Here is a 72089-nt window from a genome sequence, read left to right on the forward strand (position 1 = left end):
TATAAGCGGGCTCGCCTGTATATATATATATATATATATATATATATATATATATATATATATATATATATATATATATATATCAAGACAGAAATAAGAATTGGCAGTCAAGAAGACGTCGGAAAAGCAAAGGGGAGTATGTAGTAGCTCAAGATAAAGAATTTGGAAAATAAGAAAGTAGAGAAAAAATGCCCGCCAGGTGCGATCCGAACCCACGACCTCCAGAATACCGGTCTGGTGCGATAACCACTACGCTACCGGCGGGGCTACTTTAGCCTCCACTTTCTGGGGTATTTATGTTCAGGTGTTTTTGTTTCCTGCGCTTGGGGGTGGTAGCCAGCGCCACACGGACTACTCGGGGTGAAGGGGACCTTCATTTTAACTCCCGGGCCGTGACTCGAGCGTCTACGACATGTCGAGAGTGGTCGACCAGCGTTGAACCCTCTTAAGCTCCCTATGACACCAAGACTGCCAGAACAGAGGCCCTCGCTATGCATGTAGCGAATCAGAATAGGAAATGAGGGGCTCGTTGAAAATAACTCAGAAATAAGAATTGGCAGTCAAGAAGACCTCGGAAAGCAAAGGGCAGGATGGAGTAGCTCAAGATAAAGAATTTGGAAAAAAATTGTGCCAAATCACCCCGTGAATGTGGTTGGAAAGCAAAGCTGTAAATGGCACCCACAACGATTATCCATGCGACGTCACTTAAATTCACCCACATAGCTCTACAAATAGTAAAATCAGAGAGAAGTGAAATGCACTTGACCATTTACTTCAAAGAGATATTCTTGGTAGGGTTAAATCAATGCATGATGCATGAACGGTATTTGGTTCGTTGTATTGGTGTAGCAAGAGTGGAAACTTTTTTTATAAAATCAAAGTAAGCTCCAACCCGGTGTTAGACGACCTGACTTCTCCGTCTCTGCGCCGCTGACGGAGGCGACGAGACTTCCGGCTGAGAAGGAGGAGGAAGAAATACTTCTGTTCAGATTTCTGAACGGCCCAGAGTGCAGCCTTGGGGAGTGATTCCTTCTCCTGTGGCGCCCATTTGCAGTCCGCGCGGCCTGTGTTCTGTCCACCCGCTGAAGCTGGGTAGGTAGAGAAGGGCATGGACAGCAGCATCTCCAATTGCTCTTGTTGGGTAGTTGACGGAAAGAGAGGAGGGTGCTCAGGGCTAAAGTCGCACACCCCGATTACGGGGGGGAGTAATCCTACTTCTGAGAACAATTTACATTCAGCGCCGTAGCGAATCGGATGCATTACGCGAAGACGCCTAGGCTGTGCGAAGGAGCCCGGATTGTATGAGCCGTAGGGTAGTTTGTTGTTCTTTGGAAAGGTCAGGGTAAGGCGAAGGTACGGTCTGTCTCAGAAGGCGATAATGCTAAATTATCTCCCTGGACGTGCCAAGCGGGTGACTGTCCTCGTGCAGCCCCATAGCACGGGAGGTAAAAGTGCAGGCTTGTTGGGTGGGCGTATTTGTTGCCCTCCATTGAAGCGTGAGGCGGTGTCCAGATGAGCTGAATGGAACCGTTTGGGGAGTGGTTTTGTAGCACGCACAGTGCAGGTCAGGACACCAGACCCGACTGGTAATTCGAGTAGGCTTGCTGGGAATCGGTGACTACCCTCTGAACCCCTGGTTGAGTGAGAGCCAAGGTGATGGCTGCCTCTTCTGCTGCTGTCATTTGTTGGGTCCTAAGCGAGGTACACGCAAGGATGTTGGTTCTGCTGGTAGCCACGATGATGGCGTGTTGCTGCCCTCGATGTTAGGAGAAGTCTGTGTAAATAACCGCATGAGCACCACCGAGGGTGGTGTTTAGCGCTTGAGCCCGTGCTTTTCGTTGACCCTCGTCATGTGAGGGGTTCATATTTCTAAGCAAAGGGAGCACCTTTACTTTTAGTCGCCAAGAGTCTGGGAGTACGTCAAGCGGAGTGACATTCTGGGCTGCCCAGCCAATCTGGTGAGGCATGCGGTTACCCACCGCAGTTCTGAGTCGGAGCTTCTGGTTAGAAAGATGGCCTTCTATCAGCTCGTCCAGCGTGTTGTGGAGCCCGTGTTAAGCAGCCTCTGTGTGGACGCACTCATGAGAAGACCAATGGCCTGCTCAACCGCCTTTCTAATCATTATATAGAGCATCTCTATGTCTTCCTCGTCGAGAAGAAGATAGGGGTTTGTCGTAAGTAACTCTCGAGAGGACAAAAGCTTCAATTAATCGAAAGGTACCGGATTCTTTTAGGCCTTGCTTCTTGGTGGCAACTCGCCTGATCATGTGTATGATTAGAATAATGCTGTTTTTGAGGCGCTGCAAGGAGACGTCACTCTTGGTGTTGGCCTGGAAATGTAGGCCCAGGATCTTGATGCTGGGGTTTGGAGTGATGGTCTGGTCATCAAGGAGTATTTGAATGTATTCCTTGATTTGGCGTGAGGGCGGACGACAAGGAGCTGTGATTTTTTACGTGAGCACTGGAGCCCACAGGCTTTAGCACATTGGCGTACTAAAAGGGAGATTCTATGGATTGGTGTGAGCTTCCTTTAATTTTTGTAAGTCTTAGCACATGAGCAAGGGGCGCACAGGGCCGCTAGACGGGCGTGAGTGGTCATGTGACGCTTTCACGTGGCATTCAGCGAGAAGGCAGGGGTAAACCCGTAGATGTGCTTGGTGAGTACACCATTTGTCTTCCCGTGTTCGCGTGGGCTCGTAGCTAAATCGGTAAGACAACGGGCTCTCGCTTTGTTAGTCTATTAGTTCCAGGTTCGATTCCCGGCGGTGCCAGTGTCGCGAAATTAATGTCCCTCCTTGACGGGTTTTTCTTGCCGCTCGCCATTTTCGGGCCGAGAGGAGCCGTGCCGCGTAGAGAAGGAATGTTCTCGCCGCCATTGTCGCACCCGGATCGTCTGGCCATGTGTTTCGTTGAGAGAGTTGGGCGAGAGTGCCGCGGCCTACAGAAGGCTGCGCCCCGCGAATTCTTGGAAGGTGCGCGGCCCGGGTGGACTGTGTGCGTGGTGCAGGGCGGGGTTTCCGGGGAGAATGGGCTGAGTACTGGTGGCGGCCGGACGTACGGCCGGGACGCGGCGTCGGCCTTGAGGGCTGTGCTGGGGAGGCCGAGCGACGACGGCGGTGAACTTCGGGCCCCCGAAGATTCCTCAAGGAGGCGACAGTGCGCGGCCGGAGTTCACCCAAATTGTGTCGCTGATCAGCGGCGCCCCACCACAGACGACCGACAGCCTCCGTCACCCCGGCCAGACCATCAGCCGGACCGCAGCTAAGATGTTCTCCCCTTCTCTACCTTTCCTCGGACTCTCCCTATTCATCTTCTGTGTTGTATTTCCCTAAGCGGACTGCACGGGATTCTTATCCGCCACCTTCAGTGCACCACGCTGTATGTGTTTCTAGCGGGCCTATTGTTAGTAGTTGGGGGAAGCCTCCAACCCCGCCTATTGTACACTCTACTGTCCCCCTAATTTACTGTCGCCTCCTCCTCGGGCTCGTAACGGCGTGTACCGTTTCTTTCATTGTTATTAATGTACTTCGTGTCGGTGTCTTGGCAGCTCTGACCCCAACGGGGTGTCAACTGCATTGTGTTATTAACTCGTCAAACCTTCTGTCGGTCTGTTTTTTCCTGTGTATGTGAATGTGAATCTGAAGTAAATGTCCGTTGTTTTGAAACTGTTTTCCCGTGCCCCGTCTCGTGCCTCACGCCAGCGGCCAATCAGGCGTGGACCTATCGCCGGTTAGCAGGTCCGAACCACATCCTATATTCGTATCCAGTGGGGGAGTTGTTTGTCGCTCCTCCCGTCCGAGCCATCGGCCACTAAATTATTACCTCGCTCAATTCTGTGACAGCCAGTAAATTCTTTTATTTGTTCGCTGGAGTTTTCTGGTGACACCAACGGTCGCGAAAGAACCCTTGGGGGGTAGAGGTAGAAAGCTTTGCTTTAAAATAAGGAAGTGGAGAAAAAATGCCCGCCAGGTGGGATCCGAACCCATGACCTCCAGAATACCGACCTCCACGACCTCGAGGCGCTGGCTACCACCCCCAAGCACAGGAAACAAAAACACCTGAACATAAATACCCCAGAAAGTGGAATCTAAAGTAGCCCCGCCAGTAGCGCAGTGGTTATCGTACCAGACCGGTATGGAGGTCGTGGGTTCGGATCCCACCTGGCGGGCATTTTTTTTCCACTTTCTTATTTTCCAAATTCTTTATCTTGAGCTACTACATCCTCCCCTTTGCTTTCCGAGGTCTTCTTGACTGCCAATTCTTATTTCTGTCTTATTTTCAAAGAGCCCCTCATTTCCTATTCTGATTTGCTATATATATACACACACACACACACATATATATATATATATATATATATATATATATATATATATATATAATAGGGTTTGGAAATCAGGGGCTCGTTAGGAAATACAGAAAGAAATGCCGGCAGTCTACAACGCCAAAGAAGGCATAGGGGAATAGTTAGACTCTTTTTGTTACTGTTAGTGACGTTACATTATTTTTATATTAATTAATTGAGAAAGAAAGAAAGAAAAACACGCGCCCAAAGTGGGGACCAAACCCACGCCTTTCGATTATATCTCGAATGCCTTACCAATTCGGCTATCTGGGCGACTGTGTTCTCCTTCACTTTCTGGGGTATTTATATTTACTACAACTGTATCTGACGCTTGAGGGTGGTAGCCAGCACCACTCAGACTACACGGGGAGAAGGGGACCTTCTTTTCAACCCCCGGGGCTCGACGCGAACGTCTACAGCCTGCATAAGCGGATAACTGGCGAGAAACCCTCTTATGCTACCTTGGCATCAAGGCTGCCAGAACCGAGGCCCTCGCTAAGCTTTCGCATGATAATAGGGTTTGGAGATGAGGGGCTCGTTAATAAATACAGAAAGAATTGCCGGCAGTCTACAACGCCAAAGAAGGCATAGGGGAATGGCTAGACTCTTTTTTTACCGTTAGTGACGTTACAATATTTTTTATAATAATTAATTGAGAAATAAAGAAAGAAAAACACGCGCCCAGAGAGGGGTTTCTCGCCAGTTACCCGCTTATGACAGGCTGTAGACGTTCGCGTCAAGCCCCTGGGGTTGAAAAGAATGTCCCCTTCGCCCCGTGTAGTCTGAGTGGCGCTGGCTACCACCCTCAAGCGTCAGATACAGTTGTAGTAAATATAAATAGCCCAGAAAGTGAAGGAGAACACAGTCGTCCAGATAGCCGAATTCGAAAGGCATTCGAGATCTAATCGAAAGGCGTGGGTTTGGTCCCCACTCTGGGCGCGTGTTTTTCTTTCTTTCTATCTCAATTAATTAATATAAAAATAATGTAACGTCACTAACAGTAACAAAAAGAGTCTAACTATTCCCCTATGCCTTCTTTGGCGTTGTAGACTGCCGGCATTTCTTTCTGTATTTCTTAACGAGCCCCTCATTTCCAAATTCTATTATTGTGCGAAAGCTTAGCGAGGGCCTCGGTTCTGGCAGCCTTGATGCCAAGGTAGCATAAGAGGGTTTTTCGCCAGTTACCCGCTTATGGCAGGCTGTAGACGTTCGCGTCACGCCCCGGGGGTTGAAAAGAAGGTCCCCTTCTCTCCGTGTAGTCTGAGTGGCGCTGGCTACCACCCTCAAGCGTCAGATACAGTTGTAGTATATATAAATACCCCAGAAAGTGACGGAGAACACAGTCGCCCAGCCGAATTGGTAAGGCATTCGAGATCTAATCGAAAGGCGTGGGTTCGGTCCCCACTCTGGGCGCGTGTTTTTCTTTCTTTCTTTCTCAATTAATTAATATAAAAATAATGTAACGTCACTAACGGTGAAAAAAAGAGTCTAACCATTCCCCTATGCCTTCTTTGGCGTTGTAGACTGCCGGCATTTCTTTCTGTATACACACATATATATATATATATATATATATATATATATATATATATATATATATATATATATATATATATATATATATATATATACATATACGTTTACAGTTAAATATCTGAAAACTTAAGCTCTCCTGCTATAAAAACCAGAAAATAGAAAAAGTGTACCCGATGTACCTAATATTACTACTGCAACTAGTTTTTATTCTCTAATTAATTAAACTAACGCTGTTATCATCTATGTTATTGCATTTTACATGTTTTAACATCCCGTCTACAGTTACAATCAAAGTCAATTACGAAGCAGAGCAGAAAACTACGCTCCCACGAGAACACTGTTGCTGCGTCATTTCCCCCTATAGTATATTTTGAAAGGAACTCCATAACACTAGAGAACTTCGACTCGTAATGAGCTATGACGCGAGCGTGCAACCGACTTGCAAGCAGCTATAAAATATAGGTTTGCGCAGTGGGCCGTTATGAAAGCGTCGTACATAAAGAAAAACAAACAAAATCAGACAAGTCTCTCTGAACATCCTCCGTTCCACTAACGGCAGGAGGTGCGGCTTTTTTGTCTCAAATGCAGGAGCTCATCACAGGATAGTAACATACTTATATCCCACTTTTTAACGCACGTTGATCAAAGACACGTTGCGCCTCCTCCTTTTCTGGATACGCTCTGTAGCGGCAGCATCGATACCCACCTGGTGCAGGGGGGGATCATGACGTAGGGACATCATGAAAAGTAGCATCCGACCAATGACAAGAAGGCAAATTAGGTTTCGAAGTAGAACGGATCAGAGATGTGCGTATACATGCGGGATCGTGTGCGCGTGCTTATCTTGTGTGCCTGCGCATTAGAATATGGTTCCAAACGTTATCCTGGAACATGCCATGTGGCAAAAATAAACGTTTCCAAAAAGCCGAAATGGGTGGCTTAGCGGGTTTCACGAGCCCCACCCCTCCCACGGAAGACTTCCGGAGCCTGCGCTGAACCTAGTGTACTTATTGATCGTGTAACTATCTGAACGCAGGTGTCTGGAGTCTGTTGGTACCGTGGTCCTCACCTCCATGGTTTGAAAATTTGTTTCAATGTGCCTGACTTGAACACCAGAAAGCAGAAAAACTGCCGGTGTACCGCGTGCGTATAGGCGGAAGTTATTCTGAACTTTCGCGCAAATAAATGTATTGCAATAAACTTTCCTAAAGCTGTTTCATCAAAGTTGCGAAAATTTACTATTGCAGAACCCTACGTTTTTTCCGCAAGTCATTCAAGTGATGCGGAGTCTGTCCAAGCTACGCCAACTTCAGCCGCTGGAACACCAGGTGCGCCTTCCAGCACAGCTCCAATGCCGGCTGCTCCGACTGCAGCTGCTCCAACGGTTGCGGCGAAAACGGTAGCTGTTCCAAAATTTCTTGCTCACATTGTGCATGCACCTACAACAGCTGCATCAGTGACAGTTACTTCAACCAAAACCACTTCGACGGCAGCGCCCCGGAGAGCACAAGCTGCATCTACTATTTTACCTCCAAAAACAGCTACACCGAGAGGCACCACACCAAGAGTTGATGCGCGAAGCAATGCTATATCGAGAGCTGCTACACCGAGAGCAGTGAGGCCGAAACATAGTACGCCTCAAGCTGGTACAACAAGGGCTAGTACGCCGAGAGCGGTCACTTCAAGGTCTGCTACACAGGGAGCTGCTACTCCTAGACTCGTAATACAGAAAGAAGTTTCTCAAAAAACAGCGCTGACTTCGGCTACAACTTCGACTCCAGCTTCAACACAACCTGCTCCCGTAGAGGCAAGTTCGGCAACGCCCCCGACGTCGGCTGTTCTAAAGGAAAATACGGTGACATCACCTGCCTTTACAGTAACTACTCCAACAGAAGTTGCACCTTTGATAGCTACTATTGTGATTACTGCTCCGATTTTTTCGACTCCTGCAGCAGTCACCACAGCAGCAACTGCCCAAACTCCTATTGTGCTGAAAGCACTTGTCGCCACACAAGGTACGCCCATTGCAGCAGAAGCCGGAGACCCTGGAGGAGCTCCCCGAATGGCCGCAACACAGACAGAAGTTGCGGAGACGAAGGTGGCCCTAACAGCAGCTGCTCAAGCAGTAATTTCGCCCTCGGCAGTTATTCCAACAAAAGTTCCGACAATTATCTGTATGTCTCCAGAAAATCCACAAGTGGCTGTAGAGCAAATGAAAGTTGCCCCGACGGTAGCAGCTCCAAAAGCAGATGCTAAAAAAGCTGTTCAAGGCTTATCTATTACAAAGGCAGATGCTTCTAAAATGGACACACGTGAAAGAGCTGCCCCAGTAACAAGAAAACGCAAATCTAGTGCAACGCCAGCCACGATTAAAGTTGCTCCACCAGTGGCAGCTAGTTCGGGGCCGACTGTGACAGCGGTAGGTCCTCCGACAGCAGCTGCCCCAACGCCCGCTGCGCCCTCGTCAGCAGCTCCGACAGCAGCTACCATGCAACCCTTAGTCCGTAATTCGAAGGCTCCGAAACCTGCAACTGTTACAGCTGCAGCTCTAAAGCAGCCAGCTCCAAACCTCGCTGCACGTAGCCCTGCTGCACCAAGTCCTGTAGCAGCAGTGCCCCAGCCACTTCATGCGACGGCCAAGCCATTCTCGCAGGATGGAAACAGTAAGGGCCCCACATCACCAAGGTTGGACGAGGAAATAAACACGAAGGGGAATGCAGATGTGTCTCGCAATTCAGAACCGCGAGACATATCCGAATACAGACGTACAAACAAACAGACCACCGCACTGAAAGTTCTAAAATCGCCAAGGAAAGCTGCTTCAGACACTGCTGTTATGGCACCAAATCTCGCAAGTGAATATACTCACAAGACACCATTGCAATCTCCTCGTATCGGCGTACAGCAAACAACGTCGTCTACACCTGCGGTGTTCTACCACGCTATTGATAAAGATGAACGCAACACTGATCGTTCGGCAGTTTCTGCTTTATCTACTAAGAGGCACGCTTCATTGCAAATGGATACAGGCAGATTTGATGAAGTGTTCCTGGCAGAGAGCGAAATAGTGGCAGGAATGGATCCAAATGTCCCAGAAACTACACTTGTCCAAAGGATTGTCGGTGGTGAGGTAGAAATAGCGGAATACGTGGACACAAGAGAGTACAAGGCAATGATAAAATCACAGCCTGAGATTATTCGAGAAACGCGCACTCCTGAACCAGTAATAGTTTCAATGGCTGGGGAATCTCAGAAGAAAATATCAAAACGCCACCATGTAGTGCACCACGAAAAAACTGTAACGAAAACTATATGGCCCCTGATTCTGCTTATTTTAGGACTTGTAATTGCAGTGTTATTGCTCCTTCTTGCACTCATTTACATATTCACCAACCTTAAATGGACAACCCTCGGCACTGTTGAAACACCATTGACAATTGCAACAGCAGTACCAGGAGTTTACTTCTGTTCAACTGAATTCTGCAATCTAGAAGCATTGTACATTAAGTCTCTTTTGAGCAAAGCGAAAAGCCCGTGCGACAACTTTTATGACTATGTATGCGAAACTTGGACAAAACATCATCCACTAAACATTACCGGAATTGGTTCTGTCGTATCCATAGACTCGATGATTCAGCTTGATCTATCAGAAAAGCTTGCGCCATTACTTCGTTCTGCCAGCAACGGAGATATTAGTATTGCGGCTTCATTGTACGGTGGTTGTACCGATCGCCACAAAGCAGGAACCGCAGTAATGACTATAAAGGGACTTTTTAGGGCATGGGCCATTCACCAATGGCCTACAGAGGCGCAGGTAACTATGCCACAGGTATGGACCTTTGCAGGTGAGCTCATGAGAGATCTCTTACTGGACGCCCTTATTGATGTCTCTGTTGGCTTTAATCCCAGTGTTATTGATAGCCTGGCACTGCAACTCCAGAAACCGACATATCTTTTCTCTCGAAACGATGCCTCCAGGAATGCTGTGAAACAACTCTTTATGAACGCACTTAAGGACACTGCTTTGGCATTCACGCAGCGTCCCGCTCAAGATGTGCTGGAAGAAGTTATCAGCGCATTCATACGGCTCGGTTCAAGCCCTTTACAGCCTTCATTTGTAGAACTCGGTGCTGGAAGGCGTGGTGGATCTATTGTTGTTAAACTGTCAGAATTGGATGGAGGCATTACCAAATTCCTTCATGCTGCAACGAGTAACATCATAACTGTTGCGGCTAACGAAACAGTCGTTCTAAAGTATCCAGACTACATCCGGGACCAGTTACCAAGTGTGCTGCGGGAAATGAGCCCTAGGGCACTCATGAATTACCTCGGGTTGCTTGTATTGGTGCGCCTGGCACCTTTTTTGCCAGACCAACAGAACAGCCTTCGTCAGCTGTTCACCAAAAGCGTTCGGGGAACGACACGATCCGACATAGCGGATTCTGATCGGCTATGCTTGATGGCCGTCGAACAGGTTTTGCCGGGGTGCCTGGGCAAGCTTTCCACTGAGATTTTCAAGCAGTCAAAGACTGACCTCCACGTGCGCGAGAAGCTTACTGAGATTGAGAATGTATTCAGCAGAAACCTTAGGAGTCTGGCATGGATGAACGAGTACCAGGCGCTGATAAACCGGTACCACATTAAACGGCGACCGCTGTCCCACTTCGGCCCTGGAAACGGATCATGCGCCCCGACGAACCATTCTTTTCCTATTGAGAGCCCTGTAAACTTCTATCGTGACCTCGCCCGGCTACGTGTTCAGGCAAGATTTGCTCCTGTCGCTGTTGGCCGAGCTGCTTCCAACGCTAACCCATTGGATTCATCCCCGCTGTCTACGCAAGCTTCTTACGACTCTTTGCGGCGTCTCGTCTTTGCGCCTGCGGCGCTCTTCAACGCCTCAGTGCCACCCAACAGCACTTTCTTCTCACTGCACATGGCCCGCTTTGCGGTGCGTGTTTACCGCGCGCTTGTCCGCAAGCTGTTTGAGGGGGCTGTTGAACCCGACCTGGCTCATAGTTACAGTGAAGAGCTACTGCGAAAGCTGGGATTTCTGTTGCGGTGTTTCCAGTCGGAGCTGCAGCAGCTACCCAGCGGTCTACGCGGTCCAGTGGCGCCGGACGCCTCGCTCTCCCGTGGTGCCGTCCTCCAGCAGACTGTCGCCGTGCAGATGGCCTACCGCGCCTTCAGGGAGCTGCTGCAGGTGAGCCAGTGTGCCATTCTCCTGACGCCGCAACCAGCAGCAAGTTTTTTATCCGAACCCATTTTGTGCCATAAAAGAGAAAAGAGTTATGAAATATGGTTCTGGAAAATGCCCGTTTATATGGTGCGTGTAGAAGTACCGAGTTGTTTACAGGTGCGTAGAACGTATGTATATTAGGCGTACTGCTTTGAATGAGGAATCGGTGCAGTGAGGTTTTCTTCATCTGGAAGACCAGTTTCGTTCCAGCTGGCTGAGCTCCTCACAGGTACCACAACGCTGGTATGAGCAGCAGAGTGCTTGTCGCCAAATGGACGGCTGATTCATTTTGCGAAGGTAATCAAAGCGCGAGGAAAATACTGTGTAGTGTCTGCGTCTCACAGAAATCCATGGGCAGCCGAATATGCGAATGCTAACGCGTCCGGACAAAATAGAACCTTGCGCTTTCCGTTTTTTTTTGTCAGTTCGGTGTAAACCAAATCTTAAACTGAGGCCGCACGGCGATAGACGCTTTTGAATTCCCCAGCGAGTAAACACACTCTGCTCGGGCGAAACTTCAGAACGACAACGGAAGTCGCCCCATGCACCTCGTCACCGCAGCGGCTGTTTTTCCGCGCGGCGCAGAGAGTCTCAGAGTGCGAGTATTTTGTCTGGGACACGAGTTGATTCCGTGATTTTTCGGAATTAGTGTGCTTATAAGTGGCTGCAGCGACAAAGAAGAAACTAGGTAAGAGAACGTAGACAATGCCACGCAATAACCGCACTCTCCCTTCAAACCGCCTGCGCGCGTTTGACGATTGTGTCTACTGCTTCGGCTGAGTGATACACCGTATTGAGCTATTACCGTTCATAACTTTTACGCGAGTATGGGCAAGCGCCTTGTAAGGAGCGGTGCAACGTTTATGGCGTCGGACACACATGGGCGTTGGGTACAAAGGCACGCGCGCTGAAGCATAGGAACACCAACAGCGATGCGCTCCATCGCTATCGTCATCACTCCCTCGCTTACATCGCGCTTCGGCACTCCTTCCCATGCCGCGCATGCGTGGAAAGGTGCGGCTGAGGAGCGCAACAAACTGAGTAGTTTCGCAGGTTCATTCGCGTTTCCACTGTCACGATTGAGCCCGCCGCTGGGCTTCGTTTCAATACTCCTCGGCTGTGCGGCGAAGCCTCCACTACGTGCGCCTTTCAGGCAGGCCTTCCCGAACTCTGGAAAGAGTGCTGTGTGTGTCTGTAATATTCGTGGCGTGTGCGCAATCTAGAGGGAACGCCGTTTTGACCGTTGGCGCTTTTAGGTATAAATACGAGCCCCTCAAGCGCTATAACTCATTCCTGTTTGAGCAGTGAATCAATGCTGTTACTCTGCTCGAGTTCTGTACTGTAACCTCGCCCGTCGGGGCATTGTTCTTTGGCTTCGACTCATATCTCGCTATGAAGTAAACAGTTACGTTAACCTACGGCTTCTGGACTTCTTCGCGGCTGCAGCAGCGGCTGGCCGCTCACTTCACACAACGCTACCAAACGTATGTCGGAGGCGACGGAGCTCGCCTCGGGTCGGCCTTCCCGTAGGCAGCAACGGGTTGTCAGCGGTGGGATGACAACGTCGCAACAACTGGTTGGCAGCGGTCGGATGACAACTTCGTAACACCTTCAGCGAGCGGTGCGGCATCCAACCCCACGGACGTCGAGGCGGCTTTGGACTTCGCAGAATTTACGGCGTTCAATGGTGAGTGCGGGACAGTTCTTCACTGAGATTTACCAGGCTTCTGAGGATAGCTGGTAGGGCGTGTGTTTTTGTCTCGTGGATTATTCACACAAAACATTTTTGGAGCAGTGGGAAAGCAGTACTCTAGACCGTTGAAGGCGTTGAAAAAAACGCAGTTGTTGGAGCTTGCAAAAGAGTTGTGCTTGGATGTTACGGACGCGCTGAGAAAGCCAGAGCTAATACAGTCTATACTGGCTGTTGGCGCTGACGATGACGATCTGTCTGAGTGCATTGAGATGATCAATGGCAGGGAGACTGCTTAGCGTCAGGCTGCAGAGGCAGAGGCTGTGCGCCAGCGTGAGGAACGCGAGAGGCAGAAACAGGAACGCGAGGAGAAAAAAACAAGAACAGGAACGCGAGGAAAAAAGGCAAGAGAGGGAACCTGAGTGACAGCATGAGCTCGAGATGAAGTGTCTAGACATCGAGGCATCTCGATCTAGGCGTGAGAGTGACAGCAGCGCGCCAAGCGTGCAGTCTGGGGCGCCGAGCGACCTACGTTACGAATGAGTGACCTAATGCGACCCTACAAGGTAGGAGAAGACATCGGTCTTTTTTTGGTCGACTTCGAGCGTACGTGTGAGAGGGCCCAGTTTAGCCGACACTCATGGCCGAAAAAGCTGCTTACGCTTTTGCCAGGTGAGGCATCCGACGTGATGGGCCGCTTGCCAAAGGAGGAGGCGGCGGACTACGAGAAAGTCAAGTCGAGCCTCCTTCGTAAGTACAGGCTGTCAGCAGAGCCGTTTCGCCAGAAATTCCGTGAAGCCGAGAAAGCTAAGGGTGAGTCGTACTCGGAGTTCACTTACAAGCTGAAAGCTAAGATGGAAGAGTGGCTCAAAGAGGCAAAGGCTTTCGGAGACCACGACAAGGTAGTTGAGTGCTTCGGTCTTGAGCAGTTTTACCGCCGTATACCAGAAACCCTGAGACTCTGGGTGCAAGATAGGCCAGAGGCAAGTACTGTGGATCCGGCAGCTCAGCTCGCCGACGAGTTCGTCGCACGACGAGGTGCGCAGGGGCCGAAAGACGGCCAAAAAGAGTTCAGGCCGAGGCCTGATAAGTCAGGGCCTAAAGGCAGAGCTCCCCAGGAAAACGGTGGAGCAAGGGAAGTCATGTTCGTGGATAGGGAAACTGGCCGCGAAAACAAAAAAAAGTGCAGAGGACGCTGAGGAGCAGCGCAGAAAGAAAGCTTTCGATGCGCGCAGACAGGCTTCGTGTTACAACTGCGGCGAGACGGGACATTTCACTGCGAGTTGCAAGAAGGGAACACTCGTCTTTCACGTGGTAGATCAGAGTGAGGACAGCAGGTAGTTTCTAGAGCCGTACGTACGTGAGCTAGTGGTAAACGGTAAACCCTGCCAAGTTCTTCGCCACTCCGTGGCGACGGTATACATGATCCCCCCTTCGTACGTTGGACCGGATCAGCTGGCGGGACAGTGTGGGTAAAACAGGCCGTGGCAGCACGAAACGTACGCCTGCCGATTGCCAAGGTCAGCATCGGAGGTCCGTTTGGTGAACTAGTCACACAGGTGGCGGTATCCCCACAACTTCTTCCAGAATACAGGTACCTATTCTCGAACAGGTCGGATCAGCAGTTACGCGAAAAGGGGGGAAATGTCGAGAAACTGCCGAGCAAAGAATCAGCTGAGCTCGCTGCGAAGGGCTCAAGTAGCGATAGTGGCGCCACCTCTAAGAGGAACGGCGAGACTCAGACAGGTAGCGAGGATGGGGCATTTCTGGAAGCTCACGACAGAGGGCAGCGTAACTACACTGAGTGCAACGCCCCTACTGTGAGCGGAAATGTCAGTGGCGTTTTCGGGGTGCTCATGTTCACGGGAGGTCTTGAAAGCGACTACCGACCCGAACGCGCGCAGTTGGCAAGCTAGCGACGTTCCGCGGGCAAACCAAAACCATGACGTTAGCGAAAGGAGGCAACACGAGTCCGTTGAAGCAGCGGTTGTTTCTCCGGACGACAGTTCCGAACCGAGTAACGCTGTGGCACAGCCGGCAGTCGAGACACTGAACGATTTTGACGGGGAAGCTAAGCTTAACGACGACGCCGCCACTAAACGATCGCTAGCGTTCCACCTCCAACTCAGATACTCGATGTCGAGCAACGGCCAGCCAAGCTCGTAGCCATTCCGGTGTCGCCTGGGGTTGAGCCGTCTGTTGAGACCGGGCCGCCCCTGCCTAAATTGGCCTTGACAGTCGGAAAGGAGAGCGAAAGCACCCTGCGGTGTTCGCTTGCCGACAGTGTCGCAAACAAATGCGGCAAGAGCTCTCATGCGCGCCTGCCGAGTGGCAGCGCCTCACGCTCGCTCTGCGCCGGGTCTCAGCGGACCTCGTTGCGCCCGAGAACGAAAGCGCACGCCTTGCTCGAGCTGTGGAAAGTAGAGCAGTTTTCTCCGCCCGCTCGAGAGACGTCTCGGAAGAAGGCTGATGTCCTCTCGACCGGTCGCAGTCGCTTTCAGAGCCGCGGAACAAATTGGGGAAAGCTCAGTGCGATGACGAGAGCTCGAATCGCGGCTCTCTGCGCGAGAAGTGGCGTGTAGACGCCTGACTTCTCAAATTCATTGTTTTTCCTGGAGCAGGTTTCGCCCTTTACGATTACGTTTCCTTTTGTGTGAGACATTTCCAGTCACGCGAAATGTCACCTTTCAGGTTTGTGTACTTCTCTAAAGTACTGCTGGGCTAAAATATAACTAGTGTAGTTAATTATTCGCGTATTTTTTCGCAACTAAAAGCCTGGTAGAGCTTCAGTATGGATTTCTCTTCGCACTTGCCGGCGATTCGGTTGTGTCTTCCTGTGTTGTTGGGTTGCTTACCAGACCAAGCCAGAGACGTCCTTGGCGAGCCACTACTCTTCCAGTGACCGGCCCTGGTGAAGCTCCAGCACAGTATCATACAGCCCAGGCCTGTTGTCGAGGATCTGGCGAGCACTTCTCTCCGAAGGCATCCCCCCGGACAACGTTTGAAGAACCTTATTCATCGGGATCTCGGACCCCCGGCGGAGAAGATATTACGATTGAGCCCGCCGCTGGGCTTCGTTTCAATACTCCTCGGCTGTGCGGCGAAGCCTCTACCACGTGCGCCTTTTAGGCAGGCCCTCCCTGTAGGTGACTCACGCTTTCACGTCTCGACAAGTCCAGGATCTCTGGCGCCTATCTATCGGCGCGATCAACATTCGATGGCGTGCCGACACAACAGGCCCATACCTGCCCCAAGGACGCAGAAGCCCGCGTCCCCTGGAGAGACCTCCTCTCTCCCCTCTCTCGGACTCAGCGGGCGCCGCTACTGCCGACTGCTCATGAACTCTGGAAAGAGTGTTGTCTGTGTCTGTAACTTTCGTGCCGTGTGCACAATCTAGAGGGAACGCGGTTTTGACCGTTGGCGCTTTTGGGTATAAATACGAGCCCCTCAAGCGCTATAACTCATTCCTGTTTGAGCAGTGAATCAATGCTGTTACTCTGCTCGAGTTCTGTACTGTGAAGGAACTAGCCTTCTTGTAAAGTGGGTACGCGAGCCGCGTTTCGCGTGATGAGGAAACACCAAGACATGACAGTAATAAAAGAACAAGTTTTATTCTACGCCCCGAGAATAAAAAAACAAAATTAGCCGGCCCTTCTCCAGGCCAGTGAACATAACAGAACCCAACCCTAGGATAACAAGCCGACAGACACCATCTCGTGATAACAGATGGCTGGGCGGAGCAGTAGAACAGTGATCACCAGCAAAGAACGCTCTATCCTGAACTCGCTTGTCGGGGAGCTTCGACAATTCAACCAGCCGTGGTCAAGCGAAGCGGACACTTACTCGTTTTCCTCGGCGACCTTGCGTCGTGCTGTTGTCCTTACGTCCGAGTAGGTACGGGCCCCTCGTCACTCACTTCTACGGGTCAAACACCACCGCTCGACTACGCGTGACTGACCGCCCCCTCGGCTTGTCTGGCCCCCTCTTATGGGCGCCACTATCTGCCTATGCTGCGCGCGCATTCTGCGTAGAAGATTGGTATCTCCTTCCGGCTGTGAACTATCAGGGCTTCGTCGTGTGTAATGCTCTGTGCCCTGCGGGCGTCCTGCGTGCATGCGCACCACTCCCTGCGCCGAGGTGGCCCACACTCCCCCCCCCCCCCCCCTCGAAGACCACACGCCGTGTGGCTTTTGGGTATGGCTTTTATTCCCGAGAACGGAAGAAGAAAAAAAAATTACATTCGAGGATAACGAAGGAAAACAAACAAGAAAAATGAGAGGGGGCACATGCCATTGGCAATTCTTTAGGTGGTCTACACTTCGTCCTCCATATCGATTAAGTCTTCCCTTTCCAAGGCGTTTTCCCGAGGCTGTAGCGGGATCTGTTGCCCCATTCTCGCGTCACCGGGGCCCTGTAGTGCCGCGGCGAGTTCCTGCAGGAGGCGGCGGGTGGCTTCCTGCTGTGGTCCGGGGCCAACGCTTGTTCTAGAGTGGCCTGTAGGCGAAGCCGTTCCCGGTGCGTGTCTTAGGACTCGTGCGCGGATTCCGACACCACGCATTGTGCGCAGAGAGCGCACCATTGCACGAAGGCTTCCTCTGGTAGCGGTCTGAGGGGATCTATGCGGCGCAGGTCGTCCAGGCTTCTTCCCCTGAAGGGTGCAGGAGCGGGTAGGGCGCCTCTGGCGGGTCGAGGCTGCGTGTCCCAACTGGAACTGGAGGTGTATGAAGCCTCTGCACCGCCGCCGATGTGGCACCAGGTCGCCACATCCCTGGTTGCCCGGGCGCCGTGTGTTGGTCTGTGGTATCTCGGCGATGGCCTGCTCGTGCGTTCAATCTCGTGGTGGTGCCTTGGCGCGTGATACCGACCCTATCGACGTGGGGGTGGCGGGGACCGGCGAACACCGGATCTATGACGGTTGTACCCCGGCATCCTGCGGGGAGAAGTTTTGGAGTGAACATATGTGCATGCTCTGCCGTTTAAAAATACAGGGATGATTTCCCGACCAAAATCAATGATCCTAGGCATTCCGTTGGATGTGTCCGAGCGCCGAACTGTATTGCGTTAGTCCTGAAAATCATGACGTGTGTGGTATGCCTTGAGGTCATTCACGCTGATGGGTCCGATTTGCCGGCCGCCGGGCTTACGGATCATATATGATAAGGGGGAAAGACACTTAGTTACGCTATACGGTCCCTCCTATCGCTTGGCGAGGGAAGCCGCAAATGTCTTAGCGGCGCTGCTAAGAGGGTGTGTTTTACGCAGCACCTTGTCGCCCTCTGCAAATTGTAGTGATCGTCTTGTCTTGTCGTACTGAAGACGCTGTTCTAGCCGTGCCAGATCCAAATGTTCTCTGGCCTCACGCAATGTCTCGTGCAGGCGGGTGCGTAGGTGTTGCGCGTACTTGTAGTTAAGGGGTGTTGATTCGGGTACACACTGGAGTGAATTCTCGATGGGGAATTGTATGTCAACCGAGTTTGCAGTGTGCCGATGAAATGGGTTTGCTGTGTAAGCAGTGCAGATAATTGCCCCATCATTGCCACCAATTTGGTTTCCACCGTGGGGTTTTCCGTTTTGGTCTCACTGCCGTGGGATTGGTTGTCCCCTGGGTTGGCCGTCGCCATTGGGTCCTTCAAGATATCCTGCGAGGACATTGGTCAGGGCTCGTCCTTGGTAGCTTCCGTCTTTGCCGTCTCCTTAGCAGCACTCCTAGTGCCTGGCATACCTTATGATCGCTGTTAGAACGGGAACGACGCGATAAGGCAACAGTACCCCCAACACCACTGAAGACAACTTACCCCAGGCACTACCCGCAAGTCGAGATAACTACGAGTCCCCTAACTGCCCGATGATCCTCACAAAACGAACCGAGGCTCGACACAAAAAACCACGTTGGGCGCCAGTGAAGGAACTAGCCTTCTTGTAAAGTGGGTACGCGAACCGCGTTTCGCGTGATGAGGAAACACCAAGACATGGCAGTAATAAAAGACCAAGTTTTATTCTACGCCCTGAGAATAAATACACAAAATTAGCCGGCCCTTCTCCAGGCCAGTGAACATAACAGAACCCAACCCTAGGATAACAAGCCGACAGACACCATCTCGTGATAACAGGTGGCTGGGCGGAGCAGTGGAACAGTGATCACCAGCAAAGAACGCTCTATCCTGAACTCGCTTGTCGGGGAGCTTCGACAATTCAACCAGTCGTGGTTAAGCGAAGCGGACACTTACTCGTTTTCCTCGGCGACCTTGCGTCGTGCTGTTGTCCTTCCGTCCGAGTAGGTACGGGCCTCTCGTCACTCACTTCCACGGGTCAAACACCACCGCTCGACTACGCGCGACTGACCGCCCCCTCGGCTTGTCTGGCCCCCTCTTATGGGCGCCACTATCTGCCTATGCTGCGCACGCATTCTGCGTAGAAGATTGGTATCTCCTTCCGGCTGTGAACTATCAGGGCTTCGTCGTGTGTAATGCTCTGTGCCCTGCGGGCGTCCTGCGCGCATGCGCACCACTCCCTGCGCCGGGGTGGCCCTCAACTGTAACCTCGCCCGTCGGGGCATTGTTCTTTGGCTTCGACTCATCTCTCGCTATGAAGTAAACAGTTACGTTAGCCTACGGCTTCTGGACTTCTTCGCGGCTGCAGCAGCGGCTGGCCGCTCACTTCACACCACGCTACCAAACGTATGTCGGAGGCGACGGAGCTCGGCTGGGGTCGGCCTTCGCGTACGCAACACGACATTCCACGACTTTACCGGATTGAAAGCCAAAAAAATGCTTGCGTCTAGAGATTTCGCTGCATGCGAAAGATTCCCAGATGGTCGAAATTATTACGGTGCCCTCCACTACGGCGCGCCTCATAGGCCGTTAAAGCCTTGAAATTTTGTCAACTTTCGCCATTACAGGACGCCACTACGAAACTTCAATTGCGATCTCATCGGCAAGATAACGTTTTTTTATTAATCATCATTACATGCATGTACCCTCGGGAAAGCAACATCTCTGCAAATGCCAGCGACTCTGAAATGTGACATGACAGAATTTAGAGGAATACATACACAAATACTGACAATTGTCTAAGAAAGGCCCGCTAGCACTTGCACCCGAAGCGACGAACGCGAGCGATTCGGTCACTGTAGTCGCCTGGAATTGCTCCAATCGCGGCGGATAAATCGATTGGTATCCCAATCATTGCAGCCACCGCCGAGGCAATCACTCTTGCAGTGAAACAGGGAGGCTGCCACGAATCACTGCAATTAGAGTTCGGCGATCCAATCCAATCCAATTCAATCCAATCCTGTTTGGAAAAGAGCGCTTGTAGTATCGGCTCAACAACGTCGAGATCAAATGTCCGCTTTTGTCACACTTTTCCAAATCGTTGTTTTTTTTTACATATAATTTTGCGCAATCGTTGGCCGACACTCCTCGCCCACGCAGAAACCGAGAGAAGCTCCAATTTAAGCGTCTTGGCGAGACCTCACGAGCCGATGGTGTCGTTTTCCCCCAGGAAAAAAAGCAAAGTTCCGCCATAATAAAAACTGGAACTGCCGTTAAATGTGGTTGCAATCTGGAAACAAGGACAAGGAATAGACACGTCGCAGCTATCGTAACTGAGAAGACTCGGTCCCGGTCACTCCATTCGCATCTCTCCTGCCACCTAGTGGGCGCTGGTCTTGTGGCATAAGCATTCTAACGTGTCTTCGTTTAACCAACCTTACTTTTGATAGGCGGAACTGTAGTAATACGTCAGCACAGACACCGTGAGTTTTAGTAAATCGCAAGAGGACGACGGAATAAATAAACCACTGGGATTCGCGAATTCAGTGTATTGTTTTTTTTATTTTATTTATTCTTGTTTCTAGTTATTCGCGGCGTGAGATGCACTATTGTAATTGAGTAAGCCCTTTGAGTTTTTCACATTTTGTACCGAAAGCTACACTACGCTATCTCGGGCAGTCTTCGCGGGGGGACCAGTTTTGCCCTTGAGTTCTAGAGTTCAAAGCACACCCCTTTCTGCAAGCACCCGGCACGGAGCAGCGGCCCGATAAGGGGCAGAAATAGGCGGCAGGGGACAGACAGGCGAGAAGGGAAAGAAGACGTGCGCAGAACCCGTGCGCGGGACGTCGCGCAGGAAGGCGAGGAGGCCGCCGCCGCAGCGATGAGGGCGTACCACGAAGGAAGGCCACAAGGCCACGTGCGGCGCGGAACCGTGTGGGATAGCGAAAGACGGACACCCAGCGGTGGTCCCTCGCACAGTGGCGAGGCTTAATTGCCAACTGCACTCAAATTTTCGACAACGTACAAATAATGTCACTTAACAGTACACGTAAAAAAGTGCGAAATGCAAGATACTACGTTTCAAACGTGAACGCGAGCGACGTAAACGGCTCACGACATTAGCGTTTTCAGAACCGAAATTGAATAGAAAAGGCGGCCATTACCAGACGCCGGAAGTTACGTGATGGATAGGAATCGGCCGCGCTGGAACCGGCGGCCGCTCAGAGCCGCCTTCAAACGGGCGTGGTATCGTCGCGTTTCGCAGTTATTTCCACAGAAGAACCCCCAGTAACGTTTGCCCAGGATAATGAAGTTAGGCGCAATTCCGACATCGCGTTGCTATAAATCGAAATGAAGTAGACGTATGACAGTTCTTTTTCCATCAGAATAACTGCCGCTGAGCGATTCTTGGCATTGCGAGTAAAAAGCGGCCCCTCATATACAAAGCTAGTACTCGCACGATATCAAAAAGCAGCTTTGGTTAGCCCGCGCCTCGGCCTCTTTGAAGGGAATAAACCGCACACGGTCGGAGATAACTCACTATTTTTACGTGCAAACAGCTTCGCAAATATCAGCCCAGTATTTTTTGTCTTGCGGCACATCCAAAATCTAATTATAAAAGGGATATAAAACTATAGGCCAGCTTCCACAGCTAAATGATGCACTAAAACACGAAAAAAAGTCACCTATCTACCGCTGTTTTCTACTTTCACCAGAGACATCTGCTGTTGGAAACGTTTTACGTCCAATTAAACTAAATCTAGCGCTATACAAACGTAAATACTTCATTTGGGAATTGGAAAAAAAAGTTTATTGTATATGACAGGAGCTGTTTTGTTAGCTTCCGCACTTCTCGAAGACGACGGCCGATATTTGTGCGGATGTATTTGTTACAACGAGCAAGGCTGATTTTGGTTCCCTTAGCGAGCGAGGCAAAACCCACGTTTACAACAAGTCTAGTTAGGTGGTCAAACTTTTAAAAAGGTCTAAGGGATAGAGCGAGCCCGAATATGGCAAATATTGGACGCGGAAGTACAAGTGGTCAAGAATTTATGAACGATCTTTCTTATATGTCATAGATGCAATAGTAATCACGATTTAAAGCAAGTGTGCGTGTCGCGCTCTTTTTGTTTTTTAGCAAAAATCAAGTAAAAGAAGTTTTGCTAACTCCAAAACGCTCGCAAGCGCGTTAATAGTTTGTAGGCGTCTAATCTCTTTTATTGCACTGAAAAATATACGGGTAGTTGAAGTTGAAGTTGAAGTTGTTTATTGTGCAGTTTTCACATGTACAAAATACAAACAGCAGTGGCTGGGTCCTTAGCCTCAGGCTAGTTATGGACCCATTCAAAACAGAAATTGACATAGGGGAGTACCAACACGCGTACAACAATTCAAGAAAAAGGTATAAAAGAAAAGACAGCTTGCGAACAGCACAGCACACAAAATAACGTAAACCAAAAAGATTAGCAATAACGAGTTACAGACTTAAGATACAACAAAACACTTGATAAAAATATTTACAGAAAAAAAAAATACAGGGAATATTACAAGAGTATTGCAATACATAACGATGATCAGCTTGGCGTACCAAAAACAGGAGTGTGATTCTAGGACAAGGAAGATAAAAAATATGCTTTCAAATACGTCGTGACATTATGAGCACGTTGATTTAAACACAGGATGACTGTACAAGGGAGCTCGTTCCAAATCTTCACACCAGCATACTGCAATCGCCTCTGGCCGTATACATTGTGTATAGGTGGTATTAAATATTTGCCTTGGGAGGCAGAACGACTACTTATGTTAGATTTCCTAAGCATTGTCGCTGGTAAAGGCAAGTTGTTATGAATGATGTTGTGCAATAAAATGACTGACCGGTAATCACGCAGCAATATCATCGGCATTATTTGACTGAATAAACAATGGTTTCGACGGTGAGCAACGTGCTACGGAATTAATTATCCGCAACGCACTTTTTTGGAGGCGCACAATTGGTGCAATATACGTGCTGTAAGTGAATCCTCATGCTTCAATGCAGTATGACAAGTGTGAGTGAAATATAGAAAAATATACAGTGCTCACTGTTTGAAAATCGAAATGGCGTAGACTTTTGGCAAGAATGAAACAACCATGAGACAGTTTTTTTTCTAAGATTGTCTATGTGTGGCCTCCAATTAAACGGTTCGTCGAGAATCACACCCAAGTAGGAGATCGTCTCAACGCGACCAATCTCGGTGTCACGTATGCGTACTGTGATTGGTATAGTATTGTGGGCTTTATATGGGGACCTGAACAAAATATATTTAGTTTTAGAGGTGTTCAGTGTGATTTTATTAGAAACAAACCATTTGTGAGCATTTTCTAGTTCGTTGTTGACAATGCACTCGACATCCAACAACGATTTCGATTATACTAATAGTGCAGTGTCATCGGCGTACATAACAGCCTGGGCACTCAGTAGACAATCAGGCAGGTCGTTGATGTACAGTGTAAATAGTAAGGGCCCTAATACTGACCCCTGGGGTACTCCCATGTTTATTTGTTTTAAGCTAGAGGTATGTTGGTCGATATTTACAGCTTGTTGGCGACTGCTGAGGTAACTTTTAAAGAACTCGAGAGCCACACCCCTAAAGCCATATCGTTGTAACTTGCTTAGTAAAATGTCGTGGTCAACGGTATCAAATGCTTTTTTGATATCCAAAAAATAACGACTGTATATTCACTGTTGTTAAGACCCGCATTAATTAAATCATAAACACAAATTATTGCCGATGTCGTAGACTTAGTATCTTGAAACCCATGCTGATGCGGTGAAATTATGCCATTTTTATTAAGGAACTGCCGTACTGGCTTGGCTATTAGCTTTTCAAATAAAGTATTAAAGGGACACTGAAGTGAATTTGTCAAGCTCCCGTTTTTGCTTGCACTGCGTAGACTGGCTCAAATTAGCACACTTTTCATCGTTTATTCGGTTGACAAATCGGTAATTATTTTACAAAGCGCGAAAGAAGAAAAACTACCATGCGCGGTTTGCGGCGGCCGCACCAACTAAGGCTGTGACGTTGAGAGGAGGGGCGCCGTGATTGGACGATGCCCAAGGTTAGCAATCACACAAGTTTCGGTTTCGGTTTCGGTTCTGTAAAACATAACCAATGGCCTTGTTGGATGGGCATTCTCAATATCTCAGTAATCATCGTACCGCGCTTCTGCCATGTTGTCGGCTGTAAAATGCACAAGATAAGCCTCCCAGGACGGCTTGTAGTCGTAGCATTCACTAGCCGAGACCTACGCAGTGCATGAACGCCCTACGCGTACCCGCAGACGCCCAAATGTCATGCGCTTTTCCCCCATATTTGGAGCTTTCCTCCCTCATGCCTGTATCGTAAAAAGCGTGTTCGCACCAGGCCAAGGGTCTGTTCATTCTGGCCTGTGCCCACTGCCTGCAAGCAGTCGGTGCTTATGGCAACAGCACGCCAACGAGAACTCGCTAGCGCGCCAGTGCCAGCCTACGCGCGTTTTGTGAACTAGTTCGTGTAGCCATGAACGCTGCGGCCCCAAAAAAGGTGAACTCAATATAGAAAACATCGGCGGAAAACAAAAAAGTTAACTTAAAAAAAAAAAAGCACATACCCGCGGGGATTCGAACTCGTGACTCGCAAAACATCCGCAGTGAATTCCTAGCGGCTCAGACCGCTAGGCCACGGAGCGGGACGCGAGTGCCTTGCTAATATAGGGTATATATTGTACAACCGGTTTACACTTTTATTTAGTTTTGGCATTTCAAGCCGCTTAGGTGACTATTTGTTGTACTGCGATCGTGCAGTAAGCGTCGCCCGAGTTTCCACAGTAGCTCACGTCTAGCAATTGCATTTCGTAGACGGAAAAACGTTCGCAGATGCGTAGTCGTGCTGCTGACCGCTGTGCTTGTTCGCCCAGCGCAAAAACGTGCTTCCCGCGCCCTAGTTTTACGCTGTACGGTAAAAATATGAGTTGATTTTATTTGCTCAGTACCTATATTGACTTCGCTGACTCTTCTCCCGCCTTCAAGAGGCCTTATATTTTCCTACTGGCGTACCAGTCAGCGAAGCGTCGCATGTGCAGCGCTTGTGTGAATCGACCTTGACTTGGAGCTAGATACAGTGTACAAACAAACCAAGTAAAGAAAGGCACATTCTTCCATTCACAAACGTGTCCTGGCTTCGTTTCAACTAAGCGAACGAATTGCGACCAAGCAATTTTTTTTAACCTCCTTGATTGCGACGACCCGCCGGCGGCCGGCGGACGAAACGCTGGGCCGACTGGCTCTGTCGGCCGGGGAGCCGTGCAGTAGCGCAGCCGTGGCGCAGCCAATTGCCAGCTCATCCCCTCCTGACGTCACACGAAAACGCCACAGAAAATGGGCGAGCGTAAAGAGAGGAGGACAGCGTTTTCGAATTAGTTTTTCTACTAAATAAAATCGCGTAAACGCGCCTAGAGTGGTCGAAACATGGCCTGGGGACTCCGGACTACAATTTGCGCTAGTAATCCCGCAATGTTTACATATCACTTCAGTGTCCCTTTAATGCAACTTAGAACAGAAATTGGTCTGTAATTACCGTAGTCATTAGGGTCCCCAGCTTTGTATATTGGAACAACACGAGCGACTTTCAAAACATCGGGATAGACGCCAGTAAAGAATGCCTTATTGAAAAGCGAGACCAAAGTGGGGGCCAGAGTGTTAATGTTCTTTTTAAGAATAGATACCGGAATGGTATCGATTCCAGTAGCCTTACCAGAGTCAAGCAGTTTGGCAGTTGATATAACTTCTTCGCATGTTATGTCCCAGAAAGCGAAAGATAACTCGTGCCACGAAGGCAGGTGAAGGCATTCAGTATCACGCATTTCGGCTATCAAGTTCGTGCCGACAGCGCAGAAATGGTTGTTAAAATTTTCAGTTAAGGCTTGGAAATCAGCTGAGCAGTTTAGAACGGGTAGCATTCTCTTGGAAATGCTGGGTCGAATGATAGAATTTATGGTTGCCCAAAGTTGTTTGCTGTTTCCTGCTGATTGATTAATTCGAGTACAGTAAAACTGCTTTTTCTGTGTTCGCATCATGGCCACAGCTTTATTTCTATGCTTCTTATACTGAAAAGAATAGTAAGCATTTCCCCTGTTTTGTTTCATTTTTTGATGCCAGTGGTCACGAATTCTTATCGCTTCTAGAACCGCCTCAGTCATCCAATGGCAGATTGGATGCGTATAGTATTTTTTACGGCTGATTTCACGGCACTCTTTAAGTACGGCTTGAATTTGTGCGGTCAGCAGACGGCTATGTTCATTAGCGGCCATATGCTCAAATTCACTAAAACTCTACTGGGACAATAGCTTTGCCACTTTAGTAAAATTAGTTCGAGTGACATATTGAGCGTTAGTTCTACATTCTTGGTGCGCATTCTTTAAACGGTACAGAAGGGCAACACCCAAGTGATCAGCAACAGCGGTATCGTATACACCAGACAAAAAACAGGCCGGAACAAAGTTACACAAGATATGATCAATGCACGTGGCACTTGTTTCCGTTATTCGGGTTGGCGTTGAAATACAATTACGAAAACCATACGAATCGAGGAGGTCTGTGTATTCTTGAATGGAACTGCCTAAAATATCGATGTTTGTATCGCCCAATATAACGGCTCGTTTATTGTTCTCCGTGAGCAGAGCAAACACCGTTTCTAAGTCGTCGAAGAAAAAGCTGTGGTCAGTCTGACGTGCCTTGTACACGACTCCTAAAACTATGTCGTCTAGCTCAACAAACAAAATTTCAGCGTAAGAGCGCACACAGGAATTCAGCAAATGACATGGTTCAAAAGTTACGGAGCTCCTGATATACAAACCAACACCACCTCCTCGGTTACAGGAAATTCTAGGTCGGGATACAAATATGTAGTTAGGTATGTTGTAGCACTCGGAAGGCATCAACCAGGTTTCTGTTACAGCGATAACATCATACAAAAAGCTGTGCTGCGCTAAGAAAGCGCACAAAGTGTCAACATTTTTCGCAAAGCTCCGGGTATTACAGTGCAATACTGATCGCAGCTGGTTTAGTCTGCAAAAGTCAGTAACAATGCTGATGTTCAGCATATGAAACAAGGATGAGAAAAAGAAGAAAAAGAGGGAAAAAAAGAAGAAAAAAAGAAAGAAAAAGAGGCCGGGTCTGGTGGGGGGAGCCACAAAGGTTTACGCTACTTGGGCAAGATCGGCCTCAGTGCTTATTCTAATCGTCTTAAATTGTCAGACTTCTTCATAAGAATGTGACCGTTGCTCACCCAAGCGTAGCGCCAATTGTGCTGCTTTTTTGCAGCAACAGATTTGCCAAGTAATTGATTGTACTCAGGGCAAAGATGCTCGTTTACGTAAATCGGCGTAGTGCCGCTCAGTCCCAAGTCTGAAGAACTGAGGCGCGCCTTTTTCGAAGAGGCGAGTAGCTAATCTCGGGCAGAACATGACAGAAACTTTACGACAATGTTCGCCTGGTTTTTGTCCTTCGTCGGGACCCAGTGCGCAACATCAATGTCAGCCGCTGTTATCTCAGCGTTAACCTTCTCGGCTAGAGCAAGAACTATATCGCTTTCTGTTTTTCCAGCTATTTTTGGGCACTCCCTTTAGCTCTAGATTAGATCGGCGGCTGTACTGTTGCAATTCAGTCAGTTCAGCCCTGACAGTCATCAGTTTTGTTTTCAAGGCACAGTTTTCGCTCTTCAGGCGGCATTGTTCGGCATTTACTTCATGTTACTGCCTTTGAGCTTCTTCAAGCGATTTCTTGAAAGAATCAAAGCAGTCATTCATGCGCCCGACAGATTCCTTTAACGTTGACAGTTCCTGACCGATGTTAGTGTTCATTTCCTCCATTTTGCCATTTATCTTAACGAGTAAGCTTCCAAGCTTCTTCACTGTGGTGGGAAACTTGTCCAAACGTTTTTCACTGGCCTCTTTTTTCTCAACATCGGTACCCTTTGCGCTGCTGAGCCCGAGGTCGCGGGTTCGATTCCCGGCTGCGGCGGCCGCTTTTCTGATGGAGGCGAAAAGCAAAAACGCCCGTGTGTACGAGATTTCGGCGCACGTTAAAGATTCCCAGGTGGTCAAAATTAATCCGGAGCCCACCACTACGGCGCGCCTCATCGCCTGCGTTGCGTCGGCGCGTTAAACCCCACAATCAATCAATCAACATCGGTACCCTTTGAATCATCAGACATTGCACGGGACGATCCAGGCACTAGCTACGGAAAATTTTAAAACAAGATACTATTTACACACCTGAAATGCACAAGTGCGGTGAGCGGGCTGCCAGTCCTTTTGTGCCTGGATCTTCCCCTAGTAGTGGTGCATGGCTCGGTGCGAGGCGCAATTTATGTGCTTCGACTACGGTGCGTCAGCGACGACTTTGCGGAGTCGGCGCAGTGGCGTCCAGCTTCCAATCGCAGTGGAGAGGGCACGGAGAGGGCCAGTCCTGGCAGGCACACGTTGAAAGCCAAGCAACCGGTAACAAGAGTGGGAGCCGGGATTCCTGAAATGCACAAGTGCGGTGAGCGGGCTGCCAGTCCTTTCGTGCCTGGATCGTCCCCTAGTAGTCGTATTGCTACCTATGCTACCTATGGTATTGCTACCTATGTTACCATAGGTGTTGCTACCTATGCAATTATAGTTTGAAACACGGGATGGCGGCGGCGGTACAGCGCGGTGTTGTAGCGGAAAAAACCCGGGCGAACGTGTCACTGCGCCCGGCGGAGCGCCGTGCAAGTCGCCGGAGAAGCGCGAACTCCACGGGACACGCTCCCCAACCTCCGTTATAGAGCTTAGAATATACTGGGCACTACACCTCGGCCACAGTCCGCTCGGAAATTGACTTTCCTCCAGGTGCAAACGTCGTCTGCTCGGAGCTACTTTGAACGACGGTACCTTGTGTGCTGTGTGCTTACGAAACTTAGGATTTCGTCATGGTGATTTGAAGGGGATAGACTGCTTATTTGGATCAAATCTGGACAAAGAAAAATTTGAGTGCAATGGGTCGTTAAACAACGCCGTGAGGCGAAAAGGAGAAAAAACGCCTGTTGCGTACAGCTTCGCTACCTTTAAGTCTTACGCCTTAGTGAGAGCTTCCTTCATTTTTCGTATATATCGTTGCCTAGGACGGTCGACTATGACCTTGAGACGTCGCTACCTTGTTTTGCGATTTTCTTGTATTTGGGTTTTTTAACTTCTCGGAATGGACGATGGTTAGCAAATCAGGCGTAATTTAGTTTTGTTTTTTGTTTTTGTTTTATTATTATTTACATTTACACTAGAATACCTATAAATATCCGACATTTCCCAATTCCGCATTTTTGTAGTGGCAGTGCTGACGTTGGGTTACTCTGGGAAGAATGTTTCCGAGTTAATAGATTAGAACGAGCGCAGCCGAAGACTGATTAGGCTGAACAGAATGCCTACGCCAAACATTTTTTGTTATTTGCCCTTAAACACATGAAGCACTGCGGTAACGACCGACAAGCAAGCACAAATCGTGGCTTGTCAACGGCGCACACTGAGATTCGACGCGCACCCTGACTGCTTAGCTGGGGCCGCTGGAAATGCAGTCGCTACCTCGCATTTAATAAAATACGGCCAGGAACTCCCGCAGCAGTTGCCCGTATTCCATAAGCCGCAGGGAAGGGTGCACTCCGTGCAGCCATACCACGGTGCCACTGCGCGACGCTTACTCCTTGCCGAATGGCTGCTCCCTCTCCCCCTGCTCATGCTCAGTCCTTAAAATGCACGAGCGAAATATATCAAGTGCCCATTAGTCTTGATTATTAGCGCCACCTATAAGCATTAGCTTGTATGTGGCGCTGACAATCAAGATGCAAGCAAGCGTAGCCGAATTAAGTTTGCTGCCAAAATTTTTATCTCATTGGACTTGTGCCCGCTTAAGACTGACCGGAGAAGTTTGAGCCTATGAGTTTGAGGCCATGTAAGTTATGAATGCGCAAAAGTTTTGAATCACCATGAGCTTTGAGTTTACGTGAATTGTAGTCCTGCGTGAGTTCTGAAAATCTATGAGTTCAGAGTTCATATGAGCTCTGAACTCGTATACATTTGAGCCCATATTATGTCTGAGTGCGTGTGTGTTCTGGACCATTGGTATAAGTTCTTAGTTTGAATTAGCGAGCATGGGTGAATTCTGGGTACGAGTGAGATCAGTAATGAATTATGTACCCAATGACTATACAGTCGACGACCGATAAATTGTACACCGATAATACGGACTGCCCCACAGAGTTAATGCATAAAGACGACCGATATTTCGGACAGCTACCAGCCCTACATTCGATAATTCGGACCCCGTTCCTCACTGTCACGCACACCGAATTGGCCGCCATTATCTCCTCTGGCATCCGGACGCGACGAGGTTCCGCCTCAGAAAAAAATTCCAGGTCATTTACACAAACCCGAAACCTGGGGAGGGGCGAAGCATGCAGTCTATAAGTGTGTTCTTGGCGCCTTGGCGTTTTTGCCAACGGAGATGAAACCATTGGGGGATAGAGGTATACAGCTTTTCTGTAAAAAAATCTCGCTTCTTGGAAGCACGAAGCTCTCCTGCGCGAGGCGTAAATTAGTGTCCCGGTGTTTTTTTTTTTAGCACGCGTTACGCACCAGCGCAAGGCGTAAACGTGTTTCCCGGGGTTTTAGTACCATGACTACATGGGACTACGACGACAGGAGGCGCCAGCAGCCCCAGCCCTTAAGGGACTTCGCCCCTAAAAAAACGTAATGGCTGATATACGAGGCCTGGTTTTGTGACGCCTCAGTGATTTATAACAGCAAACGCCGATCGTGGAGGCACGGCCTCAACTGCGAGGTCGTATGAACTTCGCGATGACAACTGCCTGTTTCGGCATCCCCGCGCACGGGCAGCTGATGCACTATCCCCATTCTGGAGTTTGCTTTTTGCATTCTTTACATCGTCCCGCTGCTCTGTATTCGTTGGTTCAGTTCTGCGTGCTAGGCAGCGGCTTGCTGTCTCCGAGAGTTATGCGTCAAGTGGCGCCAACGGTGCCGTAACAGTCAAGGCCGAAGACAATGCCGACGAAACGCAACAAATACAAAACGGTAACAAAAAAGAAGAAGGCTATCCGTCAACATGCGCTCAACAACCGTTGGCAGGTTGAAGTTACCCGAAAATTCGGTGTTTCCAAAGAAACCATATCGGATTACGTGAAAAATAAGGAGAAGATATTAGCCGCGATGGCGAGATGTTCTGCAAGTGGACAGAAGACCGTGCAGCAAGGCCTTTATCCGAAGTTGGAGGAAGCGTTGGACCTTTGGCTTAGCGCTACCGCCGCTCAACGTGTTGCCGTTTTTGGCCACCTTCTGAAGCAAAAGGCCGAGATCCTTGCACTTCCCGTTGATATAGATGTGTTTAAATTCAGTGATGGTTGGCTCTGTAACTTTACAAAAGCGCTACGACCTCGCCTTAGAAAAACCAGCCTACAGCGAACAGCCTTTATGCCACACTTGCGGAGGTCCAGGTGGACTTGGTTGCATGTAAGGGGAAGTGCGTGCAGAAGCCCATCGAGTTTCTTTCATCCCCACGTGCCGTAAAGCCTGAATGAAATGATTTTTTTTGCATCCATTTTTTTGAAATTTTATGTAAGTTCTGACTTATTTACCTTCCGCGCGATGTCCTAATTTTGGGTCGTCGACTGTATACGAGTCGTGAGCCCATAGTGATTCCTGAGTAACTGCAAGTTGTAAGGCACTCTTGCGCTGCGGGTGTGAGCCTGGTTCCAATAAACACCTACAACTGTGACAGCTGTTACAAGCTAGTCAGAGGCGGGTCTGAGTTGGAGCGAAAAATTATTTGAAGATGAATTAGTGGGGGACATTTAGCGAGCTCCTTTGTCTTTGCAATGGTATAGAATCAGATCACTATACAGCTTAACTAAAGTGGCTTCCAAAATGAGCCCCACTTACCCCTCCCACGAATTCTGTTTCCCGACTGGGCCGTGAGCCCTCATGTTAAAAAATTATTTTACTACTTCTACCATAAGTTCCCAAGGGTAATAACCAGATATATTCACAATGATGCAACTACTGCAGACAACTACTACAGGCACCCAACAAAGTATTGCTCTTTGAGAATTATTAGAATCGCATAAAGGTCACGTAAGCTGCGGGTCTGTAGGTCTTATAACCTTTGGGTCACTTTTTTTTTAATTTTTAATCTCCAGTGTTTAGTCTTGGGGTGATGGTCGGTGCATTTTGGTCTGCTCCAGTTAAATCTGTGTACTTCGGTTTCTATTCAGAAAGTTGTGCACCAGGAAACACTTCGGTCCAACCCTGAACTAAATGGAGGTACCTGGAATCCTCCTGAGCCCGAATGCAGTACCGGGGCGTAAACCACCAACTCAAATAAACCGGGACAATGGTGATGCGTCGTTAGTGCTGTTTGAAAAGTCACTGTTTCGAATCCAATTCAACAAAGCGTTTACCGGTGAACATTTTTGACACCTCTTCGTGCTTTAGCGCAAAACCCGGAACCCTGACCTTAGCTTATGTGTAATCTCGGGCGTCCAACTACAAGTTAAACAAACCCGGTCAGTAGAAATGCGTCATTAATGGTTTGCTGCAAAAAGGCTCTTGGCTGACCAAATGCAGGTACGACGGCTGTGGGACGTTGACTTCCGGTTAGCTCTGCTGCCCGAGCTGTCCGCGGACAAGCTGTTCTTCGTGTACTATGCCTTGGACAACTGCGAGTCAGCTGACCTTGTGTACAGAGAGCACCTGGGACACAAGCTTCCGGCCGAGTATCGTGTCAACGTGCCGCTCCGCAATGTTGCTGAGTTCGGCTCCATCTTTCGCTGCGACGGTGTGTCGAATATGGGACGCCGTGTCTCCGACCGACCCTGCTTTGTAGTACTTCCGGATACATAGCTGAGTGCAGTGAGCATTCTGTAATAGACTGGTTTTTATCGGAAATTTATCTCCATTGAGAACTCAATGGGACAACCACAGGTGGAGCTTTCGCTTAGAACAATGGTGTATGGCTGAGTTATTTTTATGATTAGGAATTTTAGTATGATTCCAGCAGTTTATTGCGGCGTTATTCCATTTAGGCTGATGTTAAGTTTCAAGAATGTTCGATAATGCTTCGCCGTTTTGTCGGTAATAACATATTAAGTCTTTGTTCGAACAGCACCGCCTTCTGTGCGAGGAACTACATCTTTTGTCTTTTTTGTCACTGTTTGTGCATATTTTTACCGATTGTTTTCATTGCATGAGAACAAACGTGATAAAGGAATCTTACGTGTGAAAAGTGGCGCCATTTTTCTCTTGTTCGTCCTGTCGTTTTGGGGCTCGGCGGGAGTTTCAGGCGCTGAACCTGTTTATTTTCCCTTAAAGCGGATTTTTACATCACAGCAGCTCTTTATTTCTTTAATTCTTTCCATACCACAATAATTTATAGAAAGGAGAAAGTAATAAACAACAGCAACTTTGTGTAAGTTGCGAGCGTACTATTATCATAAATGGAAAGATTGCTGCTGTCATGTTCCCTTTTCACGAATTACTGCCCACGATAATTTTCTTGGCCACCGTGAAGACCAGAGTGTTCAACCTGCCTGTTTCAAAGTCAAAACTGACAAAACACGTTCGACTATGTTTTCGTGAAGAATCTTGCTTGCCTATGCCAACTATGCGGGCATCGCCACTTTTGTGTGGAAAGGAAAATAGTGAACTAGTAAAACAATCGGGAAGGTGCTTTCATGGCACGCGATATAAGTACAGAATGCCTAGCTGATAAAACATGTTTTGTGTATATGGATCCGTCTGGATGGAGCTGAGACACCACTGCATGTTTGTTTGAACATGCATCTAGAGCTCCGTGACTGCTGCGCCGCCTGCTGCCACCTTTTCGTGGCGTCTGCACGGAGACTGCTGCGAAGGTGATAAGTTTGAAGAAAAAAAATTAGGTGACGCCATGACGTCACGCAGCCGGCCTTCGCAAGCCGACCTCGACTGATGTCGCTCCCTCACCAGAACACCCTTGTTCCCTCCTGCCCCCTGTGCACCCTCTGCAACGGTTACCGCCTGACTGAGGCTGCTGGATGTCCCAACTGATTCCAACCCAAATGGAAACCAGCTAACCAACCCAAACGGACACGGACATCTCATTGTCCAAGTACGACACTTCCACACACGACGCCGCCAAATGGCCTCCCACCACCTGGGTCTCAACATTCGTCCACCGGAGCCCCACCATTCAAGACGCACAGCCAAGCCGCCTAACGTTTGGTGCCCTCAGGGCCTGCTCCCCACTCCTTACCCTCCCACCAACACCCAACCTCCCACTTGACACTGCATCTATCCTCCGCGAAATGAAAAACCTTTGCCAAAGAACCGCCCAACTACGACAGGAAAATGCTGCGCTCAAATAGCACGTCTAAACCCTCCATTCACCGCTATCAGAACTGACCCACCCTTTTTAAACCGCAAAGCCACTGCATCTCCTGAGACTGAGAATGAACAACTCCGAGAGGAGATGCATACTCTCCTCACCGCACAAATACACAGGAACAGACCTTCGCCTTGCAAAACTCTATTCAGGAGCTCGACAAAGTCCTGCAATGGATGTGTACCATAACACCACAGGTCCCAACGTTTATTCCGCCCTCTGTCGACTCCGCACAAATCCCCATCTCCATGGATAATGACCACGACCAGGACCTCTAAATCTCCTACTTTCTGGTAGTCGAACCGCCGCGGCTATCGCACTAAACGAGCTAACCTTCAAGCCCACCTCTCCACCCTTCTCCTCTTCGCCACCACAGTTTCTCTTCAAGAGACCGGCACCTCCGTCAAAAATTTCTCTACGCCGAACTTTATGACGCACGTCTCTCCCAAGGTACCAATCTCGTCCACCGCAAATTTAGTGTGAAGCCTGCTTTCTTCTTTGTCCAACAGCGCACGACATCGTCCGACTCGGCCTGTCGGGACTTGTCGCGTAGATCGAGTCGGGCTCTATTGGACGGCGAGGCCAGCGAATTCATCCGGCTGAGTCATCCGACTCGGCCATCCAACATGACTTGGCTCGGCCCATCGGCCTTCGGCAACATGGTAGCGGCGAGCTCCGAGGCTGTTGTGCGCAGCAGAACTTGTGTTGTCCAAACAACAAGCGCTTGCAGAAGTTACGACAGACCATGCCGGTCGTGAGTCGGTACTGTGATACACTTTTATCCTTGGCCTGATTCAAATGTTCGTGCTTTGTGTAGAGCCGAGGCAGGCAAGAAATGCACCAGCGGGTGTATTGTGGTGCGCTGTGTTTTCGTTTTCTATCAAGTGCTTAGAGATACGCCCGTCGTGCTCATCCACAAACATGGTATGTACATATAACGGGACACGGTCGCTAGCGCGAGACGAACGTTGAGACCCATTAATTGTGGCCCGGCTCTCGCGTGCTCCTAAATGTGCTCCTAGCTGTCAAGGTCTGTCTCCACGCTTGGATCATCGATAACGTTCAAAATACGGCACTGTGAGCGGAAGAACCCCGCAGCACCCGTCAGTGCTTGTGTGTAGTGCGGTGTTATGATATGACGCCGTGCTGTTTTTTACGTTTGATCTTTGGAAGCTCAGCTCTCCCCATCACCCGTGTGCACCAAAATCCGTCAAAATGCCCTTGACGTGCGTAGTACGTCGCAGTTCTCCCGAAGTTAATTGTTTGTGTGAAGCTATGGCGCTGCAATCTCCGATACTGCAAAAACACATCGCACCCGAAAGATGCACCTTTTACATCATTTTCCCTGTGTATACCTGCGCAGTTGGTAGTGATGTGCGGCGGTTTTTCTGAATTTTGAAATTTCGGGGCGTTCCTAGTGTTTTGGTGCCGCTGGGGGACTGCAGCGTACCCACAAAAGCGACGTGAGTGCTCCGCTAGTTCACCTATTCTACTGGCCACGTGATGTGATGGCAAGTGTGCTTTGTTTGAGAACTGCAGTGTGTGTCCAGGCTGTTTTTCTCGCGTTGAGTAGTAACTTCGTTGTTTGACGTCTGCTTCATACGATATGCTGTTCTCGTTTGGGACTAACTTCAGTTCTCGTGGTGATTTCACTTGCAGCCGTTGCTTGTTTACACGTGCCGTGTATAGGCAACAGTTAAAGATAACGCTTTCATGCACTATTATTCGAAAACGTTCTTTCACAATTCAAGCGCATGGTTATTAACGCGATAGCATTATTAGGTTCATTTTCGATTTTGTAATACCTGCTGGCCGTCCGCTATCAGCCGTGCCCATCAAGCGTCCACGGAAGTACGTCCCCGCTGCAAACCGGAAACTACAACTGATACAGCCAGATGCGAGGGCTCGCCCGAAGCAGCAGTACACAGCAGGGGCAACTACATTGTCGAAAGGAGGAAAATAATACTACGGCCGAGACGAAAGAAAAGATGCGCAATTCAAGCAGGCACCACGCCTGCCCAGTGAAGTTCGTTCTACGCACCCTAGGTAGTCGCATGCTCGGCACATACGGTGGCTAGCTGTGCCCGCAACTTACGCCACTACCAAGGCGCTTCTGCAATCTATAGTAATACCGGCGCTAACATTGTGTCACGTATATAAAAATACCAGCAAAAGATTAACGTCAGATGCTCTAAATCCCTCGAAAACCTTCATTAACACCAGAAACCAAATAAAATGTGTCGAAATAAATCAATAAAACCTCGTATATGGCTTCTAATTGCGAAATTTTTGAAATGATTTTTCGAATTTTTCGGGGACCGACAACGCGCAAGTTCTCTCCGGTAAAGGATGAATGGCGCTTTATGGACGCTTTACAAAACCTGAAAATACGTGAGAATGTGATCTCAGAAAACAGCCACGTAAGAATCATTGGCGTGGCCATACAGAGAAGCGGCAGAGCCGATCACGCAGTGGCAAAAATACAGGGAATATTACACGCCATGTTCACAAAATGGTTTCTACCATTAACCTTTTCAAGTACACATTTACACTTTTGTTGTTGTTTGCTTTGAGCCACACCGAAATTGGCTATACTGTGGCCTTCCCTCAACTCCTAAGATGCCGACACTGTCAATCGTCAGTGAACATTCTTAAAGATGAGTCAGGGTAATTCGTGATCCGGTGGGCGACACATGTGACTTCTTTTGAGAATCATTGTTTTTGCTCCCAACGTACCCAGTATTGTTCAGCTTGAGCAGGCTCGTGGGATAAGACTGGTCCCAATCCGTTGCTTTGTCGTTTTGTTCTAGCAATGAATAGAACAGCCTAAGCCGTGACTCTGATTAGCTTTGAGAATTCGCCGTAGTGTTCCAGATCGATCAGACCCGACTGAGCAGTTGGCGATGTGGCCTCTGGCAATGATCTTGTTTTCTCCCTTTCCCCTAGTCCGATTTCACCGCATGTCGCTTTCGGAATCACTCGAGCCCTGTTTATATCTGCGGGACAAATCCACAGTGCTCTGCTCCCCTACAGCATGTTTTTCGCCAGCTGGGTGGCTGGGATCCCGCGTCCTGGGCTTTCTTTTCCCGCATAATGTCCACATACGAGCTTGTCCATGAGGTATTGAACTTCAGTAATTGTATTGTGCATGAACTACTTCCAGCGGTTACAATCTACGAGCAGGCAGGCGTGCCATCAATTCCAGTCTCGCCAGTATAATTTCCTTGCCGGGCGCCACCTTTAATGTGCTTACCAGAATCGTCGGACTTTCGCCGTTTTCACCTTCCATCGTGATGTAGGAAACTGCTCCATACGCCAGCGGATCGGCATCTGCGAAAATGGGAAGGAAGCCCGTCTTCCTTCCATTTGTTTGCCACCTATAGTACCCGGTACTTAAACCGCGGAGAGACAGACATATTGAGTCCGTCTAGCTACACTTTCCAGGCCGCCGTGACGTTTTTAGGCAGCGTATCCGAGTCGATGTTTCTACGCCATAGTTCTTAGAATGGACGAAGGCGGGAGAAAGCCACCCTAGTGGGTCAGATATCCATGCTGCTGTTCGCAGAATGGGCCATTTGGTGAATGGCTCTATGTCATGAAGGAATCCACGCATGGAGAGAATGTTAACACGGGTCCCACGTAAATCACAAAACCTTCAGCCCTCCCGACAAATAACCGAGATTCATGGTTGCACAGGAGTCACGCTGAAATCCCTGCCGTGGCATTTTGCTTCTGGATGATCATCTGTCCCCTTTCATTTTACTGCGAAGCAGTGTATGTCTCACTCCCAATTTTCATTCCGGTGAAGCTGATTTACTCGGTCCCGCTCCGGCCCCCCTCCTTGCCGCCTCCGACCCCTCTATCACAACGGTTATCACAACAGTTATTCCCCTCGCCCCCACCGGTGCCTCTTTCTCAGGTTGCGCAGTCGGCTGGCAGCGGCCGTCGCGCAATTTTCAGATGATTGCGGAGAATCAACAGCAGCGCGAATGGGTGCAAAACGGCGGAAAATCGCCTCCATTTCCGCCGCCGATAATATATCATATAGCCGTGGCCGTTGCCGCCACAAATTCCACCTCGTCCACTAGCTGCGGGTTCCTGCCGGTTGAAAGCAACTTGCCCCGTTCGAACTCTGGCGTGAGTACATAATAATTTTTTACCTTGAAAGCCATTCCGAGCGACATTGTCACGTCTGCGGCCCTGATTGACCAGCTGATCATAGTTCGTCTGGCGGAATAATAATAATAGATCTTAGTCTGGCCGCATATGGTCCTTCTCTCTCTCTTCGCCGGGGTATTTCACACCTAATTATGCGCCCACCCCCGGTTGCCAGTTTAGGCGCGCACGGGTAGGGGTGGAGACAGAGGAAATGCACGCATAGTAGGGCATGATGACGCTACCGATGACATACCTGTTGTGTTGGTGGCAGATTTAAACATGGGAGTCTCATGCCTTAATGCACCCTGTCAGCTGTCCAGCGCAATCGACCGTTTTGGGACTGGGTTGGTGTGTTGCCCAGATAATAAGATGCCTACGATTGGGCAGCGAAAGGGACAACCACGTATGTGTCTGCTAGAGTAAAGGTCGAGGCCCTCGAGGTGTTATCTCGCTATGAGACGGACGGATGTCGTTCGGTAGGAGGAAGAAGACTGGAAAATGAAGATTCGTCAGCGTGAACAGAAGCGCGAATGGGGGCGAAAGCATCGGCAAGCCACTACGGCCGCCGTTGCAGCCGCACGTTTCATCAGGTCTTGTAGCTGCGAATTCCTCCCGGATGAACGGTAGCTGGCCCGCTTGGAACGCCGACATGGGCCGATATCACTTGCTCAGCTTAGAGGGCTTTCAGAGCGACATGTTCGACAGTGCCTTTCACTTCTACGCTCCCGCTGATGACCGGTTGCTGGTTTATGCGTGTACGGATTGGGAGTGGTGGGAGGAGGGTGCGGGGGGGGGGGGTAGCGCAGGTAAAGGTTTCATGCCTTTATTGATGACGTGTCCGTTGTGTTGGTGTGAGGTTAAACAGCCAAATGCGACCTTGTACGGTGTCCTCAGTGGTCAAGCGGATCGGGTTGGCGCGTTACACAAACAGTAGAGGTGCCCGTGAGGCGGCAGGAAAATAGACAGCTCTACGTTTGTCGGCTAGGATAAAGCTTGGGTCTTCTAAAATTTCATTCAGGGAATTGGCTAGGAAGTACGATTAGTCGTAAATTATGAACAAACGTGTTTTGTTTCGTGTACTCCGTGGAGAGCGTGCTGCTTCGCAGGTCATCCTTTTTCACAAAGTGGAAGGGCACTAAATTTTTTCCCTTCAAACATCTCGGTTGCCTTGTTGTAAAGCTTCACTACAGCTTTCTCGCTTTCATGTCCCGTGAGCCCGTCATCTGTGAATGTCCCGCAGTTGCACTGCTCTTGGCGTTTCTTTGAGTGTGTTGAAGCGTTGCGGAAAGTAGAAATGGGTTAGCCGTCGTTTCGAAAGGGACGCGTGTCATGCAGCAAGTCGAAACTGGTGGACGTGGTTCACCCTGTTTTCGTGTTGCTTCAAATCACGGAAAACACAATGTATCTCTGTACACCTGTCTTATACCAACCTAAAAATGCTTGTTTGACATCCGACCCCAGTACCACTTGGTGTCTTGGGAAGTTCAGCAATAAGTTGTATGCACTGGGCTTTTGACCGCGCGGCGATCCTTACAAAAATGCCATATATGGCTCAAATAAAAAGTATATGTGGCCATACATAGTTATATATGTTTATATATGGCTACCACTTGCCATATATGGCGACAAATATGGCCATATATGCCGTGGTCAGCCGATATATGGCGTCAAATATGGCCTTATATGGTCCCACGTAGAGCCATATCTCACGTGTCCAACCCATATATGGCTCCAATGACAGCCATGTATGGCCTAGCCAACACATATAAGGCGACATGTACATCCGTATGTGGCCCAGCCAACCCATATATGGCGCCTTGTTCCACCATACATGGCACTAGATGCTTCTTTAATGGCATGAGCAACACCTATTTGACACCATCCGATTTATGTATTACACGAAATGCAGCCAGATATGCATCCAGTTACTGATATATACAATTGATTCACGCAGTTCCAAGGCAATATATATAAAATACTTTATGTAATTAACAATCACAGGAGTATGAATTCCCTTCTAACATAAATTCCCCAAAACACTTTCTTTATTTGCTTAGTTAAGGTGCTGATAGTTTTTTTTACTATACAGAGATCTTTGCTTGCGTACTTCAAAACTGCAATTATATTTAATGCAGCTGCCTTTGTTCTTTATTTGTCATATATGCAACACCAGAACAAACAGTTTCTAATCTTTCTTTTTCAACACAGCATTTATGTACAGCTCGTTATGCTTGTTGTGAAAAACACTTCGGAGTTAACAGCCTTAATTAGGTACGAGAAAAAAGATATTTTCAGTATAAAAATACGTAGAGGTGCATTTGAAAGTTTGAAACCTGCTTATTAATCGGAGCGCTCTGGCAAGTACGTTTAAAATAGCGTTCAGTAGACAAAGAGAATTTTAACAAATCACACTCTGGCCTAGAACTATTCTGCTATCGTGATTTTTTTTTCCAGTTTGAGAATGATATGTTTTTCTACATAAAATCACTGCCTCTCAATAAATGTCTTTTTGGTAGCGCTGTGTGATATTACGCTACTTTATTGCCATTGTGAAAACATTCATGAATTGCTTTCATAGCGAACGAGATGGGTAGAACCGCTCAGTTTGCCCTCCATTAATGCTTCGTGCTGGTGCGCGCCGTCGCGGGGCACTGTGCACCGCGCCGGTTTTGGGGGCAACCCTGGTGCATGTATCGAGGACGCTATACAGTGACACAACGCGATCGGTTAGCGATAGCTAGAGCACGGCGCCGAAGCGGCGGCGCCTGCTGCACCTAACGAATGTCGCGGTCGCTACAGCACGACGTCCGTGGCACGTGATTCAGATCATTCAAACAGCCCTACAGGGCATGGCACCTTGAAAGAAAATGGACCTTTTTTTTAGCAGCGATCTCAGCGTAGGCGGGCTGCCAGTCCGCCATTCTCGGAAGGCGTCTCGGGCAAAATAAACAAAGGGGCACCCCTCAGCTTTCAGCTTGGGGAGTGGCTATGCTGTCTAGCCTGGCACGTTTTTCTTTTTTCTCTTTCAGCAGCTCGCGGTGGGTTCGTACAACACTAACTCGAAAGGGAGAAAGCGTCAGTTCTTCGCCCTTTCTACTCGCGCTGACGAGCCCCGCGGAGGCGAGCACCCCTCCTGTCACCGCGAGGCCTCGGAATCAGACGTCCGGCTGCAGGGTGCCCCTACTGTCCCGCACATTCGGCATTCCCCGGCATGTCTTTTAAATGCAGAGCATTTCAGTATCTCACGATGTCACCCGCGTTGACGTCCGTAGTCGTAGTCCGCACCCCTCCCCCTACACTATATAAAAAAATACTATCCGGCGCCTGGTTTCGATCCCTCGACCCTGCGGGCGGAACGCAATGTACATGGTGCTCTACCCACTGCGCCACAAAGCCGACACAGAATGGGAGGCTACGAACGCGCCTTATATCCTTGACTCATTCACTGATACAACGCATTCACTACCACCAACTCCCCAAACACTAAACGTTAACGCAATACACCCACCCCCTATGCGACGCATTTACTCGAGTCCCCCTCGCGGGGAGATGGGCCCAATTTTTTCACTTGTGTCTCTTCGCCGTCGAGTCGCTCGTTTTTTGCGTGTTTCTGTGACTGTTTCCGCATCTGCAAATTTTGGCAATGTCAAAGGAAGTACGCTGAGATGCCGTGCAAGTGCTGTGCACGACGATACCGCGGCGACTACAGCGCGGAAACGAAGGTACACGTGTTCACGTTCCCGAGGGAAGAAAGACTGAGGAATGCATGGATACACGCGGTGCCCCGAGAAAGCCTCACTGTCACCGAGAATTTCAGGGTAAGCTTTTTTTCTCATTTTGGTATAGAATTGCGCTTTCATTTCAAGGGGATACACGTGCAGATGTAACTGGCTCCCAAGCCGCACTTTTCTATGTCAAACACCGAAGGCAATTGCTTATTGGAGGTAATATTTTTAAAGCAAAGGTTTTTACCTGTACCCCCCAAGGGTTCTTTCGCGACCGTTGGTGTCACCAGAAAACTCCACCGAACAAATAAAAGAATTTACTGGCACCGCCGGAAATCGAACCTGGAACTAATAGACTAACAAAGCGAGAGCCCGTTGTCTTGCCGATTTAGCTACGAGCCCACGCGAAGACAGGGAAGACAGGGGGTGTACTCACCCAGTACATCTACGGATTTACCCCCTTCGTTCTCGCTGAATGCCATGTGAAAGCGTCACGCGACCACTCACGCCCGTCTAGCGGCCCTGTGCGCACCTTGCTCATGTGCTAAGAGTTACAAAAATTAAAGGAAGCTGACACCAATGCATGGCTTCTCATTTATAGTACGCCAGTGTGCTAAAGCCTGTGGCCTCCAGTGTTCACGTAAAAATTCACAGCTGCTTGTCGTCCGCCCTCACGCCAAATCAAAGAATGCATTCAAATACTCCTTGATGGCCAGACCATCACTCCAAGCCCTAGCATCAAGATCGTGGGCCTACATTTCGAGGCTAACACCAAGAGTGACGTCTCCCTGCATCGCCTCAAAAACAGCATTAATCAAATCATACACATGATCAGGCGAGTTACCACCAAGAAGCGAGGCCTAAAGGAATCCGGTACCTTTCGGTTAATTGAAAATTTTGTCCTCTCGAGAGTCACTTACGTCAACCCCACGTCTTCTTCTCGACAAGGAATACATAGAGATGCTTTATATAATGATTAGAAAGGTGGTCGAGCAGGCCATTGGTCTTCTCATGAGTGCGTCCATACACAGGCTCCTTAGCACGGGACTCCACAATACGGTGGAAGAGCTGATAGAAGGCCATCTTCTCAGAACTGCGGTGGGTAACCGCATGCTTCACCAGATTGGCTGGGCAGCCCAGAATGTCACTCCGCTTGACGTACTCCCAGACTCTTGGCGACTAAAACTAAAGATGCTCCCTTTCCTTAGAAATATGAACCCCTCACATGACGAGGGTCACCGAAAAGCACGGGCTCAAGCGCTACACACCGCCCTCGGTGGGGATCACGCAGTTATCTACACATACGCCTGCAAATATCGAGGGCAGCAATACGCCATCATCGTGGCTACCTTCAGAACCAGCCTCCTTGCGTGTACCTCGCTTAGGACCCAAGAAATGAAGGCAGCAGAAGAGGCAGCCATCACTTTGGCTCTCACTCAACCAGGGGTTCGGAGGGTAGTCACCGATTTCCAGCACGCCTTCTGGAATTACCAGTCGGGTTGGGTGTCCTGAGCTGCACTGGGCGTGCTAAAAAACCACTCCCCAAACGGTTACATACAGCTCATCCGGACACCCCCTCACGCTTCAATAGGGGGCAACAAATACACCCACCCAACAAGCCTGCGCTTTTACCTCCCGTGCTATGGAGCTGCACGAGTACAGTCACCTGCTTGTCACGTTCAGGGAGATAACCGAGCATTATCGCCTTCTGAGACAGACCGTACCTTCGCCTTACCGTGACCTTTCGGGAGAACAACAAACTACCCTACGACTCATACAATCGTGGCTCCTTCCCACAGCCTACGCGTCTTCACTTAATGCATCCGAATCGCTACGACGCTGAATGTAAATTTTGCTCACTAGTAGGAACACTCCGCCCCGTAATCGGGGTGTGCGACTTTAGCCCTCAGCACCCTCCTCTCTTTCTGTGAACTACCCAACAAGAGCAATGGGAGATGCTTCTGTCCAGCCCCTCTCTACCTACCCAGCTTCAGCGGGTGGACGGAACACAGGCCGCGCGGAGTGCATATGGGCCCCACAGAAGAAGGAATCACTCCCCAGGGTTGCACTCTGGGCCGTTCAGAAATTTGAACAGAAATATTTCTTCCTCCTTACCAAGAATATCTCTTTGAAGTAATAAATGGTGTGGTTAAGTGCATTTCACTTCTCTCTGGTTTTACCATTTGTGGAGCGATGTGAGTGAATTAAACTGACGTCGCATGGGTAACCGTTATAGGCGCCGTTTACAGCTTTGCTTTCCAACCACATTCACGGGGTGGATTGCCGCGATTTTTTTCTAGGTGTGCGAACTTCACTTCGCGGATGCAGATATTATCCGTGTAGCCACGCATACAGATGAAGCCACTGGCCTTCGCTCTAGCGGGTACAACACGTGTACCCAAACAACTGATGTCCGAGCCTCTATCGGCATAAACACGCTAGAACCAATGGAACCGGCGTGTGGTTCGTGACTCGCTTAACCAGGGTGGCGCGTCTGATGCGTTCTATCACTCGATGCTCTACGCTTCCGAATGCTCCCGAAAAGTTGCCGCGGCAACCCTGCTTGTTTTAATAGAAGCACCGTTTTACAGCTCACCCTCTCAGTCCCCTTTTCCGCTGAAGAAAATCGTATGAACGTAAGGGCTTCTCTTCGGTAATTTTTCGTGCGCGTACATACGTGTTGAGGTAGCAGTTCATGCGTTTCCAAAAGTTGTAAGGGTGGTAGCGCTTAGTTTTCTTCAGAGCTGTTAACCTGGACACTCAGTGTTTCCCTGTTTTAGCGCCTTCTCCTGCATCTATTTTTTTTAAAACTTAGTGCGGGCCACTAGTTCGACGGAGGTACAGTCGAATGCTTTATGTCAGTAAACATAGGAGCGCGTGCCGCTCAATGCATGCACAGGGCTTTGTTGGGAGGCTGTCGCGCCCTCGCAGTTTGTGCGCTTAGTAGGCGCACTCCCCGAAACCGCTTTATCGCGAGGCTGCCTGCTGCATTAGTTACGTCATGGAAGATAACGCGTTTTATCTCTCAATCGGGCCGCGAAACTAAATGTTTTAATGCGTTCTCTGGGTAATTGACCGGAAATGAGAACGTGAAAGAACAACAACATCGCTTTTTTGTCAAAACAGGTTTGCATTGTTATTTATTTGAAGGATGCGGCATTTATCTGGTGGCTTTTCACACCTCGGATTAGGATGAAGTTTTTCACAGTGTCCACGCACGAAAGGGCGTTTTCTACTCATGCTGTTTTGGACATGGGGAGTTTTTTAAAGTTCCTACAAAATAATGTGTTATCTTAAAATTTTTTTAAATGCAGAGCATTTCTTTAACTCACGATGTCACCCGGCGTTGTCGACGTGCCTCGGCGTCCGCAACAGCCGTTCCAGGTGCGCCCTCTCCCCCACTCCTCCTCTCCCGCATCACGCTACCCTCCTCGCTCTCAACAATAGGTCCGCACCCCTCCCCCTACACTATATAAAAAAATAATACTTACCGGCGCCTGGTTTCGATCCCACGACCCTGCGAGCGGAACGCAAAGTACATGGTGCTCTACCCACTGCGCCACAAAGCCGACACAGAATGGAAGGCTACGAATGCTCCTTATATCCTTGACTCATTCAAACTACGTCAAGAAGCTGCTGATACAACGCATTCACTACCTGTGGGCGGAACGCGAGGTACATGGTGCTCTTCCCACTGCGCCACAAAACCGACATAGAATGAAAGGATACGAACGCGCCTTACATCCTTGACTCATTTAAACTACGTCAAGAAGCTGCTGACACAACCCATTCACTACCGCCAACTCCCCAAACACTAAACGTTCACGCAGTACACCCACCCCCTATGCGACGCATTTACTCGAATCCCCCTCGCGGGGAGATGGGCCCTTTTTTATTTTGCTTTTATATGCTAGCTTCTGAGTTCTGAGCCGCGTGCTAGCCAAATATATCTTCATTACAGCTAATATAGCACACGGCCTGCTGTTTCAGTTTTTTTATAAAAAGAATGTGCCACTAAATTGAAGCGTGAGCAACCAAAGTTCGTATTCAGTTCACTGAAAATGATAATTCGCTATATTAGCATTCGTTATAACGTCGTTCATCTGTACTCCACTGCGGATTTAAATATAGCTTACACATCTTAACAAAATAATATCCACGGGGCTTTCACTTATACTTGAAAGGAAAGTCGGTGAATATAAATGCATGCTAATGAAATATTAGTAGCACTACCGCCATGCCAAATCTGCCCGAAAAGTGTGCCCCTTGCATGAGCATGCTCTCCTGCTGAATTTTGTTAATGAATTTTCGGTAATTTCTGTTTGTTGTTTTCGGTGTTCGCACAACAGTGGGGTGGAATAATGAGGTGCTTTTTTGCATCCTTACATTCTCCAGAAAGGGTTTAAAAGCCAAATGTTTGCACATTCCAGCCATCCAGCAGACACCTCTCCATTAAAGGAGCCATGAAGAGAAAATGCAAGTTGGTTTTATTCGAAAGACTTCGTGTTTTATAGTGCCCCCAGCGCTTGTCCGGATACAAACGGTGCTTTATTCACTGAGTAATTAAACAATTTAGGTTAAAATTTTGATTTTCCCGCTCAATCATGCGTTTTCGTGGTCCCAAGGGACATCACAGGAACCGACCGCTCTGCAGCCTAGAGTACCTTCATTCACGCATCCGCCGTACAGGGTGGAGACACGTATACGCTGGCGCCGCCATTTTACTTCTATGTTTACATGTGCTTTCGTAACTTCCACTGTTTGTCCCATCATTCTTATTACTTTGTAAAGAATGTGCCCTGAATTTAAGCGCAAATCGCTCGTTCGTCTAGTTTGTAAGCTCTACCTAATTTGAGTCTGCTTCTGCCAGCCTCCGCCAATCGCAGAGCTTAGCTCATGTGACATCATAGGTTCTGTTGCGGGAAATGAGCTGGTGGGTCGCATGACCATTCGCGTTTTTCCTAATTATGTAGCTTATTTGAGCGACGTTCACGTTAAAAGTGGTGTCAGTATGATTCTAACGAGACAATCTTTTGAATGAACCAAACTTGTGTTTTCTCTTCATGGCTCCTTTAAGGAAGTGATGACATTTTGGGCCGCCTTTTTCTGCTTATCTACATAAGCAGAAAAAATGCTCTGTGGGCTGCAATTTGCATTTACATTTGACGAAGTGATTAGCTGAAGTGCATTTGTTTAAACTTCATGCTCAATAGTCCAAATTAGGAGCTCTTGATGTAAACAAGGAAAATTGATTTTATACAAGTTGCATGAAGGTTTTAACATGGACTATGGTGACAAAATTGCGAGGAATTACGTTCCAGCATTATCAATAGCAATTTTGCTCTGTATCCTGTTGTGAAGGGTGTAAGGCAGAATAAAAGTATTTCCAAGGGGAAGAAATTGATTCAGGCCCTCTTGAGGTGGTCACAGGGATTTTTACGGAATTTATTTTCAGGATTAATGAAAAATGAGCCTAAACATTGGCTTCTGATAATTCTATTAGTTTCATTCTATTTGCAGGGTTTAGGAAAGCCACAGCTAAATACAAGAGGTAAAACTAAATAAATGCAGAGAGAAACTTGTGCTCCCATTAAATGGGGCCAAGCTGGCCAAGAAGAATGCAGCCACTGACCCGTCGCCACAACACAGAGCAACCTGCCGCACCTTAATTCGCCTGCACGCGCAGCAGTTTTTGTAATAAAATATGGAAAGTATGCGAAGAAGTGTTTGTCAGCATTTGGGGTGCAGCAATAATTGCTGCTGGTAACTGAAGTTCATCATATATGCCATCCACGTGGTCATAAGCTCAATCTATACTCCATTTTCCTTGCTAGAGGTGGGCGCCGCCATTTGCTTTTTCTGACCGGACGCTAGCGCCGTCAATGAAGCGACCGCCGAAACCTCCGCGCTGGGCTGTTTAGTGCTCCGTTTTTTCGTGCGTCTGCTCGGCACCCCTGCATTACCGAGTGAACCGTAGTGGTTTGGCGTTAAGTTAGCGGTTGCAGTGCTTGTGTGCGTGTGTGTTCTGTTTTGTTTTCATCATCTGCAGACAGATTTTAGGTCCTAATTTCCTGCCAGAGCGGAAAATAATGCCGACCCCGGCTGTTGCGAGCAGCAGTAGCAGTGTGGTGGTGGTGCCGGTGGTGATCCGCAGTTCGCCGATGGAAAGGTACCGGTATGGAACCGACTGACATAGAAATAGATATCGGGGAGTAAATACGTGTTTTCAATGTCACCGTGCTTGTTATGTTCACCGATTAGTCATGTTACGGATGCGCGGACGTCGAATGCGGAGCGCGTACAGCATATGTGGGTCACGGTGATCCATGCTAGCGATGAACTTTTGACGAGGCGATTGCTACGCTGATGACATTGCAATGCAATATAATCTTTCTTAACTAGACTTATGACGGTTACTGACGAAACGAAATTACCTGGGCGGAAAAATAACACGACCGCACAACCAGTCAAATTACTATTCGAAGGTTGAGCAGACGGGTCGACGGATCAAAAGAGTTCAAACGCCGCCAGTCAATGGTGGAGTAAAGACTTTCGTTTTTAAATTACACCCGGGTACTTTAACATTTATGGCTTGAATGTCCAAGAAGGTGTTATTTCTACCGTATGGTTATCATTGTTGTCTACTGTGCTATCTCTAGACGTTCCCAGCACAGAACAAAAATTTCTTTCTTCTTGGAACATACACTTGGGGGATTAGGCAGGAATCAGACCTTTGAGGGGGAATGTGCCGGCTTCACAAAATTCAGCAAACTGTGAATCGGAATCATGGAAGTGATAGAAAAGCGTGTGCCGCGTGGCACCTGCCCGTTATTGCATACGAGCAGAACTGGTGCCGCACATAAGCCACAGAAGCTGTGGCAAGCGCCGTCTGCTTGTTGATGCCATTCGCGCCGTCAGGCGAAGAAGCGAAAGGGAAGAAAGAGACGCATACACGGAGGAAATAACGTGCAAGTAATTCCCGCCAAACGACAAAGAAACGAAAGCGAAGAAAGAGACCCAATACGATGTGGCCATCAAGGAATTTTTAAAGCAATATATAACGCCTTCATCTTCCAAGTAGTGGACAACTACGAGACCGGTTTTGCGGCAACGCCTGTTATCCGGTTATTTGATTTAACGATTATTTGAATTTGAAAGCCAGATAACCCGATAACCGGAATTATTAGTTAGCGTACCTTGTTAGCCGGTTTTTATCCTTTCTCATGGAAGTGAAAAGCGAGCAAACGTCCGTGTGTTCGAGATAACGGCGCACGTTAAAGACCCCAAAGGGTCAAAATTAATTCGGAGTCCTCCACTGCAGGGCGCCTCATCGCCTGCAGAGCGTCGGCGTGTTAAACCTTATTAGCAATCGGTTTTGTATCCGGATATTCGGGTATCCGGATTTCCAGTATCCAGATTTCTGTTTCATATTTAAAAGATTCTAATGATTGCCTAACTGTGAAATTGTTTTGACATGAAATATTGTCGAAAGATGCATGTTAAACAGCGTGTTTCACAAAGGACGAATTATTGCGTTCCTCACAGATAATAATACTCACGATCGAATCGACAATCAAATGGCTAGTTAGCATCTGCAATTATTGCGTTCGAATATTCGAATATCCTGTTAACCGGCTATTTAAACCGGATATACTGATTAGCCGTTGTTCAAAATCCGGATACTCAGATAACCGTCTTTCAAGGGTGGAGTCGTTCCGATTCGGTTTAACCTGATAACCGGTTTGACGGTTATTTGCAAGCACTATTTCAAAGCACGTAAGCAGGTTTAACTGCCTCGAGGGATTTGTTGATCTACCAACCTAGATACATAGTTTTCTGAGCGTGATGGCTTTACCGCGAGCAACGCGCCAGACTACACGCTGGAGTGCAAGGGACGGGTGGTTCCATCTGTACTTGTACGGAGCACTGCGCTTCTCGAGCTTCTCTACGCATCACTAGATGGCGCAGCAGGAGTATAACGCCCAGAGCCTTTACGCCGAGATGGCAGCACACGTTCGGTCTAGTAACTGCTAGCGGCTTAGAAGCGGTAGGGTCGACCTGCAAACGCAGTGCGTGGCCTGCGCGATTTGCTGCCGGCGGCGCGCCCCCGGTAGCGGATCGCGGAGGCCACGCGCAGTGTATCGGCGGAATTGCCGAAGAGCAATTGAAGAGCTAGCATATACAAGAGGACCTAACGGTACGCAGACGTTACGTAATGTTTTTGGACAGTTTTTCTTTTACCCGTCTTGCCCCGACGCGCTGCTATGAGCCTTCCAGAGGAAGAGCTTTCGGGAGCCCTTTTGTCGACTTCGTGAATGTTCCGTGAATTCGCCACATTTATTTACAGAAGCGATCGCTGGCGTATGAACGTTATTTATCTGTGATGACACGCCGGGTAATTTTATGCATAGCTGACTGAAATCGCCCCTGATCAACTACCGGGCACTCGGGACAAAATATGTGACAGCATTTCGTACTAAATCTCCAAAGTGAAAATCTCCAACTGGTTTTCGAATGGCTTGACAAAAGATGTGACAGCATTTCCTACTCAATCTTCAAGTTAAAATCTCCAACTGCTTTTCGAATGGTTTGAACCCAAAATCTCCTATTCACAAATAGGAAAATATTAAAATGGAAAGCACTGTTATTGGGTGTGTTAAGGAACATCTTCGTTTATTCGCGCTGTTTTCCACTTTTTTAACATGCACCAACAAGCCCACTTGCTTCCAGGTGTAAGATGGCGTCAACTGACGCAGCTCGGAAACAATTGCCTGCCACCCGATACCCCAGTGGATAAATGGTGTGAGGACAGATCTGATTCCAGCTAATGTTAACCAAGAGCTGGCGTTAAATGTTCCGGTTTGAATTAAGCAATTCAGCATTAGTTGTCCACAGCTAAAACATAGCTGATGAACTAGTCCAATAGCTTGGAGAGGACTAGTGTCCAGACCGTGATCCAATTGGTTCAAGTTGTTTAGTAGCCAATTTACTAAGCCAAGGTCCTCACTTATTCGTAAATTTATTCTTAACAATTTCAGCTATATTGAGCCTAAAGCAGGAGTGTCGTACACAAACAAAACAATGCAAGGCAAATCTCAAACTGTATAGCTTATTAGCTCAGAAAATGACACAAACCAAATAAAAAGGATTCAAAGAAAACTAGGTCTGCAAGAATCGTGCATTGCACAATGTTGAAATAATGCACATTCCAAAGCTGTGGAAAAAGATACTTCACAAGAACAAGCTCTAATTCCTCTAAGAAGTTAGGCACTGCCGTTTAAAAATATAAGCAGGAGCAAATGTATCAAGTATGATTCACAAATAAATTTGTAGTGAACTATCAGCACCCTGCTTAGAAGACGTCTTGGACCATGCAGTTTTAGAACAAATGCCCTGAAACTTGCTGTAGGCGGCCCTGTATGGCAGCTGCAACAATACTTAAAGCCATTACCTGATAAATTTCAAACAAGAAAAAATAATGGTAAACAAGAAAAATTGCTCAGAGTAAATATACTATATACTACAATCACATATACTGCGTCGACAAGAAATAAAAATAGAAAAACGTTAGAAGTAGCAACAGTGACCAGTTCTAATTGCACTAAAAGTAGCGAAAAGAGAAAGTCGGAATTGTTAGCAAGCTACCACTACCCTACAAGATTAACGCATCACAGCAGTCAAAATTTAAGGAACAGGGCAAATGACGGAAGGTGATACTGCTCGAGGAGAGGCTAGTTGAATGCGTTATTACCCGAGACTGCTATGACAACTTGATGAGCACTGTTCTCAGTGGCAAAGTAAACATTCGTCTCTAAATGCATGCTAAGAGTAACAAGAAACTAGAGACGTTCGCTCAAAGCCTTCTGGATTATTTTGGTAAAGTAGATTTAATGATTAATGCTCATGTAGACGCATGGTATTGCTCCTGGCTGCATCTCTACCAGTCTCCTCTGAGTGAGTCTTCGTCATTTCAAGATGTGCTTCGTATTGTATGCTGGTGTTGACACGTATTTGTGCGAAATAGCAAACAACTTTGTACTGCCTTCCGGGTCGTGAACGGAAACAGGATTTTGGATTTTGACAAATTGCCCTTTCGGCATCACCATGGCTGTACAATCTGTTTTATTTAACCTGCAGTACTGCTCACTGTTGAGATCACGGTCAGAAATTGCAACTCGGTCATGTTCCATGTTATGTTGCCGGCCGTTATGTTGCCAGCCTCAGTTTTAACAAAGTCAAGCAACACACCAGTCACTGCTCGTGGCTAGTCCAGGGCAAGCACAGCGTCACAAGATTTTCATGCTTTTGAAAAAAAATTCTGGGTCCGCATACGTCCGGCTCCCATGAGGTACCCGCAGTAATGTTCAGTTGTCAGTCCGCACACTAACGAGTGTTGTCAAGCTTGATTTGTTGCTGATCATTAGTAAGCGTTTAACAATTTGTAGCGAAACTGCCTTGGCTGATGTCACTGGCTCCTTGAGGTGTCCAAGCTTTGATTCAAACGCGAAGAATGAGTGCGCCCAGAGTGGTCCTTGCAAAATTACACTTTTTCCCGGGTGCCAAAGCAGGTGCTCATTAGAGGTCATGTATCTATCATGGTAGATATACAGTGGGACCAGGATAAATTTTGCAAGGCGAGTGCTTTCTGCGACATCTGCCTCATCTGCAATGTGCTGAATAAAAGAAAGATGCCCTTAACGAGAAGTGCGAAATCTTCCAGGAACACAGGGGACAAATTGTTGAATCACGAATTACAAAATATGTGCTAACTGGACATACAGAGAAGGAAAGACAAACAATGCGCATTGTTTGTCTTCCTTTCTCTGTATGTCCAGTTAGCGCGCATTTCGTAGTTCATAATGCGCCAACTAACAGCGCAACAACACATTTCACTGGACAAAATGTTAACAAGGCAACGTAATGAAAAAAATTCCCCCGCATTTCCCCGAGGGGGAGAATGTGAAAGTGCGAATGCACGGTTGTCGGCCCGCTTGCGGCGCTTGCGCTCGGCCCCCGCAGCCCACCCCCTCGCCGCCTTCTCTTCCATCTCTTCCATCGGGTTTGTAGTATCACGTGTACACCACGCAGTTATCAAGCCGCTATAACGCCGCTGAGTCGCCAACGCACGCCGCTGACGACGTAGTTTGAATGCGTTAAAGATATAAGGCGCGTCTAACACTGATATCACCGTCGCGTCTGTGGCTTGGTCGGTAGCGCGTCGCGCTGCGGCCCGCAAAGTCCTCGGATCGAAACCTGGCGCCGGATGCTGTTTTTTCTTTAAAGAGCACTGCGGACGCCGCCGCCGACGCCGGCGGTGGATGGTTTGGGGTCGCTTATAAAGAGCATTCGCTCTTAAAAATAGGAACCATTGTGACAGTCTTTTGCTTTACAAAACCTGCGCTAAAATAAGGATCGTAGAATTCCTGAAAAGCAATGGGTTGGTTTGAGACCCCTCAAATGCTCATCAAGTATATCATGGAGACCTGACTTAATGATACCTGTAAGCCACTTGTCAGCAAACTGGCGTGTGACTCCCAATAATACGCAGCTCATATAATCGGCAGAATAGCTCCACATTATATCAGAGTGGCGTAGGTTTATCGAAGGAGATGGCCCTTCATGCCTTCGACTATATCACTTTGGGCACTAGCTTGGGATATTGTCTTCTTGGGCTGTTCCCGGTTCCTTTCCCAGACCACTTCACTGATAGGATACTTGACAAATTCTGTTCGTGCAAAGGAATTGTAGTCTAAGAGAACATATATTTGGTCTAGTGAGCTTTTCTTAGAATATACTTCGTGCTGCAAGTCAACTATGAAATACAGATCATGAAAAAGTTGTGTCAAAAGTTGTCCACAACTAGGACATAGCTGATGTCCTAGCTGTGGACAAATGCGGAAAGTGGTTCTCAAAAGTCGAATTTTGACATTGTTAACAGGCAGCTAGTTTTAATCCAGAAAAAGCATGCACGGTTTAAAGTGCGCTGAAAGCATATAGGCACCGATTTTAATATATTAGCCGAATAAAAATAATGGTGCCCCGAACTTCTGTAACCACACAACAGAACTGATAATACCGAAAATTGAGGGATGTTATATTTGATACTTTTTTGGCACTTCCCTTGTACAAGCACAGTCATACAACATACCATTGAAACTACAAGTCTTAACAGCTTACCAGCAAGCAGAAAGGCCACAATAATACAAAATGCTACTATAGCTTTATTAGTTACAAAACTGTTACTGATATAGGGGTGTGACGCGATTACGACGTGACTGGTGACTTTTTGCTGCAGTATAATCAGAACATAATGAAAGAAGCATGCCAGACACCACATAAAGAATGCTCACCTTCAACTTCCTTGCCGGGAGAAGACACCAACTGCAGCCAAAGTAACCATATTACTCTTTCGCACTTTGAATCAGTGCTCGCGCAAAGAGTCTGCACTACAAGCTCGGGGTCGCAGTGTGGTAAGATCTTATTCTTGTTGGTCAGTCATATAGAATGAACTTGTAACAATTTGATGACGGTTTGGACTGGGCAAAAAGCAGCGCTTTGGTAAGCGACCCGGTGAGGAAGACAAATGATCAGACAGCGACGAAAATTTGTGCTCACGAGCTGAGTTACGAGAGGCATGAAAGGGGAAACAATGCGGCGAGGGAGAGCCCTGCAGTCGGAGAAACAGAATATCGTTGTTTTTCAACTTTTGGTCTCGCAGCAGAAGTGCCTTGAGGCTGAAATTTTCAAGAGCGAGTGATAATGATTAATTTAGTTTGGATTAAGTTGGTTTGTTCTGGAAGAACAATATTGTATTATTTGAACATATGGACGTGTATGCCATAAAATTCTTGTTCGTAGTCTATCATCGGAAATAGGACAGCCAAACCTCCGCAGCAGCTGTAACACCAGCACAAGCCCAAGAAGTAGCGGTTGGGTAGCTTTGCTGAAAGTCAACTGTGAAGAACATATTAAGCAGTGTTAAATAATTAAGAGCTTAGGATGAGTAGAGCTTATAGTTATCTTGAGCTGTCCAAGAAGTAACCTATAGCAAAAGGGGTTAATATACAACCTTAGGACATTTGAACCGTTTGAACATTTACGGCCGTTAGGACATTTGACATTTGAATATACATGCACAACTGAGTAAGGGAAGATTGCCAGCACCACATGCATGTGTACCATACCGACCTTACATGGCTACAGAGCAAAGCATGTTCTGCGAATAGATTATGAATGCTATGAAAGCTGGAGACGAGCAGATGAGCCTTGGATCTAACAATTCTCTGATAGTCTTCTGTGCTTAAATTGACAGGCTACCTGTAATGAGCCAGTTATCCATGAAAAGTTGCAGCCTTGGCTTATGTGTGTTCCAAGTAATTGTATTTCTGCAAACCGAACATTCTTTTCTTAACAGTAAATGCACCACGTGCAGGGCCAGCTGAAACGATGTCACCAAACTGAGGTAATTCTTGTTACTTAAAAGCCTTACTATTATTTGGGAAAACATTTGAACACTTTGTACATCTTTCGTCTGTTCACAAGTGCCTCGGGCTGAAGTGCACCTACTTCAAAGTGCTGCCGCAGTAGACGAAGACGATAGTAAGTGTTTTATAAGCGGATATTTTATCTTGATTCGTTTGCAGTTTTGTGTTCAAATAGCCAGTAACCTTTTCACTTTTTTATGCCTGGTGCAGATCTTCCAGACTCGGCACTCCCGCTTACTGTAAGTGAATTTCACCGCACATATAATTGAACTGTGACCCAAACAGGGTATTAAGTTTATGAGCTCTCCAATTTTAGTACCATTGAAGTGTAGGCTAAATTATTTGCCTGCAAGTACCACTTGCAGGTGTACAATTTTCTAAACAGCAAACCAATTTTCCCCTAAAGACTAGATGTATTGTAGTGCTCTGCCTGACAATTTAAATGTCATCAACCTTCCAAGGTCACTGGAAAGCCAAGTTTCAGAAAATAAAATAATCACAAAATTTGAAGAAATCGCATTTCAGGGGCTTTGGCGCGAAGGCTGCGCGCATTTTGGTAATATATGTCACCCCTATCGTTTCTTATTGTCATCATGTGGAAAATCGGTGGGACATAGCATGTCGGCATGCAGCTTCTAAGGAAGGGTTTTTAAAGACAGCCCTTGGGCCAGAAGAAAGGATAACCCACACGCTAGAAGGATACCTCGTCGACAGTCACAAAGAAAGAAGAGTACGCGCTGTGCTTAGCCTTTAACCGCTGGCAAGCAAAAGGTACGACATGTACTGTGCTCCGCCAGTTGAGCTTAGGTGGTGCACTGTGACAGGTTGCACACGAAGATGTGTCTCGAACGCTTTGAGCGGTGGACGACAGAGATGCGACACGAATCAGACGCACCCACACCCACAGCACTCCCGCTCCCTTTATTTGTCACGGCTGAGTCATTCCAAGGTTCCTCGGCGGATGCAGCAGTTGGCGGTTGGCATAAGACAAGGCAAAAAATATAATCAATCAATCAATCAATCAATCAAGCAAGCAAGCAAGCAAACAAACAAACATGTTTATTTATTGTGCCCAGTAACAGCCTTGAGATCTTAGTACTGGCGCACAGAGGGATACAAGTTCAGAACAATGCATGGCAAACCATGACAAAACGAGTCAAGATAAAGTGCAGAAGATAAAGGGAGATAACACGTAAAAAAAACTTCGACAAATATATGGATGACATAAGAAAGTAAGATAGATGTAGACAAATCTTGTTACTGCAAATGAGCGACGGATAAGTAGAAAACACAACAACACATTGGATAATATAAACTGTACACACAATGAACACGAGTAATGCTGACACGACGCAACAGAACATACAAACAGCCCACAGAATAAGACGAACATCGCTTATGACACAGACGGACATGTGAACTGTCACATATATCCTTAACATAAACAAAATTAAATTCCGTGGGCAGCATACTTTGCAGAGAGCATGGCAACTTAAAAAGCAGGCAGTCTAACAAGGGTCAAAATAAAAGTAAAAAGATCAATTGGTCGCTACGGAAGAGGGAAATATACAGTATGTTTCTATGAAGGACAATATGGGCTAGAGTACAAGTGATAGTTCTGCTAATGTCTGAACTGAACTGATGGATTGAGCTGTTAAAAGCATCTATGTCAGCAGAATAGAGGTTACATGTGCTCCGCAGCCGGAACAGCGGACAGTGTCTGGTATGGGCGCGGAGAGTACCAACAAGATTAAATTTTCGTGTGGTTTTTAGAGGAACTGTTCGGCTGTTAATTTGGTTATGTATTAGCTTAAAAAGGAATAATAGGACGGCTGTATCCCGCCTCGCCTTAAGATCAGGCAGCACTCCAGAATACCGTGGTCCTGCATTAAGGCGGTGATACTCCCGAGTGAAGCGATGTCCAAGTATGGACACGAACTTATTTGCACTTTATCAATAGACACGCCGTTAGATCTGCAGGTGCCGTTTCATACATCTGAGGCATGTTCGAGCCAGGGATGACACAGAGTGGAGTACAGTTTCAGGAAGGGTGCTGAACAACGAAACTGTTTAGACATCCTGCACACTATGCCCAGGCGGCACAGAGGTCGCTGTTTAATGGATCTAACATGTGGTGTGAATGTCAGTTCGCCGTAAAAGAGCACACACAGATCAGTAGTTGTTAAAGTGATGATGATGATGGGTGGTGCCTAATGGCGCTAGTCCAACAAGGGGAAAGAGCGCCAGAGAAAAGTTACTAAATTCTTGATAAGGCTGTAAACACTAAAACCTGCTAGTAGAAGGAAAAGTGACGCAAAACAAAATACAATGGAGATGGCTGGTGTATAGCGCCAGGATGATTACACGTGATATGACAAGAGCTGCAGAAACTTTACCTCAGCTAAAAACTTAAGAACACGTCGACAAGAAAACATTGGTTCCTCGGCTAAAAAGTATGATGGGTGCAGTCGAATGTGTCATCTGTATAATTCAGGGAAATGTTTGTGTCATGTTGTGTCAAGTGCCTTGCGTAAAATTAGTATGTGGGCTACGGATTGGTCCCTTCCACACCTGCTACACATGGGTCGCGAAGATCCAGTGAGCAGGTGGGAGTGCGTTACATGATTGAGGCCTATCCGCAGCTTAGCCAGGGCGACTTCAGTGTATCTGTTGTGTCAGTAAGTTGTGTAGCGTCCCAATTGTGGTTTTGTTACGTGTAGTTTGTTGTCTGTTTGTTGACTCCAGTGTACTTGCCATGTGTTACGAAGCTGTCGTCTGATGTTTGTCCTTAGGTCGGTGTAAGGTGTTGTTATGTCAGCTGTGGTCATGAGCGCAGCAGCACCAGCCATTTGATCAGCGGTCTCATTGCCAGGGATCCCACAGTGACCTGGTACCCAGCAAAAAGTTATTTCAAGATTTGAGGCATATGCAGTCATTAGTACCTTGAAAAGAACATTGATCACATAGTTTTTAGATGACCTTCCTGATGACTGCCTGTACAACGCTTAGGGAATCTGTGTACACGATGGACTTGGGAATTTTATGTTTGATGATGCGATTTAAAACGAGTAAGATGCCATACGCTTCTGCCGTGTAAATACTGTTATGAAAATTCATTGTTTTCCTAACTAACATTTGGTCCGTGCGCTGCACAAGAGACAGTAGAAGCAGTTTTGGACGCGTCGCTGAAGAATTCTGCGCACCTGTACTTGTCCTGCAGGAACAGGAAGTGCTGCAGAATTGTACTCCTGGGCACCCTATTTTTTTCTACTAGTGTGAATGACAGATCGCATGATATAGATCGTAGATGCCATGGTGGAATTAAATTATAGATGGGTGTCTGGTGTGTGTCTGACATGGGGACCTTGAGTGCAGCAGCCTCCTCCCTAACTCTGAGAGAGAAAGGTGAGGAGGTAGATGGCCTGTTTAAAAAGAGTTGGAAATTTGATGTATCGTTTTGATAGGAATAAAAGGATGGTTGGTGAGAGAGACGATCTTAGATGCATACAGCAAGTCAACATACTCCCGCTGATGTCTAGGCACCATTTGTCACACTCGACATAGACTCTCGACAGGACTACTGCGGAAAGCGCCGCATGAGAGGCGAAGGCCAAGATTCAGCACTGGGTCGAGCATTTTAACATCTGTTTTTGTCGCCGACCCATATACGACACCGCCGTAGTCAAGCCTAGACCCTACCAAGGCCGTGTAGAAGCGCAGCAGCAGTTGTTTGTCGGCCCCATAGTATTGGTGTGAGAGGACCATAAGAGTGTTCCTTGTTTTTAAGCATTTTCATTTGAGCTGTTTGATAGGAAGAATGAATGTAAGCTTTTCATTGAATAAAATACCTAAAAACTTGTGCTCTTTGTTCACAGGAATCGGCACGTTCTTAAGAGTGATGTCTGGGTCTGGGTGGACACCACGCTTCCTGGAGAACACAACACACGAGCTCTTTCCGGGATTAATTTTAAAACCATTCTTGTCAGCCCAGCTGGAAAGTTTGTTGACACCAAGCTGGACTTTACGTTCGCAGATAGACATGTTACACGATTTAAAGGATATCTGCACGTCGTCTACATGCATGGAATAATAGATTGTAGGTGGCAATGCCTTTCCAAGAGAGTTCATCTTTACTATGAAGAGAGTGCAGCTCAACACGTGACCTTGTGGCACGCTATTTTCTTGTAAATGGACCTTTGAGAGTGCACAACCAACTCTCACTCGAAACGTCCTCTCCGACAAGGAACTCACAAAGGTGTTTAACATGTTACCAGAAACACCGAATGCCTTGAGGTCACTAAGAATCCCATAACGCCAAGCCGTGTCGTACGCCTTTTCTAGGTCGAAAAACACAGTTACGCTATACTGTTTATGCACGAAGGCATCCTTTATATATGATTCAAGAGCTAGGAGTTGATCTTTCGTGGATCGCCCCGCCCTGAAGCCTACCTGGCAGCTCTCGAGAAGACCGTTGTATTAAAGGAAGTACACGAGCCTGCCATTTATCATCTTCTCGAGAAACTTCCACAGGCAGCTCGTCAGGGCTATAGGACGGTAGCTTGAGGAGGACGACTGGTCCTTTCCCTCCTTCAAGAAAGCCACTACTATGGCCTCATTCCAAGAGTGTGGAATGTGCCCCGAAAGCCATATTTTGTTATATAGATGTAGAAGTGTTTAAGTGTGTCTGCGTATAGGTGTTGTATCATTCTATATGCGATGTTTGCTGGGCCTGTAGCTGAGGGTTTACACGTGTTCAGAGCAGCCCTAAGCTCATGGAGTGAAAACTCTGAGTTATAGGAAGGTGTTGACCTATTGTTATCTAGTAAAGGCTTCTTTTCAGCCGATTTTTTCTGTTTCATGAAAGTGTTTGTGCAGTGTGCTGAAGTATTGTACGAGTGTGTCAGCCTGGACTTCAACTGTGTCCCCTGTTGTGCTGACCAGAGGCAGGCTGTGTGTTTGTTGTCTTTTGAGTTTGAGTATTCTTGTCCATACTTTTCGTGTGTCGGTGTAGGCGTTTATTGATGTTGTGACTTTGCGCCAACTATCTCGTTTTCCAAACGCCTTTGCCCCGTTTGAACAACAGGAGGTTACCCGACGTGTAGTACCGACGAATGATACCCCACGCCTTGTTCTGGGCCTCTCACGCCCGCCTACAGTCCTCATTCCACCACCGCCTCGTCTGATTGCGCAGGGCACTAGAGGCGTGGGGAATGGACTTTTCGGCGTCCGCGAGGATGTGCGCCGTGAGGAGTGAAGCGGCTTCATCTACGTGTAGATGTCTTATGGTTGTGTGTAGTTTGGATGTCTCTGTAAATGTGTTCCAGATAGCTCGTGCTTCATTGAACCTGTTTTGGGATGGACTGCGTGGGCCTTTACCTATATATGTTAGTGAGGTGCGGAAGTGGTCAGTGCCATGTGGGTCCATGCCCACACCCCACTCAAGAAATGTAAAAAGAATTGCAGAACCAATAGCCAAGTCAAGATTTGAGTATGTATTGTGTCCTAGTTATGGTAGGTAGGCTGTCTCTTATTGAAAAGGCATGCTCCAGGGGATGTTAAAAACTTCTCTATCAGGCGACCTCGGCAATCCGTGCGAGAAGAGCCCCAAAGAGAATTGTGTGCATTAAGGTCGCCTGTTAGGATGTATGGTTCGGGCAGCTGGTCAACCAGCGCCTCGAAGTCAGAGCTCAAAAGTGTAAAATCAGAAGGAATGTATATGGAGCATACCGTTATCAACCTATTAAATATTATTGTTCGAATTGCTACAGCCTCAAGGACAGTGTTCAGAGTGACAGGGTGGCATGCTAAAGATTTCCGGGCGATTATGGCCACACCGCCAGAAGAGTGTGTGCAGACATCCCTGTCCTTTCTGAACACCATGTAACTATTCAAGAAATTTGTGCTATAGGAATTCAAATGCGTTTCCTGTACACACATTTCACTTGGCTGATTAGCATGCAGGATCTCATATACATCGTGAAGATTATTAAGAAGGCCTCTGCAGTTTCATTGAACAATATTTTCTCTTCCCATTCTGATGTGTCAGAGCTGCTGGAGTTTGACTATTTACGTAAGGTCTTTCGGGGCTTGCACTATTGGGAGAGGTTTATTAACCTTCTTTGGAGGTTTAGATGGAAGGACCCGCTCCTTCTGCTGCGAAGCAGACAGGAAAGGTCCCACATCCCTGTCATCATCAGATTTGGAAAGAATACCCGGTGGACCGGACCCCCCAGACTTGGCACCCTTTCCAGTGCCCTTCGTTCGAGCCGCGACCGCCGAGGGCGTCAGGAGCGCCCCGGGTGGCACATGAAGTGCGGTGGGGGTGGGAACTGCCGCGGGTGCCTCCGCCTCCATCTCCTCCGTGCCCTCGCATGTGCTTTGGGCCGGTGGAAGGAAACAGTGGATGCACTGGCATCCCCAACGGACGTGGTTGCCCCCACCGCCACTGCTGGCTGAGCGAGCAGTGCAGAGGCGGGTTGGGCTGCCCGGGGCAATCCTGGGGGGGTGGCGGCGGGACCAAGCCGGACTCGCGGTACTGGGTCCCCGCCGAAACCAGACGCTTCTCACCTCCTGCCCCCCCACCCCCCCGGCGAGCTGCGTCGGCGTATCTCCCCAGGGGGAGAGAGGCCAACCTCTTTCACGCCTCTGGGAAGGTGATGTTCTCAGTGACCTTCACATTCATGATGGCCTTCTCCCGCTTAAACGTTTTGCATTTTCGAGAGTAGGCGGCGTGGGGTCCCTGGCAGTTGGCGCAGGTGAGTGTTTGTGATGGACAATTGTTAGATGGGTGATCATGCTGGGCACACTTTGCGCAGGTCAGACGGCCACGGGAGGAATTGGTTCCGTGCCGGAACCGCTGCCACTTAAAGCAGCGGCCCGGGTTTTGAATGTAGGGCCGGACATTACAATGTACAAAACCTGCATTTACGTACTCTGGGAGTGTGGACCGGTTGAAAGTAAGGATAATGTGCTTGGTCGAGACTACTTTGTCATCCTTCCTCATAGTTATGCGCCTCACGGCTGTCACGCCCTGATTTCTCAGGCCCTCCAGCAGGTCAGCATCTGTCTCATTCATGAGGTCTAGTTGGGAATGACACCTTGAGTACTGTTCAGGCTCCGGTGGGGTGTCACCCTGATTTCAAGATTGGCCATGCGAGTTTTTTCAAGGAGGATCTTGGCGTGCTGTTGGTTGTGTACTTGAACCAGGATTTCTTCAGTTCTTTGTTTTTTTTTTTGGCCTTATAATTGTCACCAATGATGCCCTCCAAAAAATTTGATATCAGGAACACGGACTGCGATGTAAGAAGCTTTTCTTGTTCAGTGGATTCCAACACCAACAAAACGAGGGTAGTTATCGGGCTTTGGAAAACTGAGGGCTAGGAGTGGCGGAAATGAACCGTCGGTGCGGCCCCTGAAAAGGGGCGGATCATGTTCGAGGGGGGGGGGGGTTACGATTTACCATACAGCATGTATTGGAAGCAGGGGATGGGGGTACTTTCTTATCAAACCTTACCCTGGTAGCTTGAGAGGTCCCGGAGCTCCCTCTGCCTGGTAAACAAACAGGGAGCCCATCCGCCGGAGCTTGACCTGGGCTCCGACGGCCACCGTTTGAGGTTTCTACCCTTCACCTTAAAACTCATTACCACGGTCGGTTACAGCGTGAGTATGGGGGTTCGGGGTCCGCGGTGTCGCCAATACCGTCACCAAGATTGCTCAAGGTGCCCTGTGCGGGGCACCTTGCGAGGCAAAGTGCGAGGCAAAGTAACGTCATTAACAGAGTATTAAAAAGGCAGGCAATCGGTTCTGCGCGTGTATGACAACACTGCTTTTCGCTGTGTTCACTATACGTTTGTCCTCTTTGCACCTGTGACCAAATGCATCGACGTCTCTTCGCAAATTTTTGCAGTCGCTGATACACCAGACCTCTTTGAAGATCTTGATGTCATCCGTGTGAAGTAAAAACGATGAGGGCTTTATAGCAGCCGATGCATCATTTACAAACAAAGAGAACAATAGTGGGCCTGGAACAGGCCCCTGCTGCACTCCACTTGAGGCACAGAAGCGATAAGATAGCTGGCCGTTAATATTTTCGTATAAGGAGCCCCCGCTCAAGTTACTGATTAACGAGTCAAGAAATAAGTTATCAGTATTCAAGAGGGAGAGTTTAGAATTTAACAAGCGGTGACGACTGGCATCAAAAGTCTTGCTTAGGTATGAGTACACAGTATGGAGCTGCCTCCTACAATGAACCGCTTCTGACAGTCCATTTCGTAAACTAAATTGGTATGAAGTGCTCCTTCCGTTTGCAGGAATTAACAGGCTTCAGGGTGTGTTCACTCAGCACCACGTTGCTTGCAGCTTGCCATGGGGCAAGTCTTCCTCTGTAAGGGACAGTTGTACATTTAGATACTATCCGCGTAAATTTTAGAAGCAAGAAACCAGTTGGAGTGTTAATATGAATTAAACAAATTCCAATTAATACTCACCAACGAGCTTATTTTCGCTCAAAGTGCCTCTTCAGTGGCATCTCTGGCACAGATGACTGCGCTCCGGAAACCAATAGTTGCTTCAATAACTGCTTCTCTCCTCAAAAAATAAAACCAGCTACCAGAAATTAGCCCTGTTCGCAAAAGCAGCTAATGACTAACGTTACACTACCGTACGCTCTGCACCTTTCCGATAGAACAAATTCATAATCCTTGCTTGTGATTAGTGCCTGCTTTCTCATTTTTCCCCTATTTCTGATGGAGGCGAAAAGCAAGAACGGCTGTGTGTTCGAGATTTCGACGCACATTACAGATTCCCAGGTGGTGAGAAGTAATTCGGAGCCGTCCACACTGGCGGCGCACTTCATTGGCTGTGTAGCGTTGGCGCATTAAACCTCATAATCGAACTTTTCGTTAGGAATTTCCTTGTAACATATTTCCATGTACGACTGACAGCAGGCACAATGAAAGCTCGGAGGTTTGATCGCTCTCGTCCTTGCGACGCCATGAAAAGCACAACAAAAACTACATGTCAGAGAGCCCAACAGATCGCAGCGAGTGTCGTCTACTCAATGCGAATGTATCGCATCTACTGAGCCTTTTCTGCGCGTTGAAAGGGCTTCTCGATTTCTTCTTTGCGTTTTTGTACTGTTTAGGGTGAGCTTTTTAGCGATGCCATTGGCATGCTTGGTTGCAGCGCTATCGGGACAGCGCATTTATTGCTATCTTCCTCCGCGCGGGCGAAGTTTAATCCCGCACCCGTGCACGCTGCGTGGTTGTCCAGGGGCGCACACCGAGAGCTCCAGTGGCGCGGCTGTAGCTGCGAGCCTGGAGAGGAACGGGTCGTAATAAAGTATACTTCGATGCGCGCTTGAGCGCGTAACCCTCTCGCGCTGCCCCTCAACCCTGGCCGTAAAGCGCTCCCGTCAGCGAAAGGCTACAAAATGGCTGGGCGCTGTGGCAGCCGTTTGTCGGTGAACAAGTAACCCTACACCACCCGCCGGGCGCTTCCATTGTACCGCGTCTTTGCGCCACACTCCAGTGCCGGCCGCCCGAAACGTGAATGCGCCCACGGGGCTCGAGAGGGTGCGCTGGCTCTGCTGTCTCCCGCTGGAGAGCCCGGCTCGCGCTTTTAATTTAGAGCCCTTTTTCATTCCTTGTGCGGTGATTACAGATAGGCGAAGGCAGAGCACGCGACAAGCTTCAAGCGCGATATTACCAAGGGCAGCGCGTCCGTTTGTGAGTGCGTTGAAGGGGGCGAAGGGGAACGAGGCTGAACGGGAGGATGGAGGCAGTGTGGTGACGCTGTCCGACATACTGCCCCTCTATTTTTGTAGATCTATAGCCCCTGATAGTGCAACTAGGGACTTAAAAAAGATTATCACAATCACGGGTTTCGGCGCACGAGCGCTCATGCTTCAAAAACACCGACAGGAGCATGAACACGTGTGCACACAAGAATACAAATGTATCTTTCAGCTCGCCAGAGATCGGCAGCGCACTCGACGTTTGCAGCGTACGGTTGATGGGTTGTCGTTGTTTACGTTTGAAAGGCAAATATTTGGCGCCAGTAATTGTGATCAGTGACTGGACACCAGGAAATCGGGTTATGCATTTTGTTTTGGCGAGAGAGCGCTAGCCGCCTGAAAAACCCATCGTGCCTGCGCAGCCAACCTCAGGGAACGAATGCCGAGCCAGCAATGAAGAGGAGCACGCGTTCCTGTTGACTTCCTGGCCTGCTGAGTGAAAGAGTGCCGAAAGAGAGAAAGCAAGAAAGAGAACGGTGCATTCTACTGGGTGGGAGCCGCGTTCTTGGCACGGCACTTTGGCTGCTTCCCGCTCGCTGCTCCATTCGCGTAGTGGTGCAGGCATGGATGAAGCAGGACCATCAGCTGATGGCGCCGGATAACAACGTGCGAAACGAGGGCTAAATACGCACATTTACTCTCGTTTTACGTCGTTTCCCCTTCAGCCACATTTCGTTTACCTAACTAAATTATCGTTGTACGTATGTGTCGTTAGCCTTGTTTAAATTCTCATCAAGGCATGAGTAATTGGGGGTAATAGCGCCGTGTATCTTAACCTGCAACACACTGCTTGCTGTGTAAAAACATTTGTTAATTCGTATAACCGGTAGGCCTCCAGGGCAGCAGATAACTAGTGTGAGATGGGACTGAAAGTATGGCTACGAATAACTCATTGGAGGGAGAAAATACGGATATTCGGAGCAAAGAATGAACTGGGCAATCCCAAGACACCAATAGCGGGCGGTATATGGAAGAGGCCTGTACTGGATGTATATATATATATATATATATATATATATATATATATATATATATATATATATATATATATATATATATATATATATATATGTAAAGATATATAAAGCGAATATATATATATAGCGAATCAGAATAGGAAATGAGGGGCTCGTTGAAATAAGACAGAAATAAGGGTTGGCAGTCCAGAAAACCTCTGAAAGCAAAGGGGAGGCAATGGTAGGTCATTGAAACAGATAAAGAATTTGGAAAGAAAGAAAGTGGAGAAAAAATGCCCGCCAGGTGGGATTCGAACCCACGACCTCCAGAATACCGGTCTGGTGCGATATATATATATATATATATATATATATATATATATATATATATATATATATATATATATATATATATATATATATATACGTAGACACTCGAGTCACGGCCCGGGGGTTAAAAAGAAGGTCCCCTTCACCCCGAGTAGTCCGAGTGGCGCTGGCTACCACCCCTAAGTGCAGGAAACAAAAATACCTTAACATAAATACCCGAGAAAGTGCTGGGGAAACAGCCCCGCCGGTAGCGTAGTGGTTATCGCACCAGACCGGTATTCTGGAGGTCGTGGGTTCGGATCCCACCCGGCGGGCATTTTTTCACCACTTTCTTTTCGACTCCAAAAATTCTTCATCTCTTTCTATGACCCACCACAACCTCCCCTTTGCTTTCTGAGGTTTTCTTGACTGCCAACCCTTATTTTCTGTCTTATTTCACGGAGCTCCTCATTTCCGATATTCTGATTCGCTACATGCTTAGCGAGGGCCTCTGTTCTGGCAGTCTTGGTGCCGAAGGGAGCTTAAGAAGGTTCAACGCTGGTCGACCACTCTCGACATGTCGTAGACACTCGAGTCACGGCCCGGGGGTTAAAAAGAAGGTCCCCTTCACCCCGAGTAGTCCGAGTGGCGCTGGCTACCACCCCTAAGTGCAGGAAACAAAAATACCTTAACATAAATACCCGAGAAAGTGCTGGGGAAACAGCCCCGCCGGTAGCGTAGTGGTTATCGCACCAGACCGGTATTCTGGAGGTCGTGGGTTCGGATCCCACCCGGCGGGCATTTTTTCACCACTTTCTTTTCGACTCAAAAAATTCTTCATCTCTTTCTATGACCCACCACAACCTCCCCTTTGCTTTCTGAGGTTTTCTTGACTGCCAACCCTTATTTTCTATATATATATATATATATATATATATATATATATATATATATATATATATCAAGGTTGCAGTCGTCATTGCCAGTGCTATTCGGCTTTTTTCGAAATATTTAATAGGGCCGAATGACGTGTGCTTGTCACGTTTCTTTGATTCATTGATAAATAAGCGAAAATATAAGTCGAGAAAAAATCCGCCGTTTTTCCGGGAGCGGGACTCGAACCCACATCTCCGCATAACCGGTGCGGTGCGTTCGCCATTACGCTATCCCCACAGCGGCTTCTCTCTCGACTTTAAAGCGGGGGTTTATATTTACAAGAGCTCTGAGGCCGGTCAACTAGCGCCGCCCCTCGACTACCACGGGAGACGTAGAACGTCTTCTTTCCCAGCGGCCGCCACGTAGAACGTGGTCGGAGGTCGGGGTTAGCAATTGGCATATCCGAACTGCTGGAGCCAGTGCCTCGTAATGCATGCAGCAGAACAGAGAGATACGGGACGAGGGACTCGGTAAAGATACATATCAAGGTTGCAGTCGTCATTGCCAGTGCTATTCGGCTTTTTTCGAAATATTTAATAGGGCCGAATGACGTGTGCTTGTCACGTTTCTTTGATTCATTGATAAATAAGCGAAAATATAAGTCGAGAAAAAATCCGCCGTTTTTCCGGGAGCGGGACTCGAACCCACATCTCCGCATAACCGGTGCGGTGCGTTCGCCATTACGCTATCCCCACAGCGGCTTCTCTCTCGACTTCAAAGCGGGGGTTTATATTTACAAGAGCTCTGAGGCCGGTCAACTAGCGCCGCTCCTCGACTACCACGGGAGACGTAGAACGTCTTCTTTCCCAGCGGCCGCCACGTAGAACGTGGTCGGAGGTCGGGTATATATATATATATATATATATATATATCGCACCAGACCGGTATTCTGGAGGTCGTGGGTTCGGATCCCACCCGGCGGGCATTTTTCACCAGTTTCTTTTCGACTCAAAAAATTCTTCATCTCTTTCTATGACCCACCACAACCTCCCCTTTGCTTTCCGAGGTTTTCTTGACTGCCAACCCTTATTTTCTGTCTTATTTCACGGAGCCCCTCATTTCCCATTTTCTGATTCGCTATATATATATATATATATATATATATATATATATATAAGAAGGTCCTCTTCACCCCGAGTAGTCCGAGTGGCGCTGGCTACCACCCCCAAGTGCAGGAAACAAAAATACCTTAACATAAATACCCGAGAAAGTGCTGGGGAAACAGCCCGCCGGTAGCGTAGTGGTTATCGCACCAGACCGGTATTCTGGAGGTCGTGGCTCGGACCCACCAGGCGGGCATTTTTTCACCACTTTCTTTTCGACTCAAAAAATTCTTCATCTCTTTCTATGACCCACCACAACCTCCCCTTTGCTTTCCGAGATTTTTTTGACTGTCAAACCTTAGTTTCTGTCTTATTTCACGGAGCCCCTCATTTCTCATTTTCTGATTCGCTACATGCTTAGCGAGGGCCTCTGTTCTGGCAGTCTTGGTGCCAAATGGAGTTTAAGAGGGTTCAACGCTGGTCGACCACTCTCGACATGTCGTAGACACTCGAGTCACGGCCCGGGGGTTAAAAAGAAGGTCCCCTTCACCCCGAGTAGTCCGAGTGGCGCTGGCATACCACCCCCAAGTGCAGGAAACAAAAATACCTTAACATAAATAAACGAGAAAGTGCTGGGGAAACAGCCCCGCCGGTAGCGTAGTGGTTATCGCACCAGACCGGTATTCTGGAGGTCGTGGGTTCGGATCCCACCCGGCGGGCATTTTTTCACCACTTTCTTTTCGACTCAAAAAATTCTTCATCTCTTTCTATGACCCACCACAACCTCCCCTTTGCTTTCCGAGGTTTTCTTGACTGTCAACCCTTAGTTTCTGTCTATATATATATATATATATATATATATATATATATATATATATATATATATATATATATATATATATATATATATATGTGTGTGTGTGTATGTGTGTGGGTGTGTGTCAGAGTGTCGAACCCCCACAAAATACCGGTTCGATGAGTTGAATTATCACTGAACTTAGACAAAAACATTTAGTAGTTTAAAACGACAGAGAAATCAAAATAGAAACAAAAATTCAAAATGCTGCTGTTCCGCAATGGCAGTGGCGCAAATGCAAAGCAAGTTTTAAACAATTACGAGATATTAGAAAACCGATAAAGTAGCGACGATTTACCACCTACTTTCTCGCCAGACTTAATGTTGTCCTAGCGTCTATTCATAAAGCCACCGCCGAGAGATATTAAGGCGGGATGTCTTTTCTGTCCTTTCCTATTTTGTTGAAATCGCAATCGTCGCTATGGAATCGCCCATCACGCTAACCTTGAAGCCTTAAATTTAGGCCTTCGTACTGACGTCCAAATATCAGCGCTTAATACCAACGGCGCACATTTTTTTATATTTGTAACAAAACAGAAAAATCCTACAACAGGCACATAAGTACTACCAATGAATTAGATCATTTGGTCACCCTGAATAATTTGTTAGCTGTCACATTATCGAATGGTTAGCCACAGTTTTGTTGAAAGTAAGCTTTAGTTAACGCTCAGTCACTGCATTACTGCTCTGACCACTGCAATTCGTTTTGCGATAGTTATACCGGATGTGTGCATTACAATCAGTATGTCATCGTACCGCCTGACCCCCGGCCATCGTTCCGTGTGCTACCTTGCGGTATCTTATAACAGATTATGCTGTTACAGAATGAAATGGAAATTTGACGCGCTGAGTATACTGAGATGGGACTTTTATGGGTAGACGTTCTTCAATTCGTCCACAGCAGTACTTCCCTCCGAAACGAGTAGCAGTAGAAAAAATGTAGCGAGTTTGGCAGTCAGTACAACTGCGCCTTCGAAAAAAAGCAGATCTGAAAGAGGCAAAACTGCAGAACAAGCAGAAAAGATGATCGCTGGCAAAGTGGGACAGTGTTAGATACCGGCCTGCCTTTCTGCAGGTGTCATCTGGTTTATTACTGTTTCTGCTTCCAAGACAAGGTCGAGGGCTGCAGTTTATTGCCAAGGAATTAAGTACGCACCTTAACAGTTTTACCTGACATATCTGTTGTTATTTGTATCTGTAAAAAACGGAACTTGTCCACTGTACTGTCCTCAAAAACTGACCACGGAACTCACGTCGTTCGCATTGATGACACGTTCGGTTGTGAAATTGATTGATTGATAGGCTTTAATGAGAAAGAGGCAAGAAGCCGTGGCGGGGAAAAGGGAATAAGGGGGGGGGGGAGGGAGAGGGCTTACATATTATCGAAAGGTGATAGTATTCAGCTCTTGTGTAGTGCTCTTGAGTAAAAAAAAAACACATTGAAGGGCAGTACAGTGAATGGGCAGAAACTGGGCAACAAGTTGCAGATCTTCCAGAGAGTGCACTGAAGTAGGGACCGACGTTCACGTAGACTATTGAGTTTGTAAGAGAAAAAAACACACACTGAAGGGCACTACTGTGAATGTGCACAAACTGGACAAAAGTTCTTCCAAAGGGCACATTATAGAAGAGATCGTCGTTCACGTATCAGACAACCTTATAGAGACCGCTGTGTAGTGAAAACCGCACAATTCCTTCAAGTAGGGTGGTGTCACTCCTAACTCTTAGTAAGTGTTCTTGCACATCCTTTGGGAGGGCATGGGAGGCGAGGAGTTGTTCTCGATCCCGAACAAAGTGAGGGCATATCCTTATTAAATGAAAAAGGTTAGAGTCAGTGTGTGATTCACAAAATGGAAATTTTGAGGGAGAGTCCCTATGTTGGTGAGTCCATTTACGGATGATATCCGGAGTATAGGCAGAGTTCTCGTAGACCTTATTAGCAAAGATTTCTCCTTGCCTATTCGGGCAATTGAGAGTAGAAAGGAATCCTGGTGGCGATGCATCAAACAGCCGTTTCCTACTCATCTTCTTGTACTGTCGGTATTGCTGGGGCCAAATAGGAAGGAATGCATCCGGTTGTGGAGGAGCAGGCTGGTTATGTGGTGGGACCGAAGAGGTAGCCATGGGAGGGTTGAAGATACACTCCCGACCATGCGGATTTGAACATTTTCGCAGCGTAACTCTTGAATAGTTCGAAGTATTGTAGTGGCCGTTGAATTTAATGAAAAGGGATGGTTTAGTTCCCGAAGTGCAACATGTGAGTCGGTGATAATGCGGTATTTTC

The 72089-nt window shown here is 47.9% G+C and overlaps 1 protein-coding gene and 1 non-coding gene across 2 annotated transcripts; one reads left to right on the forward strand and one right to left on the reverse strand.

Moving 5' to 3' along the window:
- Positions 1-4546: 4546 nt before the first annotated feature.
- Trnai-uau (transfer RNA isoleucine (anticodon UAU)) lies at positions 4547-4618 on the reverse strand. The gene has a single exon. It is a non-coding gene; the product is annotated as a tRNA-Ile (tRNA).
- Positions 4619-7158: 2540 nt separating this feature from the next.
- On the forward strand, positions 7159-33026 carry LOC144148164 (uncharacterized). The gene is made up of 3 exons (XM_077679778.1): positions 7159-7280; positions 10950-11081; positions 32751-33026. Exons 1-3 carry the CDS (start codon positions 7233-7235, stop codon positions 33024-33026), a joined length of 456 nt encoding a protein of 151 aa, XP_077535904.1. The 5' UTR covers positions 7159-7232.
- Positions 33027-72089: the final 39063 nt, after the last annotated feature.

The sequence above is a fragment of the Haemaphysalis longicornis genome, unplaced genomic scaffold (genome assembly GCF_048455015.1).
Source record: "Haemaphysalis longicornis isolate Haplotype H1 unplaced genomic scaffold, Haemaphysalis longicornis Haplotype H1 scaffold_1, whole genome shotgun sequence".
Taxonomy (NCBI): domain Eukaryota; kingdom Metazoa; phylum Arthropoda; class Arachnida; order Ixodida; family Ixodidae; genus Haemaphysalis; species Haemaphysalis longicornis.

Bases quoted from the DNA above. Each gene is read 5' to 3' on its own strand.
- LOC144148164 (XM_077679778.1), top strand. From the start codon at position 7,233: ATGCCGGCTGCTCCGACTGCAGCTGCTCCAACGGTTGCGGCGAAAACG. The intron at 7,281-10,949 runs GTAGCTGTTCCA...CGGTGTTTCCAG, and splicing joins CAACGGTTGCGGCGAAAACG to TCGGAGCTGCAGCAGCTACC. The intron at 11,082-32,750 runs GTGAGCCAGTGT...GACCAAATGCAG, and splicing joins CCTTCAGGGAGCTGCTGCAG to GTACGACGGCTGTGGGACGT.